The sequence below is a fragment of the Biomphalaria glabrata genome, chromosome 13 (genome assembly GCF_947242115.1).
Source record: "Biomphalaria glabrata chromosome 13, xgBioGlab47.1, whole genome shotgun sequence".
Classification (NCBI taxonomy): domain Eukaryota; kingdom Metazoa; phylum Mollusca; class Gastropoda; family Planorbidae; genus Biomphalaria; species Biomphalaria glabrata.
Window position 1 is genome coordinate 36,008,569 of NC_074723.1, and position 72,089 is coordinate 36,080,657.

Genomic DNA, 72,089 nt, shown 5'->3' on the forward strand with positions numbered 1-72,089 from the left:
AAAAGCTTTCAAACATATTTGACATTGAAATGGTTTTTTGCATGTATGAGTCATTTGATGTTGTTTTAAACTTGATGACCGAGAAAAAGCTTTCAAACATATTTGACATTGAAATGGTTTTTTGCATGCATGGATCTTTTGATGTCGCTTTAAAGTTGATGACTGAGAAAAAGCTTTCAAACATATTTGACATTGAAATGGTTTTTTGCATGTATGAGTCATTTGATGTTGTTTTAAACTTGATGACCGAGAAAAAGCTTTCAAACATATTTGACATTGAAATGGTTTTTCACCTGTATGAACTCGATGATGTATCTTTAATTCTGGAGATGTTGAAAATAATTTCAGACATATTTGACATTGAAATGGTTTTTCACCTGTATGAACCTTTTGATGTTTTCTTACATTTGAGAACACAGAAAAAGCTTTCAAACATATTTGACATTGAAATGGTTTTTCACCTGTATGAACTCGACCATGTATCTTTAATTTTGAAGATGTTGAAAATAATTTTAGACATATTTGACATTGAAATGGTTTTTCACCTGTATGAACTCGACGATGTGTCTTTAATTTTGAAGGTGTTGAAAATAATTTCAGACATATTTGACATTTAAATGGCTTTTCACCTGTATGGACCTTTTGATGTTTTCTTACACTTGATAACTCAGAAAAAGCTTTCAAACATATTTGACATTGAAATGGTTTTTCACCTGTATGGACTCGCCAATGTCTCTTTAATTTTGAAGATGTTGGAAATACTTTCAGGCATGTTGGACATTTATTGTCTTTATTATGTTTTTTATCTTCTTTGAAAAAAGTTTTTTCTTGCTCAAGTTTTTCAAACTGCATCTGAAAAAAAAAATTTAATAAAAAGATGGAACTTCAAAAGAAATAATATTTGTTTGTGCATAGCGCTTTTGTTATGACCAGAATGCTTTTACTTGATAGGTAAATAATCAAGTAGAAAGTTTCCATGTTTCTGTAAGAGGTTGAAACCAAATATTGAATTCTGAAATCCTAGTCTGTATCAGGATTTAGGTTTCTCAGTTAGGTAGTATAGCAGTTTCTTTTCACTCAGCCTCTAGTCACAACATTCTAATGTTCACATCCAGTAATTTCTAGAAGTTTCTAAAGATAATATTCTTTTCTCTCATTTTATAGAACTGTCTGTAAATGAAACCCCAACACACATTTCGGAACCCTCATACTCAATTAAGTGACCAATAAGTTGTAACTATAAAAAAAAATGCATATGGTCTTCATGTAAAATCTTAATTCTTCATCGTCTACCAAGAGACTATTTCATTGCTTATTGTCTCTGCTTGGGTGTGTTCTGTGCTGTGTATTTTAAAGGACACCTGCTGCTGCATTATAGTCTTCACTACGCCAGATGAGGGCAGCAGAGATTTTTTCCCCAATGTTTAAAGAATGGTGGGCGCATGTTGGCTGAGCTCAGCTCTTGAACCTAAGGTTCTGGGTTTGAATCTTGGTGAAGACTGGGATTTTGAATTTCAGGATTTGGGGAGCCTTCATTATGTCATCCATCTTTAAATTTCTTTAGATTTCTCAAAACAGTTACACAAATTATTCTTTTTTTTTATCCAGATGGAACTAGTGACCCTAACAATGAGGAGACCAAGTGTATTTTTATATTTTTATTCTATTTATTCAAGCTTAACTCTTTCTCTCTGTCATTATTTTTCTAAGTTTCGACAGAATTCTTCATTTCGCTCATTACTATTTCACTACCCTGTTGTGATTAAGCTTCTATAATTTTGTCGTTTGTCATAAAGTGTATTATTGTGTATAGAATTAAAGAGGAAGACATGCTCTTTTATGTAAAAGAAAATAAAGTTTACAAAATTAAACATTAATTAAATTTTATGAGGTCAAATAAACTATGGTATCGTCAATTAGGAGAGAAAGATTTAAACAGTACAAAGTCAAGCAATTTTTTTTCTTAATTTTACAGTTTTCAAACATTTTCATCATTTTCAAAACCAGTATATTAACTTAAGGTGATTCAGACATGGATATAAGTAATTTATTAAATGTTTAATATTAAATAACTTCTGCTTTACCTGGAAATGTTTAAGATTTGGTGTTTCTCTCATTTCATAACTGATGTCCTGTTTCAAGTCTGACAATGAATTCAACTTGTCTGTTTCTTCTCCTGGAACTTCTGGTGTAAACATTGTGTCATTCCTTTCTTCTTTCATCCCATTTCTCTGATCAAGAGAAAGGTTTGGCTCGCAGTGTGACATCCAAGACAACTTAGGAGATTCTTCTTCAGATGTTGGGGCTGACAAAATGTCTTCCTCCATTTCTTTTTTAATTACATTTTTTAGTTCAAAAGTAAAATTGTATTCCATGTTTGCTATCACTTAGAGCTAGCTTCTTGGTTTATTTTTAATGTCTATACACATTATCTGTAACAAATGAACCACAAAAAAAAATTAAAAAGCCACTACAGGTAATAAATGTATAAACTTATTGTTTCTTTTAACACTGTTCAAACAAACTCACTGATCAATATGAAAATTAGGATGCTCATGTAATCTACAATTCGTAGAAGAGGTAGATATGTGAAAATCTGTAAGACCGGAAGTTAAAAAAATGGCGTCAAATTTTCAGATCCGTTTTTCTTACTTTCTGTACATAAGCCCTTAATTGAAATCCATTAGAATAAATGATTTTAAACCCATTGAAATCGTTGCTAAAAGAGGTGAATATGGATACATTTTATATTGAGGAACACTTTTTTCATGTGGACTTTAAAAAAAAATGTGTATTTTCTTACTTTTTTTTTTACTTGAAAGTATATGTATTTTTCTTTTTACTGATACTCATTTTAGGTAACATTTTGGAAGTTGATTTTTTTGTACTAATAGAAAATATATCTGGCCATATTTCTGCCAAGTTTTATCACGAAACCTTTATTTCTTCAATTGTTAAGAAACATAAATTTGCACTGCTCCCTATGGGATTTTTTATTTTTTACTTTTTTTGAAAACTAAACTATTTTAAGACTTAAATCTTGCCTAGGCTAGTAGATATAGCAATTATGTATAGGTCTAAAAAGCTTTTAAAGAGTTTAATTTATTTCTTCTATTTTTTTAAAAATTTTTTTGAGCATTTGAAAAATATTGTTTCAGACGATTTTGATCCCACTTTTAAAATATTTGGTTATTTTCTTCCATCACAAAGCCGCTATTTTGTCCACACCCCTTAACATTTTTTGTAGCTCTAGACCCGATAATAGTTTATTTCATCAATATTTACATTCTAAACAAGTGAAGTTCATAAATATAAATGAAATCAGATTTGTGCGCTAGAAATTTACTACGAATACTAGGTCTACTATTAAATTTCTTATTTAATAAGTACACATCTTTTGTCTACGCAACTCAATTCCAAATTTTTAACATTTTGAGCCGGAGGGGGGGGGGGGAGGGGGGAGTCTCGTGGGCTGAGCCAGCTAGGCGCTCTCATCTTCATTATGAAATTTCATGTCAACCAATGTTAGGTCAAAACGCCACAAAAAAAAACAACATATTTTTCTAACTGTTTAACTTACACTTACATTCATAATTTATACACCATTGAAAAGTTCTTTGAAAGTATTTTAATGATGTACTAATGAACAATTGTTTTTTCAAAGATATTTTTTTATTTCACATCCCTAGATTAGGTTATATAAATATATATAACAGTGTTTGCAATTAATATTTGACATTGGGTGCTGTGAGGGAGTACACAGTACTAAGTAGTAACTAATCTTCAAAATTTTATTACATTATCTTTAAGCGTTAAAAGGTTATAGCAATTTAAATGTATAAGCTCCTCCTTTCGGTCACAATTTTTTGGGTATTTTAATAGGCTAATTTTCCGACACTAAAATGGTCATAACTTATGTTCTAATTAACCTAGAAGCATAAATGAGGTATCAATGAACTCCATTCAAAAAGATCTATCTAACTATACTAGTTTCATTTAGATTCATTAAAGTTGAATTTTTTATCAAAGTACCTATTCTATTCAAGTGTATCCTTCTATTCCTGAATCCTACAACTACAACTACTAATCATTAATGAATTAATGGGAACTTAGAATATCTATATTAATAATAGATAGGCAGTATTGCCAGTATTTAAAGAGACAACCAAATTTTAGTTTAGAATACAAATACATCATGCAAGAACTAGATTTATACATTATAATAATATAATCATTATATAAATAATTATATGTAATTCATGGCTAGTGAGCCGCAAATCATCATATAGGCAATATAGCCAATATAGGAATATAGGCTTAGGGCTAGGCTAATCTTTGTAAATTATCATTAATTATTGTTCATCATCTTGTCAGATTTTGGTTGAACTTTTAGTCTTTTACTGTAAGTTGTAGATCTAAATCTAAGTCACTAGTAAGTGACTAGTAAATAAGTGTTAATCATAGTTAATGTTAAACTAGTTAAAGACTTTAACTAATAAAAATGCAGTTTTCTGGATTATGAATGATTTCAACCTAGATTCTACCTGATATAAATTGAAAAACACTAACCATAGATAAACACTATAACCTTAAGAACATAAATGAGCTTTTCATTGAAACTTTACACAACCTAAGTTTAGATCAAATCATTAAAAAGCCAACATATTGTCATTGGAGATACGCCATTTTTGTTCAACACTAGATTATCTCCCTTACATTAATTGCCAACTTTTTCTGTTTGTATTTTGTCTGTTTCTAACAGCTATTATTGAAATTCAATAGTTTAATTCATATAAAAGATGTGTTTTAATAAATTTGGTTGTAAAAAGTAAATCAATCTGTTGTATCACAATAGATGGTGGAATTCTTTAACATCGAGACGGATATGAGACTAGGGCTTATCTTATCCCCATTTCTCTTTCTTGTAGCCATCGACGATATCATAGAAACACGTTAAACAGGCTGCATTCGGGTTCCCATGGCATAAACCAAAACGAGTTGAATTTTGCAGACGTCATAGCATTACTTCGAAATACAATTAAATGCATACACCAGATGACGGATAAAGAGCACTGGCGGATCCAGGCGGACGAAATTTAGTAAAGGTTTTACACAATTTGTATACGAATTTATTACTTATGTTAAAAATATAGACTAATTATTTATATTTCAACCTATTTTTAGATTATTTCGCCCCCCCTCTAGTATGTTGGCCGATTTTTTGGGATCGGGAGGGGGCGATGGTATCAATCTCCCCCCCCCCCCCCCAACACTTTCGCGTGGGGGGGGGGGGCGGTCCCATTTGTTTGTAGAAATCACAGCTTGCTAACAAAATCAATTAAATATCTATATCTTTAAAACTTGTTATTGATGTTTTAACCGATCTTTATATTATGTCGTTCTCTGTTGGCCGATTGGCGGGGGGGGGGGGCGAATACCTCTACTGCCTTTCCCACCTAAACCCTTTGAGTGGGGGGGGGGCGGTCCGTTTTTATGGAGAAATCAAAATCATAGTTTGTGAACAAAATTAGTAGAATTAATATATAAATTGTATATTATGTCGCTCCCTTTCTGGTATCTTGGCCGATTCGGTGGGGTGAGGGGGGGGGGGCGATTGCATTAACTGCCCTCCCCACTCTAGCCCTTTGAGTGCTGGGGGGGCGGTCCTATTTTTGTGGAGAATCATAGTTTGTTAACAAAATTAGTTGAATATCTATGTAATATAAATTACGTATTGATATGTGACCCATTGTATATTATGTCGTACCACACTCTAATCTCAAATTGTATCATTAGTAGGCCTAAATTTAAATGAAAAAGGGTTGTGCCAGGTGGGAGGGGCGATTCATGCAATCGCATTTCCCCCATCGGACAAGTCAATACTTTTTTTTTGTGTATTATAGTGAAGAAATTACAAAATTTTAAGAAAAATCTGTCACTAATATAATTTATATATACTATAAATTAAATTCTTATATCGAGTCGTCCCACCCCTATTCTTTAATGCCAAATGCAATCTTTAGCAGAAATTATTAAAGGCGCGAGGAGTAATCGTTTTCACTCTACCGCCCCTCCCATTTCCAGACAGAGTTTATGTAATTTCACATGAATTTATCATAATTATTTTAAGTAAGACTTTGCATTGAAAAAGTTAGAATTCAAACGAAATTTTTCAGTATAAAAGTCATGATTGAGATGAGTTCTAAACTCAAATAATAATTTCATAGTCGCCTTTTCCCAACCTTTATTCAATCTGATATTTTTCTAGTTAAATAAATTTGGGACTATAGCTCACAATTTAAACCCCGATATTCTTAAATACTATTTATCGAATAATTTTTTTTTTTCGGCGGCGATCCTTAAAGCAAAAATCTAAATATGTGGGGTATCCTATCTTTTCAAGGAACAAATCAGTTTTATTTGCAATGTATTATGGGTCTATAAATTTATATTAGAATATTTTTCAAGTACAACATTATTCGAAAGGTCCTTTTTAATAGTATGAATAATGAGCTTTAGGTCAGGAGAATGCGTTTCTGCAGTGAAGAATGCAAGAAAATGCTTTTGGCGTCGGGGCTTCGCCCCGAATTCCATTGATGAATAATGAGCTGTAGATGTCAGGAGAATGCGTTTCTGCAATGAAGAATGCAAGAAAACGCTTTTGTCGTCGGGGCTTCGCCCCGAACTCCATTGATGAATAATGAGCTTCAGATATCAGGAGAATAAGTTTCTACAGTGAAAAAAAGCAAGAAAACGCTTTTGTCGTCGGGGCTTAGCCCCGAACCACACAAGAGAACCTTACAGCGCTGCCCCAGTTGTTTTGTTTTTCGCCGAAGGTTGAGAAATGATAAATATATATATATATATATATATATATATATATATATATATATATATATATATATATATATATATGTATGTGTGTGTGTGTGTGCGCGCGCGCGCTGTACGCACGTTTATGCATAGGGTTAGGGTTTACTGGGCGTTAGGGTTAGGGTTTGGAAAAAAATCGCCCCCCCCCCACTCCAAAGTTCTGGATCCGCTAGTGATAAAGAGGCCCTCAAAGTTATACATGTTGGGTGCAGGTTACCCAGTGCCCCTTCAACATTGGTCATACAGATCCTGAACAAATAGAAAAGCTCAAATCTATTTAGGCAGTGTTGCCTCAAGTGATGATGATGCATATCATGTTGTTGCATGTCGGAATGGAAAGCAGAAGCCGTCTTAAAAAAAATACGGCCTATCTGAAGAAACGAATCAATTAGCCTGGAGATTAAAATCCATCTATTTAATACAATAATTATCCCAACGGCTACCTTCGTTACGAGATGCGAAGGTTGACAAGAAGGCTGAGCTGTGGTGGCCGAGAAGGATCCTATGAATAACATACCGAGATAATGTTACCAACAGAGAAATCTTCGCCATCTAAGGGAAGTAGCGTCTGAACGTCGATTTGTGGAAAACATCATTAGACAAGACGAAACACGTTCACCAAAGTCATCCTTAACAATGAAAGCTAAAAAGCAGAACGCAACAAAAAAAAAAAAAAATGACCGTCCACATCTAACTTGGCGTAACACTTTTTAGAAGTCCTGAATTTAGTGGGCACCAGCTGGTAAGTAGCCGTGAAAGTCGCCTTAGACTGATTTATGTGGGCACCAGCTGGTAAGTAGCCGTGAAAGTCGCCTTAGACTGATTTCTGTGGGCACCAGCTGGTAAGTAGCCGTGAAAGTCGCCTTAGACTGATTTCTGTGGGCACCAGCTGGTAAGTAGCCGTGAAAGTCGCCTTAGACTGATTTCTGTGGGCACCAGCTGGTAAGTAGCCGTGAAAGTCGCCTTGGACTGATTTCTGTGGGCATCAGCTGGGAAGTAGCCGTGAAAGTCACCTTAGACTGATTTCTGTGGGCATCAGTTGGTAAGTAGCCGTGAAAGTCGCCTTAGACTGATTTTTGTGGGCACCAGCTGGTAAGTAGCCGTGAAAGTCACCTTAGACTGATTTTTGTGGGCACCAGCTGGTAAGTAGCCGTGAAAGTCGCCTTAGACTGATTTTTGTGGGCACCAGCTGGTAAGTAGCCGTGAAAGTCGCCTTAGACTGATTTCTGTGGGCACCAGTTGGTAAGTAGCCGTGAAAGTCGCCTTAGACTGATTTTTGTGGGCACCAGCTGGTAAGTAGCCGTGAAAGTCGCCTTAGACTGATTTCTGTGGGCATCAGCTGGTAAGTAGCCGTGAAAGTCGCCTTAGACTGATTTCTGTGGGCATCAGTTGGTAAGTAGCCGTGAAAGTCGCCTTGGACTGATTTCTGTGGGCATCAGCTGGTAAGTAGCCGTGAAAGTCGCCTTAGACTGATTTCTGTGGGCATCAGCTGGTAAGTAGCCGTGAAAGTCGCCTTGGACTGATTTCTGTGGGCATCAGCTGGTAAGTAGCCGTGAAAGTCGCCTTAGACTGATTTCTGTGGGCACCAGCTGGTAAGTAGCCGTGAAAGTCGCCTTAGACTGATTTATGTGGGCATCAGTTGGTAAGTAGCCGTGAAAGTCGCCTTAGACTGATTTTTGTGGGCACCAGCTGGTAAGTAGCCGTGAAAGTCGCCTTAGACTGATTTTTGTGGGCACCAGCTGGTAAGTAGCCGTGAAAGTCACCTTAGACTGATTTCTGTGGGCACCAGTTGGTAAGTAGCCGTGAAAGTCGCCTTGGACTGATTTCTGTGGGCACCAGTTGGTAAGTAGCCGTGAAAGTCACCTTAGACTGATTTCTGTGGGCATCAGTTGGTAAGTAGCCGTGAAAGTCACCTTAGACTGATTTCTGTGGGCACCAGCTGGTAAGTAGCCGTGAAAGTCGCCTTAGACTGATTTCTGTGGGCATCAGCTGGTAAGTAGCCGTGAAAGTCGCCTTAGACTGATTTCTGTGGGCATCAGTTGGTAAGTAGCCGTGAAAGTCGCCTTAGACTGATTTTTGTGGGCATCAGTTGGTAAGTAGCCGTGAAAGTCGCCTTAGACTGATTTTTGTGGGCATCAGCTGGTAAGTAGCCGTGAAAGTCGCCTTAGACTGATTTTTGTGGGCATCAGCTGGTAAGTAGCCGTGAAAGTCGCCTTGGACTGATTTCTGTGGGCATCAGCTGGGAAGTAGCCGTGAAAGTCGCCTTGGACTGATTTCTGTGGGCACCAGCTGGTAAGTAGCCGTGAAAGTCGCCTTGGACTGATTTTTGTGGGCACCAGCTGGTAAGTAGCCGTGAAAGTCGCCTTAGACTGATTTCTGTGGGCATCAGCTGGTAAGTAGCCGTGAAAGTCGCCTTAGACTGATTTTTGTGGGCACCAGCTGGTAAGTAGCCGTGAAAGTCGCCTTAGACTGATTTCTGTGGGCACCAGCTGGTAAGTAGCCGTGAAAGTCGCCTTGGACTGATTTTTGTGGGCACCAGCTGGTAAGTAGCCGTGAAAGTCGCCTTAGACTGATTTCTGTGGGCACCAGCTGGTAAGTAGCCGTGAAAGTCGCCTTGGACTGATTTCTGTGGGCACCAGCTGGTAAGTAGCCGTGAAAGTCGCCTTGGACTGATTTCTGTGGGCATCAGCTGGGAAGTAGCCGTGAAAGTCGCCTTAGACTGATTTCTGTGGAGAGAGCTGCTTGCAGCTATATGCGTCGTATGGCGAGTGGAGGGCTCAAGTCTATGAGTTTCTCAAAATTCTACAATAAAAAATCCTACGTTCGCAACTCAACTGGTCAGATAAGATTTTGGAAAGCTCACTCAGAATTGTCCGGGCGAAGCCCCGCGCGCCAAGCGTTTTTCTACATTTCCAAACTTCAAAAACTCTTTCTCATAACGTTTACAATGCATTATTTTTCTCATAATAGGGAGATTACAAGTCAAATAAAATTAAATTTAAAAGGGCTCGGACATGTTGATACTAAAATGTGAGAGACATTCGAGGTAGCAATTTTTATTTTTATAAGTTACATTTTGGAAAAGTGCATTTTTCCTACTTGGGTGTCCCGCACCCCCCCCCCCCCCCCAGTGACGCCACTGATGTTTGCTAAGCATAATTATATAGTTAACTATAGAAAATATGGCTAAAATCTGGTTGGATGGATGATTGGTTGTTGTTGTTTAGCTGTATGGATGGGTAGTTGGTTGATAAGTTAGTTGCGGTTGGTTGGTTGGATTGATGGTTGGGTGCTTGTGGTTGGTTGGTTGTTGATCGGCTGAATAGATTGATGGTTGGTAATGGTTGACTTAGGCCAATGATAGGTTGATATTTTGGTTGTGGTAGGTTGAATGGTTGGTAGGTATTTTGGCTGTGGTTGGTTGGATGGATGATGATTGTTTCCTGGTAGGTCGGTATGTTGGTTGGCTAGATGGATAATTGTTTTGTTGGATGGTTGGCTGGTTTGTTGTGGTTAGTTGGTTGGATGGGTGGTGATGTTTAGCTGGTTGTTGATGGTTGGCTAGATGGATACTTTTGTATAATTGCTTGTGGTTGGTTGTGGTTGGATGGATCTATCTCAACAGAAACATTTTTCAAGTTAAATAAAATCAAAATTATGAAAATATAAGCAAATTATCTAAAATATACTAAACTAAATATAACTACTATGAAAAAAAATAGAAGAAAACAATAATAGTTACAAAAAAAATAAATTAAATGTTACTTGTGGGCTTCTCACTTTCATAATTTTAATGTCATGAAGCAGATTCAGAGACGTCTTCTGATCGAACAGTCTTGTCTCACTTCCTGACCCCACTCGTGCTACCAAGTTTCTGTGGTGGGTTTCGCACAGAACAAACTAAATACATGACATGACGAAGGCAACTCGTAGGCCGGTTTCAATCAGTTTATTATACATTAAAGACCTGCCAAAGGCAAACATAAAACATAATTACAAATGAGCATTAACTAAAAATAATTAATAGGCCTAAATGGTTAGACCAAGTAGTACACACAACATCAAAGTCTAAATACTAAATCTTAACAAAAACAAAAAGAAAATCATATAGTGTAAACCAACCATCTCTTATACAAACACATGGGAGATATGGAACACCCGAAAATTATAAAAATAAAAGACAATAACAATGAAATAGAACAACTGGTTCATAAAAAAAACAGTATCTACACACTGGTTGTAGAATTAGATTAACATGATGGACATTTAACATGCTATATAGGATCTAATTCGTATATAAAGGTACAAAATTCAACAAATGGAATCATTTACATGCTGGTTTTCTAAAAATAACGATAGTCCAACAATATGGGCGAAATCCGGGGGTAGCGATATTCTATGAAGACTACGTAAATAAAATATAAATATAAGAAAGTAAAATGTAATTACCTGCAGCCATACCTAAACACATAGTGTTAAACCAGGCACAAACAGGGAGTGGAGACAAAGTAGGTCCAGTAACGTACAGACACTACAGTGACAAGAGATGCCGGTAGAGTGGACAGTGCCCACGTTGTTCTGCCTTTTTATGCGCGGACACAAGGTGCCATCTAGGGGGAAGGGCCACGTGGATATCGGGGTGGCCGGTGTTTCCTGAAAAGGTATCCACTCCACTACAGTTATTTAACCTTGGTTAGGCCAATAATAGAATATGCATCCTCCGTTTGGCACCCCTCAACTCAAGAAAACATTAAGAAATTGGAACATACACAAAATAGAGCATTGAGATTCATAACAAACGAATATTCACATTTGACTGGAGTAGAACCTTTAGTAAAATCACTAAATTTAGACAGAAGACTCAAAAGTAAAGTAGCAATTATACATAAAACACTGAACCACAATCATCAAATACAAAAACAAAATTTAATAAAATACTCTGAAAGACACAAAGATAAAGGTACACTCCTCGTCCCATATGCTATGACAAATTAGTACAAATACTCTTTCTTCCCTAGTGCTATTAGAGCATGGAATGGGTTGCCTGAGCTAGCCAGGAAAACCAGTGACTTGGCAGAATTTAAGTCATTGGTTAATATGCATGACTAAATCATCTTCTTTTTTGAAGTAAGGTCTGTATTATATAAGATAAGATATAAGATAAGATAAGATGACTCTGTCTTTACATTTGACTAGTATATTTTTTCAAAGACAATGTTGTGAACCCATCGCTTTCTCTGTTTGCCTCTTCTTCTTTTTTCTGGTGCTGTTCCTTGAAGAAAAATCTTTGTGAGCCATGAGAACCTTGTGATATGGTCATACAGTTTTAGATTTTGTTTTTGTGTGGTCATTAATTATTCTTCGAAATTAAATATTATTACAAGCATTGCTTGTACAAAAAATAGGAACGCTTAGGCTTAGACGAGTCCAAGCTCTATCCAAAACACAGACATGCAAGTCAAAAGTTATTATAGTATGCCTATCATAAAACAATTACATCAGAGCCGTCAGAGCCCTACTAATAAAAAAATAACATTGCCTTATATAGGGAGATAAACTCTTGCCGAAGAGCAGATTATATCACCGCGTCGAAATGCTTTTAATCACTGCCCCCCCCCCCAACTCCAACTTTACGAATCTGCTACATCTTGGACATAACTTGGACATAACTTGACCAGGCGTGATTTCCTCCTTGTTTCTCAGTTGACCAGTGTATTTCACCAGGAAGTCACGACTCTTAGAATACCGACTTAATTTTTTTTTTATTTTTGTATCTTTCATGGCTTCTGAGGGTAGAATGTGAATATATAAGGGAGGGGCTTGCAATATGGACCATGATCAATTACGGACCACCACGATTTTAGGGGGAAGCTACTCTATATTGCCAAAATAACAACAAATATTAAATATGCAGCAGTGACTGCCCTTACTTGGTTTGCGTACATCAGTACATAGAAAGCGAAAGTATATTAATTAAGAGCTATGTGATTTTCTGTTTTCGCACATTTTTTTCTTCAATTTTTTCCTCGTTCATGTCTTGTATAAAGAAGCAGACATACACCAGAAGACTTACAAAAAAAACTTGTTCATGCTTTAGGACCACTAATGACTTTGTGAACGAACTTTTTACACAGTAATCGTGTTATTCACTTTTTATTGACAGCTTTTTGCTATGCCTATCATTTTTCTAATATGGACCACTTGAATATTCTAATATGGACAAGTGGTCCACATTTGTTTCTCGGCCATATCAGTGGTTCATATGAGATCACATCTCTCTCTCTCTCTCTCTCTCTCGAAAAGAAAATCTAAATCGACCACCTGTGGACAATGGTTATGCTTGCCCTTAATGTGGCAAAATATGTAGGTCACAGATGGGACTGCGCAGCCACGGGAAATACTGCATTCCTCACTAATCTCCGGACTCGAAGACTAGCCTTATATATATATATATATATATATGTATATATATATATATATATATATATATATTTCTGTTGTTTTTTTTTTTCATTTTATTTATTTTATTTTCTGTAGTTGTGAATGTTAGTCTTACAAAATATCTCCAAGAACTCAAGAAAACGGTCACATAGTAGCTTTTGTTTTTCGCCATTGAGATTTATAAACCATAGATGTGAGTTTGAATGATTGTGAAAGAAAAAAAGCAACTCGTCAGAAATCATTATCTTGACTGTTAATGTGGATAGAAGAACTTGATAGTGCAAAGCACACTGTAGTGAATAGCTACAATAGTAGAGCACCATCAGCGTCATAAAAGTGGAATTGATTTTTGTTCAAATCTTTTTGTATATTTTTTAAAAATTATTTTTTCTCTCACAAACCCATACACCCACAATTGTTTTATTTTGTATTTGCTTTAAATTTAAAATAGTCTAAAAAAAAAAAAAAAGATTACTTTTTTAAAACAAAGTTTATCTAAGGGAAAGAACCGCTAATTACTGCAGTATATCTGAAAATGGAAGGGTTTAGCTTCCTTTCTGCTATATAAAACAAATACATTAATTAGTATAGTGTTAAAGTTTTATTTGATTCGTGTATTGTCAGTGACTAATAATAATTGTGCAGAATTTTAACTTTATTGGAGAATGGGAAATGGGAGAATGAACACAGACAAGACTTATCTTATCTTATCTTATCTTATATAATACAGACGTTACTGTAAAAAAAGAGTCCTATGCGTCATGCATTCAGGCGAGAGGCTAAGTGCGCTTGAACTTGGCTTGGCTTGGCTACCTAGAAGGGGGCTCGAGGTTCGACACCCGACTCGGGCAGAGTTGTGTTTACTGAGCGCCTAAAGGCAGCACGGAAAACCAACTCCTAGATACCCCCTCCCCCCCCTCCACTGGTCCACAAATGAGATTGGACCAAAGCGCTCTGAGCATGCTGTAAGTATGAAAGTAGCGCTATATAAAAGCTATAATAATAATTGACCAGTGACTTAAATTCCGCCAAGTCACCGATTTTCCTTGCTATAAGCTTTGTAAACAAAAATGAGCCTCTCGATTTTTCAATTTTTTTTTCTAATTTTTAAAAGACTTTAATAACGTGTTAGATATTATTCCCATTGAGGACTCAGAGGGTGGGGCGTGATGGGTGGGGGGACTAAAGGTACTCTCGAACTTCTACTCACTCAAAGCCTGAGGGCGAAAAATGACTTCCAGTTTTGAAGAGCTTTTTTTGTGAGCGTCAAATTAGACATTCTTCTTCTTGTCTTTATATGTTTTGTAAAATGTTTTACATGTTTCGGATGTTCCTTCAGAGTTGAAGATAGTTTACTTCCTAGTCCAAACCTCCCGCAGGACGACGGGGGATGGGAGCGGGCAGGGTTTGAACCCTCGACCGTCGATAAATCCGAACGACAGTCCAGCGCGCAAACCGCACGACCAGGCAGCCATATAGACACATCTTGTGAAGTCTGCAAGCAGACTGAAATTTGACTTTACAAAAACAAAAAAAAAAAAAAAACAACTAAAGAAAATTTTGACCCCCACAATGACCTGCTAACTACTGTCATAATCGCAATCTAAACTCTTTGCCCATATCACAAGGTCCTCATTTCTCGCAAAGGCCTTCCTTCAGGGGACAGCACCAGTAAATATAAAGTAGAGGCAGACAAGAATGCTATGAGAGGACAACATGAAAGAATAAACAAGCTTATCCAAAGGCAGAGAGGAATGGAGAAAGACGGTTGACAGAGCTTTTGGATGCGCAAACGAAGCAACAGACGAAGAGATAGGTGAAAGGTCAAAGGTGAAGAAGTGTTTCGTAGAAAGTGGCTAGAAAATGTTCTATTTGAGCTTCACTTTTTCTCATAGTAAGAAACATCAAAAAAGGTTAAAGTAAATGAGTGCATAATTGGCCGATATTGAGGTTACTAACTATTCTTGTTAGTTAAAAAAAAAAGTCACACAAAAGTGAAGTCCCTTTTTTTTAATTCACTTTCCAAAAGATACATTGCATAAAAAAAAAAGCTAATTTTATGGTATCACAACAACACATGTAAGAACTTTGTTCAGAATTGTCCATAGTTCTCGGTTTCCTTTGCTTGCCCCTTTTCCAGCCCTAGACATACAGCCCACATGGGCTTTCATCTCAAACGAAATGTTCGGAGTTTTGAAGGTCAGTGTCTTTATTTACTAGTAAAGTCCAACAGTTCTAGGACACTTAGACACACAGTGAAGTCCGATATATGTGAACATTTATACATTTTGCACATATTGACATCAAATGTTAAACATATTTAATACTCCAATGAATGTTTACTTTTTGGTTTAGTTACTTTAAATATTGTATTCTTTCAGCAGCTTAAAATAAAAAACATTTTTAAAATACTTATTTTAAAACACAAAGCTTATATTTAATAAGATCTACAATGTTGGGAATCTGTCTTGTTGTAATGTAGTGAATAGAAATATTTTTAGTAATTGTTTTGGTTTAGCTTCTTGCTTTTTGAATGCGTAATAACCTTATCACTTGTCTGGACCATGTGTGAAAGGTGGGGGGGCACATATGTCTATTCCGTTTGTTGTCAAGCTGTTTATATATATCTCCGGCAAGACGATTCTGTTTGAACCATTATTAATATAAGAAGAAATATCAGGCAATAAAGAAACAGAAATCACAGGGGCATCCTGGTGAATGTTTACATGATCGTCTTATTTTTAAATGCATTAAAATAAATGTTTCACTCAGGGCTTCAGTCTTCAAGGGGATTAACTCAACCTATACAACCACATCTGTCAAGTATCATTTATTTCCCTTGTTCGAGATGAGTTTTGAGTTTATGGCACATCGGCACAATTTAGGACATGTCGTGCCTTGTTCGAGATACCAAACAATATAATTTATTACCAATAGTCAAACTAGTTGGTCAAGTTGTCTGGGTAAAACAAATAATTCTGCAAGATTTCAGCTTGATTCGAAATTGTGTGCTAGATAAATCACGAACACAAACATTTTACCAGGAAGACAGACAGAGTGAGTTGATATAAGTTTTGTAAAAATCTTCAGCTTCGAATGTAAAATATCTCAATCAATATTTTTAAGTTACTTTTTCTTCTTTCAGCAGCTTAAACTAAGAAAAACAAAACTCCATTGTTTAATTTTTTTTTTCAAAACTCTTATCCTCCAAGTTCTACAACTCTTTATTTCTCCTGGTCAATTTCTCATTTCACAGCATTGAGTCACTGCCACTTATCTTCCATGAATCCGTCTGCAGCACATGCTGTCTGCCATTTTGTAAAATGTCCTTAAAATGGAAGCACTCGTCCTTGGACTTACAACTCTCAAGCGTCTGCGACACAATGCCATGAAAGGCACGAAGTCATATCAATCAGGGACCCCCGTGGCTCATATGTCTAACACATCAGTGGTTCTAAAAAATATAGTAGGTAGGGGACAAGACATAGGCCTACTCATTTGCATGTAAAGCGCTCCGTCAGGTATCCAATTTGCACAATTAATCATTGTACTAGTCAAAACATGAATCAATTAGAATTCAACCAATTAGTTATTTAATTATTGGTAAATTATTATTTAGTTAAATATATAAGAATGGGAGATAAACCCTGCCCACTTGAGAAAACTTGCAGTAATTGGCGATTCTTTGTCTTAGATAAACTTTTTTTTAACGTTCGAATTATGATGAAGGATGAAGTTTGAGGGAACAACAGGGATCAAGATTCAATCACAATTTTAGTTTAATCTTATCTTATAGATTGCAGACGTTACTTTAAAAAAAAGGGAGATAATTACGTTCCATACATGTCATGTGTCAATCTATAGACATGCATGTTAATCAATGACTTAAAGTCTGCTAAGTCGTTGGTTGTCCTGGCTGATTCAGGCAACCCATTCTATTCTCTAATGGCACTAAGGAAGAAGGAGCACTTGTATGATTTGTTCCAGAGTATGGAATAAGAAATGTGCCTCTGTCTTTGTGTCTTTCTGGGTATTTCATTAGGTTTTGTTTTTCTATTTGTAAGTTATGGTTTAGTGTTGTATTTTTTATTCTTCTGTCCTGAAGTGGAAAGAAAACAAAAAATTAGAATCCCGTAGATCGGCTTGTGTGACTATAGTCTTCTCTGATTCTTGATAGGATTGACTTCTTAAATAGTAGCTTAGTCTAGCCCTTGTTATATAAAGGGAGAGTGATCCTTAAAGGATTACGGGCACGACATGGCCTAAATTGTGCCGATGTGCCTAAACTCAAACTCTTTTGTCGACACAATGGAAGGAGAAACGAAGGCTTAATAGAAAGGTCGCGTTTTTATTTTACGCAAATTGCGGCGTTTAGGTTGCGAATCTGTCAAAACCGTGTGTTAGTGAGCCCCTAAGAAGAAAATGAACGTGTCTGAGAAATGTCATATAAATCAGTCCCATTTGTTTTGCCAAATTTGTACAAATTCTCCTTCTTCCCTAGTGCTATTAGAGCATGGAATTGGGTTGCCTGAATCAGCTAAGAAAACCAACGACTTGGCAGAGTAACTGATTGTTTGTTTGTAAAATGTTTTACATGTTTCGGATGTTTCTTCAGAGTTGAAGATTGTTTACTTCCTAGTCCAAACCTCCCGCAGGACGACGGGGGATGGGAGCGGGCAGGGTCTGAACCCTTGACCATCGATAAATCTGAACGACAGTCCAGCGCGCAAACCGCACGACCATGCAGGACTCGATTGATCTAGTGACATGCGCATGACGTTACCATTTTCCTCTTATGAAGTAAGGTATGCATCTTATAAGATAAGATGAGTGTCCTTTGAAAATTGTTGAGTGTGTGTAGCGCGTACAATGATTAGACTGACAAAAAAATAATCAAATTGAAGCAATACGCTGTGAAAATGCAGTCAATCAAATGGTAATTAGTTAAATATAAGTACACTAAATAGTCCACGACCTCCATATGGGAAAATGGCTAATAACTGGTGCCCGTGACCAACCAACAAGAACAAGACTAGGGACACCGTTCATTAGCTCTACGCTCCTTAAATATTACCTTTTATTGGCGTACACAGATGCTTATAGATCATTTAGGTCAGTGATCGTAGACTCTACAAGCTTCTACCTTGACCTAACTCCACGTTTATGCAAATCAAGATTATCTGGAAAGGTTTTCCCACACACACGAAACGTGATCGGAATAATAATATTAGGACAATTTACTTTCTTCTGGTCAGCTGTTATTGTGTGCTATCAAGCGTAGCATTATATATATACACACACACACATGTGACAGAAGTTTCCCATACTGCCTTTAGGCGTGGTGTCTGAGTGTAGGGGCGTAGCTAAGAATTTTCCATCGTTTTGGCAACCGGGGGGCTTGACCTCTTTGGGGGGCCCCTGAATTTTTAGTAATATTTAATTTTTAATGTAAGAAACACTCATTTGCCCCCCCCCCCTCAAACTAGGTTATGCGCCTTCTGATTATAGTTTATTTTATCTACATATTCTAATATATTGACATGTAAATGATAATTTAAAAAAACAAAATGTGCTTTAACCTTTTACTTGCCAACACGTGAATTAGTTCTGATAAAGCGTGTTTCGCTAGGCATTTGGGTACTGGATTATTATAGTATTTCAATAAGAATATATTTCTCAAATAAAAAAAAAATGAATGTAACTAACTAAAGACGAACAAATTCAAATTTATTTGTTCTCTTGACATGGCGTTAACATTGGAATTTTAAAAAATGTGTGACACTTTTTTTTTATTTTTTTTATTAAATATTAAATGGCAAAAAAAAATAATTAGAATGAAATATTTTTTATCCAATCTTTATCCAATATATCTAAAAAATAAATAAATAAACAAAAAAAGATTTAAACCACGTTAACACTAAAATCTAAGGAAATATGTAACAAAGTATTTAAAATTGAATTTGTTATAGTTGTATTAGTGTTATGATGACATCAAAACAATTTTAGAACATTTACTTTAAGCATTGAATAGATTTTTATAAGAATTTAAAATACAAATCACAAGCCAATGTTTTTTTTTGGCCTCCTTTAGTCGTAGAACGACTATGGTTCGTCTCGGGGAGATGAAAGCCAGGGCAATATTTATCATGAGATTAAATTCCACACAGCAGTCCCCCCCCCCTCTGCACAGCTGATGTCACCAAGGTAACGGAATATCCGATACAGTTTGGGATCAGTAGCGCTGTAGGTTCTGCCAGGCTGTAGCTCAGTGTGCCACAATCTGCCTATGGGTCACCAGCTCCTGATTTTTTCCTAAATACTTAAGTTTTCAAAACAATAAAAGAAATATGAACAAGCTTTATTTAGTTTATTTAGGAACGAAGCACCATACATATAGTTATAATGTTTTTTGTTTGGTGTAATGTTTATCATGAGATTGTCATCCACACAGCAGCCCCCCCCCCCCTATCTGCACAGCTGATGTCACCAAGGTAACGGAATATCTGATACAGTTTGGGATCAGTAGCACTGTAGGTTGTGCCACAATCTGCATATGGGTCACCAGCTCCTGATTTTTTCCTAAATACTTAAGTTTTCAAAACAATAAAAGAAATATGAACAAGATTTATTTAGTTTATTTAGGAACGAAGCACCATACAAATGGTTATAATGTTTTTTGTTTGGTGTAATGCACCAATTGTAAGACAAATTTCCATACGGACAATAAAGAGTATTATTATTATTACATGCCATAACTATTAATATGTATAATTTTAGATCATCAGACGTGTACTACTTAATGTAGGTCTGTATGAGCAAGTCAGTTCGGTCAGACACAAAATGCATATTAGTCATTTAGTACTTAGATTAATATATAACTAGGCTTTTTTTAAGCATCAATTATTAAAATCAACAAGAAGTCATCACATTAAAACGCTAACATTTACACATGTAATAATTAGCATTATTATAGAAAGCAAAACCTTACTTCGATAGTAGCTCAATGAACCGTATGATCGTTAACAATTATTTTAAATATTAGATTTTCAAAACTAAAGCTAGACAAAACATTCACATTTCAGCCTACAAACATGTTTTTCTACTAGCTGTGCATTACAAAAACTTCTATTACAAAGTACACATTTCAAAGGCAGTCTGTTAACTCTTTCAGTGCGAATTGTTTTGATCGAAAAGAATTTCGTTTTGCGAAACTGGGGTAGACTTGCTAAAACTATATAACTTTTTTATTATATTCATTAATCTTTAAACATATTTGATTTTATTTTAAAGGAAATTGAATGGGCTACAAATTAAAAATAAATAAAAAATTAAATATTCAACAAAATTTTTTTTCCATTTATTTTAAACTGAGCAGGGAAAATGAAAATATTTTTTAAATTCATTAAAAAATCGTTATACTGAAAGATTTAACCTTTTAATTAAACATTTAATCCATAAGTATTGAAAAATCACAATACTAAGCACATTTAATTGCTTCAGATTTCATAAAAGATGAAAAAACTCCCACATCCGGAAATTGAAAAAAAAGAGAGAAATAAAAAAGTTTAACATAAAAAAGATAGTGAAATAAATATTTTAAACCAAGTCACTAGCTGAGAGTAAGGCCACACTGACTAGCGCAAGCAAAGTTACTCACTGAGAGTAACACCGCACTGAAACAGTTAATGTGTATCATTAAATGATTTTTTATATCTCGCAGGGATAAGAACTTGTTATTGCAAAGAATACATTTGAATTGTTTTCCATTAACGTGAGACTCTAAGTGTATTGCTAATGTTAACTTGCTGGACAAAATGGCATTGCATGTCAGACATTTAAGTTTCTCTTTTGAGTTTTGGCTATGAGCACATTGATGTCGTTTTACATCTGATCCGTGAGAAAATGGTCTCCGACATTGAAATAGTTTTTCAACGTTATGAATCTGAAGGTGTTGTTTAAAACTTGAAGTCTGAGAAAATACTACCTGACATATTTGACATTTATATTGTTCTTTACCTGAATGGAGCACCTGATGTCTTTTTAAATTTGAATACACAGAAAAAGCTTTCAAACATATTTGACATTGAAATGGTTTTTCACCTGTATGAACTCGACGATGTGTCTTTAATTCTGAAGATGATGCATAAAATTTCAGACATATTTGACATTGAAATGGTTTTTCACCTGTATGGACCATTCTATGTTTTCTTAAACTTGATGACTCAGAAAAGGCTTTCAAACATATTTGACATTGAAATGGTTTTTCACCTGTATGAACTCGACAATGTATCTTTAATTGTGAAGATGTTGTAAATAATTTCAGACATATTTGACATTGAAATGGTTTTTCACCTGTATGGACCTTTTGATGTTGTTTTAAACTTGATGACTCAGAAAAAGCTTTCAAACATATTTGACATTGAAATGGTTTTTCACCTGTATGGACATTTTGATGTTGTTTTAAGCTTGATGACTGAGAAAAAGATTTTAAACATATTTGACATTGAAATGGTTTTTCGCATGTATGAGTCATTTGATGTTGTTTTAAACTTGGTGACCGAGAAAAAGCTTTCAAACATATTTGACATTGGAATGGTTTTTTGCATGCATGGATGTTTTGATGTCGCTTTAAAGTTGATGACTGAGAAAAGGCTTTCAAACATATTTGACATTGAAATGGTTTTTCACCTGTATGAACTCGACGATGTATCTTTAATTCTGGAGATGTCGAAAATAATTTCAGACATATATGACATTGAAATGGTTTTTCACCTGTATGGACCTTTTGATGTTTTCTTACATTTGATAACTCAGAAAAAGCTTTCAAACATATTTGACATTGAAATGGTTTTTCACCTGTATGGACATTTTGATGTTGTTTTAAACTTGATGAATCAGAAAAACCTTTCAAACATATTTGACATTGAAATGGTTTTTCACCTGTATGAACTCGACGATGTCTCTTTAATTGTGAAGATGTTGTAAATAATTTCAGACATATTTGACATTGAAATGGTTTTTCACCTGTATGAACTCGATGATGTGTCTTTAATTCTGGAGATGTTGTAAATAATTTCAGACATATTTGACATTGAAATGGTTTTTCACCTGTATGGACCTTTTGATGTTTTCTTAAACTTGATGAATCAGAAAAACCTTTCAAACATATTTGACATTGAAATGGTTTTTCACCTGTATGGACTCGACGATGTGTCTTTAAATTTGAAGATGTTGAAAATAATTTCAGACATATTTGACATTGAATTGGTTTTTCACCTGTATGAACTCGATGATGTGTCTCTAATTCTGGAGATGTTGTAAATAATTTCAGACATATTTGACATTGAAATGGTTTTTCACCTGTATGGACCCGACGATGTGTCTTTAAATTTGAAGATGTTGAAAATAATTTCAGACATATTTGACATTCAAATGGCTTTTCACCTGTATGGACCTTTTGATGTTTTCTTACATTTGATAACTCAGAAAAAGCTTTCAAACATATTTGACATTGAAATGGTTTTTCACCTGTATGGACTCGCTGATGTCTCTTTAATCTTGAAGATGTTGGAAATACTTTCAGGCATGTTGGACATTTATTGTCTTTATGTTGTTTTTTATCTTCTTTGAAAAAAGTTCTTTCTTGCTCAAGTTTTTCAAATTGCATCTGAAAAAAAAAAATTAAATAAAAAGATCATGGAACCTCAAAAGTAATAATATTTGGTTCTGCATAGTTCTTTTGTTATGACCAGAATGCTTTTACTGGATAGGTAAATAATCAAGTAGAAAGTTTCCATGTTTCTGTAATAGGAGGAAATCAAATATTGAATTATGAAATCCTAGTCTGTATCAGGAATTAGGTTTCTCAGTTAGGCAGTATAGCAGTTTCTTTTCACTCAGCCTCTAGTCACAACATTCTAATGCTCACATCCAGTACTTTCTAGAAGTAATCTAAAGATAATATTGTTTTCTCTGATTTTATAGAACTGTCTGTAAATGAAACCCCAACACACATTTCTAGAAAGAAGTTTCTTAAGATAATATTCTTTTCTAAGACTAAGACTAAGACTGCTTTATTGATCCTTATGGAAATTTGTTGTGATTACAAGGACTCGTTTCTCATATAAAGACAACACAACAGAAAAATACATTTTATAGAACTGTCTGTAAATGAAACCCCAACACACATTTCTAGAAAGAAGTTTCTAAAGATAATATTCTTTTCTAAGACTAAGACTAAGACTGCTTTATTGATCCTTATGGAAATTTGTTGTGATTACAAGGACTCGTTTCTCATATAAAGACAACACAACAGAAAAATACATTTTATAGAACTGTCTGTAAATGAAACCCCAACACACATTTCTAGAAAGAAGTTTCTAAAGATAATATTCTTTTCTAAGACTAAGACTAAGACTGCTTTATTGATCCTTATGGAAATTTGTTGTCATTACAAGGACTCGTTTCTCATATAAAGACAACACAACAGAAAAATACATTTTATAGAACTGTCTGTAAATGAAACCCCAACACACATTTCTAGAAAGAAGTTTCTATAGTCGGTCTTATTTCAGGAGACGAAACTCAGTATCGAAGCTCGATAGAAGAGTTTACAAACTGGTGCACCGACAACTTTCTAGAACTGAATGTAACAAAAACTAAAGAACTTATAATAGATTTTAGAAAGAAAAAACAAACTATACGTGAACTGCAAATAAACACTATATCTATAGAACAAGTAAAGGCATATAAATATCTAGGCGTTATCATCAACAACAAGCTTTCATGGGAAGACCACCTTGGAACTCTGACAAAGAAAACAGCCCAGCGACTCTTTTTTCTATACTAACTCAACAGTTTTAAATTAAACAAGAAGATCCTTGAGACATTTTACGGCGCGACTGTACAAAATCTGCTAACATACGGAATAAGTTGTTGGCAAGGCAATGCCTCATCTAAACTGTTGCAACGTCTAGAAAACATAATTAAAAAAGCATCAAAAATTACACTCATAACATTACCACATTTAAAGGAACTTTTTGAACAAACGTGCCTAAGAAAAATCGAAAAAATCTTGGAAGACAATGGCCACCCGCTCCATCAGAACTACGCCAGGTCGTCGCGAAGTGGGTGACTGCTGTCAATCAAAACAAGAACGGAGCGGTACAAAAACTCGTTTGTACCTCACTCGGTCAGACTCTATCACCGCCACTCATTGATCAGGGAACATGAAATGCACCAAGATACCTGTGTGTAGTCGCTGAATGAACTCTTTATGTTGTCTGTTGTATTTATGTGTATTTTTCTGTTGTGTTGTCTTTATATGAGAAACGAGTCCTTGTAATCACAACAAATTTCCGTAAGGATCAATAAAGCAGTCTTAGTCTTAAGATAATATTCTTTTCTAAGACTAAGACTGCTTTATTGATCCTTACGGAAATTTGTTCTGATTACAAGGACTCGTTTCTCATATAAAGACATTTCTAGAAAGAAGTTTCTAAAGATAATATTCTTTTCTAAGACTAAGACTAAGACTAAGACTGCTTTATTGATCCTTACAGAAATTTGTTGTGATTACAAGGACTCGTTTCTCATATAAAGACATTTCTAGAAAGAAGTTTCTAAAGATAATATTCTTTTCTAAGACTAAGACTAAGACTAAGACTGCTTTATTGATCCTTACGGAAATTTGTTGTGATTACAAGGACTCATTTCTCATATAAAGACAACACAACAGAAAAATACATTTTATAGAACTGTCTGTAAATGAAACCCCAACACACATTTCTAGAAAGAAGTTTCTAAAGATAATATTCTTTTCTCTGATTTTATAGAACTGTCTGTAAATGAAACCCCAACACACATTTCAGCCCCATCATACTCAAAAAAGTGACCAAAAAGTTGTAACTATAAAAAAAAAATGCATATATAGTCTTCATGTAAGATCTTAATTCTTCATTGTCAGCTAAGAGACTATTTCAATGCTTATTGTCTCTGCTTGGGTCTTTTGGCAGTATCTTTACAGTGTGTTCTGTGCTGTGTATTTGATAGGCCAGCTGCTGCTGCATTATAGTCTTCTCTAAGCCAGATGAGGGCAGTAGAGATTATTTTTCCAATGTTTAAAGAATGGTGGGGGAGCGTTGGCTGAGTGGTTAAACGCTACGCTACAGAACCTGGGGTTCTGGGTGTGAATCTTGGTGAAGACTGGGATTTTGAATTTCGGAATTGGGGGAGCCTTCATGATGTCATCCATCTTTAAATAGATGTTGATAACAGATTTCTCAAGACAGTTACACAAATTTTTTTTTTATCAAGACGGAACTAGTGACCCTAACAATGAGGAGACCAAGTGTATTTTTATATTTTTATTCTATTTATTCAAGCTTAACTCTTTTTCTCTGTCATTATTTTTCCAAGTTTCGACAGAATTCTTCATTTAGCTCATTACTATTTCACTACCCTGTTGTGATTAAGCTTCTATAATTTTGTCGTTTGTCATAAAGTGTATTATTGTGTATAGAATTAAAGAGGAAGACATGCTCTGTTAATGTAAAACAAAATAAAGTTTACAAAATTAAACATTAATTAAATTTTATGAGGTCAAATAAACTGTGGTATCGTCAATTAGGAGAGAAAGAGTTAAACAGTACAAAGTCAAGCATTTTTTTTCTTAATTTTACAGTTTTCAAACATTTTCATTATTTTCAAAACCAGTATATTAATTTAAGGTGATTCAGACATGGATTAAAGTAATTTATAAAATGTTTAATATTAAATAACTTCTGCTTTACCTGGAAATGTTTAAGATTTGATGTTTCTCTCATTTCATAACTGATGTCCTGTTTCAAGTCTGACAATGAGTTCAACTTGTCTGGTTCTTCTCCTGGAACTTCTGGTGCAAACATTGTGTCATTCCTTTCTTCTTTCATCCCATTTCTATGATCAAGAGAAAGGTTTGGCTCGCAGTGTGACATGCAAAACAACTTAGGAGATTCTTCTTCAGATGTTGGGGCTGACAAAATGTCTTCCTCCATTTCCTTTTTAATTACATTTTTTAGTTCAAAAGTAAAATTGTATTCCATGTTTGCTATCACTTAGAGCTAGCTTCTTGGTTTATTTTCAAATGTCTATACACATTATCTGCAACAAATAACACACACAAAAAAAATAAAAAGCTACTACAGGTAATAAATGTATAAACTTATTATTGTTTTAACACTATTCAAACAAACTTACATTTTCTATCAATGAACCACTGATCAATATAAAAATTAGGATACACGTGTAATCTACTAGTAGAATAGGTAGATATGTGAAAATCCGTAAGACCGGAAGTAAAAAAATGGCGTCAAATTTTGAGATCCGTTTTTCTTACTTTCTGTACATAGGCCCTTAATTGAAATCGATTAGAATAAATGATTTTAAATCCATTGAAATCGTTGCTAAAAGAGGTGAATATGGATACATTTTATATTGAGGAACACTTTTTTCATGTACTTATAGAAAATATATCTGGCCATATTTCTGCCAAGTTTTATCACGATACCTTTATTTCTTCAATTGTTATCGATTATAATGTTGAAACATAAATTTGCACTGCTCCCTATGGGATTTTTTATTCTTTTTGAAAACTAAAGTATTTTAAGACTTAAATCTTGCCTAGGCTAGTAGATATAGCAATTATGTATAGGTCTAAAAAGCTTTTAAAGAGTTTAATTTATTTCTTTCTATTTTTTTAATAATTTTAATGCGCATTGGAAAAATATTGTTTCAGACAATTTTGATCCCACTTTTTAAATATTTGGTTATTTTCTGCCATCACAAAGCCACCATTTTGTCCACACCCCTTAACATTTCTTGTAGCTCTAGACCTGATAATTGTTTATTTCATCAATATTTACATTCTAAACAAGTGAAGTTCATGAATATAAATGAAATCAGATTTGTGCGCTAGAAATTTACTACGAATACTAGATCTACTATTAAATTTCTTATTTAACAAGTAGATCTTTTGTCTACGCAACTCAATTCCAACTTTTTCACATTTTGAGGGGGGGGGGGGGGGGAGTCTCGCGGGCTGAGCCAGCTAGAAGCTCTCTTCTTCTTTGTTCCATGTCAACCAATGTTAGCTCAAAACGCCACCAAAAAAAACAAACATAACTTTCTGTTTAACTTACACTTACATTCATAATTTATACACCATTGGAAAGTTCTTTCAAAGTATTTTAATGATGTACTAATGAAAAATTGTTTTTTCAAAGATACTTTTTTTATTTCACATTCCTAGAATAGGTTATAGATCTATAAATATATATAACAGTGTTTGCAATTAATATTTGACATTGGGTGCTGTGAGGGAGTACACAGTACTAAGTAGTAACTAATCTTCAAGTGTATCCTTCTATTCCTTAATCCTACAACTAATCTAATGAATTAATGGGAACTTATCTATATAATAATAATATAATAAAGGCCTATATATTTATAATTAAATCTAGAGATAGATTTACAGAGACCACCATATTCTAGTTTAGAATACATCATGCAAGAACTAGATTTATATGTAATTCATGTCTAATGAGCCGCTAATCATCATATAGGCAATATAGCCAATATAGGAATATAGGCTTAGGGCTGGGCTAATCTTTGTAAATTATCATGAATCATTATCATGCAATCAGTTTGAATCAGTACTTTTAACATTTGCTTTTACTCAATTACTGTTAAAGTTAAAGAGACAAATAAAAATGCAGTTTTCTGGATTATAGATGATTTCAACCTACCTGATATAAATTGAAAAACACTAACCATAGATAAACACTATAACCTTAAGAACATAAATGAGCTTTTCATTGAAACTTTACACAACCTAAGTTTAGATCACATCATTAAAAAGCCAACATGTTGTCATTGGAGATACGCCATTTTTGTTCAACACTAGATTATCTCCCTTACGTTAATTGCCAACTTTTTCTGTTTGTATTTTGTCTTTGTTAAAACAGCTATTATTGAAATTCAATAGTTTAATTCATATAAAAGATGTGTTTTAATAAATTTGGTTGTAAAAAGTAAAAAGTAAATCAAGCTGTTGTGTCACAATAGACGGTGGAATTCTTTAACATCGAGACGGATATGAGACTAGGGCTTATCTTATCCCCATTTCTCTTTCTTGTAGCCATCGACGATATCATAGAAACACGCTAAACAGGCTGCATTCGGGTTCCCATGGCATAAACCAAAACGAGTTGAATTTTGCAGACGACATAGCATTACTTCGAAATACAATTAAATGCATACACCAGATGACGGATAAAGAGGCCCTCAAAGTTATACATATTGGGTGCAGGTTACCCAGTGCCCCATCAACATTGGTCATACAGATCCTGAACAAATAGAAAAGCTCAAATCTATTTAGGCAGTGTTGCCTCAAGTGATGATGATGTATATCATGTTGTTGCATGTCGGAATGGAAAGCAGAAGAAAATCCTATCAGTGTAAACCAATCATCTCTTTTACAAACACAAAGAGAGATATGGAACACCCGAAACATTATAAAAATAAATGACAATAACAATCAAATAGAACAACTGGTTTATAAAAGCCAGTATCTACACACTGCTTGTAGAATTAGATTAACAAGGTGGACATTTAAACATTCTATTTAGGATCTAATTCATATAGTATACTAAACGAACACAATTCAACAAATGGAATCATTTACATGCTGGTTTTCTAAAAATAGCTATAGTCGAACAATATGGGCGAAATCCGGGGGTAGCGATATTCTATGTAGACTACGAAATAAAATAACAATATAAGAAAGTAAAATGTAATTACCTGCAGCCTTACATAAACACATGGTGTAGAACCAGGCACAAACAGGAAGTGGAGACGACGTAGGCCCAGTAACGAACAGACACTACAGCGACAAGAGATGCCGGTAGAGTGGACAGTGCCCACGTTGTTCTGCCTTTTTATGCCCGGACACAAGGTGCCATCTAGGGGGAAGGGTCACGTGGATATCGGGGTGGCCGGTGTTTCCTGAAAAGGTATCCACTCCACTACAGTTATTTAACCTTGGTTAGGCCAATAATAGAATATGCATCCTCCGTTTGGGACCCCTCAACTCAAGAAAACAATAAGAAACTGGAACAGACACAAAATAGAGCATTGAGATTCATAACAAACGAATATTCACATTTGACTGGAGTAGCACCTTTAGTAAAATCACTAAATTTAGACAGAAGACTCAAAAGTAAAGTAGCAATTATACATAAAACACTGAACCATAATCTTCAAATACAAAAACAAAATTTAATAAAATACTCAGAAAGACACAAAGATAAAGGCACATTCCTCGTCCCATATGCTAGGACAAATTTGTACAAATGCTCCTTCTTCCCTAGTGCTATTAGAGCATGGAATGGGTTGCCTGAGCTAGCAAGAAAAACCAGTGACTTGGCAGAATTTAAGTCATTGGTTAATATGCATGACTAAATGCATGACGCGTAGGACGTAATCATCTTCTTTTTTGAAGTAAGGTCTGTATTATATAAGATAAGATATAAGATAAGATAAGATAAGTCTGTCTTTCCTTTGACTAGTATATTTTTTCAAAGACAATGTTGTACACCCATCGCTTTCTCCGTTTGCCTCTTCTTTTTTTCTGGTGCTGTTCCTTGAAGTAAAATCTCTGTGAGCCCTGAGAACCTTGTGATATGGTCATACCGTTTTAGATTGTGTTTTTGTGTGGTCATGAATTATTCTTCCAAATTAAATATTATTACAAGCGTTGCTTGTACAAAAAAATAGGAACGCTTAGGCTTAGAAGAGCCCAAGTTCTATCCAAAACACAGACATGCAAGTCAAAAGTTATTATAGTAGGCCTATCATAAAACAATTACACTAGAGCCGTCAGAGCCCTACGAATAAAAAAAAATAACATTGCCTTATATAGGGAGAAAAACTCTTGCCGAGGAGCAGATTATAGGGGCCTATCACCGCGTCGATATGCTTTTAATTGGTCCCCCCCCCCCCCCCAACTTCAACTTTACGAATCTGCTACAACTTGGACATAACTTGGACATAACTTGACCAGGCGTGATTTCCTCCTTGTTTCTCAGTTGACCAGTGTATTTCACCAGGAAGTCACGACTCTTAGAATACCGACTTAATTTTCTTTTGTATCTTTCATGGCTTCTGAGGGTAGAATGTGAATATATAAGTGAGGGGCTTGCAATATGGACCATGATCAATTACGGACCACCACGATTTTAGGGGGAAGCTACTCTATATTGCCAAAATAACAACAAATATTAAATATGCAGCAGTGACTGCCCTTACTTGGTTTGCGTACATCAGTACATAGAAAGCGAAAGTATATTAATTAAGAGCTATGTGATTTTCTGTTTTCGCACATTTTTTTCTTCAATTTTTTCCTCGTTCATGTCTTGTATAAAGAAGCAGACATACACCAGAAGACTTACAAAAAAAACTTGTTCATGCTTTAGGACCACTAATGACTTTGTGAACGAACTTTTTACACAGTAATCGTGTTATTCACTTTTTATTGACAGCTTTTTGCTATGCCTATCATTTTTCTAATATGGACCACTTGAATATTCTAATATGGACAAGTGGTCCACATTTGATTCTCGGCAATAGCAGTGGTTCATATTAGATCCCGTCTCTCTCTCTCTCTCTCTCTCTCGAAAAGAAAATCTAAATCGACCACCTGTGGACAATGGTTATGCTTGCCCTTAATGTGGCAAAATATGTAGGTCACAGATGGGACTGCGCAGCCACGGGAAATACTGCATTCCTCACTAATCTCCGGACTCGAAGACTAGCCTTATATATATATATATATATATATATATATATATATATATATATATATATATATATATATATATATATATATATATATATATATATATATATATATATTTCTGTTGTTTTTTTTTTTTTCATTTTATTTATTTTATTTTCTGTAGTTGTGAATGTTAGTCTTACAAAATATCTCCAAGAACTCAAGAAAACGGTCACATAGTAGCTTTTGTTTTTCGCCATTGAGATTTATAAACCATAGATGTGAGTTTGAATGATTGTGAAAGAAAAAGAAGCAACTCGTCAGAAATCATTATCTTGACTGTTAATGTGGATAGAAGAACTTGATAGTGCAAAGCACACTGTAGTGAATAGCTACACTAGTAGAGCACCATAAAAGTGGAATTGATTTTTGTTCAAATCTTTTTGTATATTTTTTAAAAATTATTTTTTCTCTCACAAACCCATACACCCACAATTGTTTTATTTTGTATTTGCTTTAAATTTAAAATAGTCTAAAAAAAAAAAAAAAGATTACTTTTTTAAAACAAAGTTTATCTAAGGGAAAGAACCGCTAATTACTGCAGTATATCTGAAAATGGAAGGGTTTAGCTTCCTTTCTGCTATATAAAACAAATACATTAATTAGTATAGTGTTAAAGTTTTATTTGATTCGTGTATGTATTGCCAGTGACTAATAATATTTGTGCAAAAATGTTAACTTGATTCGAAAATGGGAAATTGGAGAATGAACACAGACAAGGTTTATCTTATCTTATATAATACAGACGTTACTGTAAAAAAAAGAGTCCTATGCGTCATGCATTCAGGCGAGAGGCTAAGTGCGCTTGAACTTGGCTTGGCTTGGCTACATAGAAGGGGGCTCGAGGTTCGACACCCGACTCGGGCAGAGTTGTGTTTACTGAGCGCCCAAAGGCAGAACGGAAAACCAACTCCTAGATACCCCCTCCCCCCCCCCCCCCACTGGTCCACAAATGAGATTGGACCAAAGCGCTCTGAGCATGCTGTAAGGATGAAAGTAGCGCTATATAAAAGCTATAATAATAATTGACCAGTGACTTAAATTCCGCCAAGACACCGATTTTCCTTGCTATAAGCTTTGTAAACAAAAATGAGCCTCTCGATTTTTCAATTTTTTTTTCTAATTTTTAAAAGACTTTAATAACGTGTTAGATATTCTTCCCATTGAGGACTCAGGGGTGGGGCGTGATGGGTGGGGGGACTAAAGGTACTCTCGAACTTCTACTCACTCAAAGCCTGAGGGCGAAAAATGACTTCCAGTTTTGAAGAGCTTTTTTGTGAGCGTCAAATTAGACATTCCTCTTCTTGTCTTTATATAGACACATCTTGAGAAGTCTGCAAGCAGACTGAAATTTGACTTTACAAAAACAAAAAAAAAAACAACTAAATAAAATGTTGACTCCCACAATGACCTGCTAACTACTGTCATAAACGCAATCTAAACTCTAAGGCCATATCACAAGGTCCTCATTTCTCGCAAAGGCCTTCCTTCAGGGAACAGCACCAGTAAATATAAAGTAGAGGCAGACAAAAATGCTATGAGAGGACAACATGAAAGAACAAACAAGCTTATCCAAGGCAAAAGGCAGAGAGGAAAGGAGAAAGACGGTTGACAGAGCTTTTGGATGCGCCAACGAAGCAACAGACGAACAGATAGGTGAAAGGTCAAAGATGAAAGGTGAAAAATTAGAATCCCGTAGATCGGCTTGTGTGACTATAGTCTTCTCTGATTATTGATAGGATTGACTTCTTAAATAGTAGCTTAGTTTAGCTCTTGTTATAGGCTTACAGGCTTACGGGCACGACATGGCCTAAATTGTGCTGATGTGCCTAAACTCAAACTCTTTTGTCAACACAAAGGAGGGAAATACGAAGGTTTAATAGAAAGCTTGTGTCAAAACCGTGTGTTGGTGAGCCCCTAAGAAGAGTGTGTGTAGCGCGTACAATGATTTGACTGACATAAAAATAATCAAATTGAAGTAATACGATGTGAAAATGCAGTCAATCAAATGGTAATTAGTTAAATATAACTACACTAAATAGTCCACGACCTCCATATGGGAAAATGGCTAATAACTCCCACGCACACGAAACGTCATCCGAATAATAATATTAGGACAATTTACTTGCTTCTGGTCAGCTGTTACTGTGTGCTATCAAGCATAGCATTATATATACACACACACACATGTGACAGAAGTTTCCCATACTGCCTTTAGGCGTGGTGTCTGAGTGTAGGGGCGTAGCTAAGAATTTCCCATCGTTTTGGCAACCGGGGGGGGGGGGGGGGGCTTGACCTCTTTGGGGGACCCCTGCATTTTTAGTAATATTTAATTTTTAATGTAAGAAACACTCATTTGCCCCCCCCCCCTCAAACTAGGTTATGCGCCTTCTGATTATAGTTTATTTTATCTACATATTCTAATATATTGACATGTAAATGTTAATTTTAAAAAACAAATTGTGCTTTAACCCTTTACTTGCCAACACGTGAATTAGATCTGATAAAGAATGAATTAGATCTGATAAAGCATGTTTCGTTAGACATTTGGGTAGTAGTGAGTGGAAGTATTTCAATAAGAATGTATTTCTCAAATAAAAAAAAAAAAGGAATGTAACTAACTTAAGCCGAACAAATTCACATTTATTTGTTCTCTTGACATGGCGTTAACATTGGAAATATGAAATCTTTTTTTTAAGCACCAATTATTAAAATCAACATGAAGTCATCACATTAAAACGCTAACATTTACACATGTAATAATTAGCATTATTATAGAAAGCAAAACCTTACTTCGATAGTAGCTCAATGAACCGTATGATCGTTAACAGTTATTTTAAATATTAGATTTTCAAAACTAAAGCTAGACAAAACATTCACAATTCAGCCTACAAATATGTTTTTCTACTAGCTGTGCATTACAAAAACTTCTATTACAAAGTACACATTTCAAAGGCATTCTGTTAACTCTTTCAGTGCGAATTGTTTTGATCGAAAAGAATTTCGTTTTGTGAAACTGGGGTAGACTTGCTAAAACTATATAACTTTTTTATTTTATTAAATAATCTTTAAACATATTTGATTTTATTTTAAAGGAAATTGAATGGGCTACAAATTTAAAATAAATAAAATTAATTATTCAACAAAAGTTATTTTTTTCCATTTATTTTAAACTGAGCAGGGAAAATTAAAATATTTTTAAAATTCATTAAAAAATCGGTTTACTGAAAGATTTAACCTTTTAATTAAACATTTAATCCATAAGTATTGAAAAATCACAATACTAAACCCATTTAATTGCTTCAGATTTCATAAAAGATGAAAAAAAAAACACTTTGAAATTGTATTATTTACATTTTTCAGACCTCGGGAATAAACTAAAAAAGAGAAACCATTGACATAATGTTGTCTTTTTAAAAAAAATACTTGGCACTGCATCGTATTTACTACCAAAACTAAAAACAATCACTCCCACATCCGGAAATTGAAAAAAAAAAGAGAAATAAAAAAGTTTAACATAAAAAAGATGGTGAAATAAATATTTTAAACCAAGTCACTAGCTGAGAGTAAGGCCACACTGACTAGCGCAAGCAAAGTTACTCACTGAGAGTAACACCGCACTGAAACAGTTAATGTGTATCATTAAATGATTTTTTATATCTCGCAGGGATAAGAACTTGTTATTGCAAAGAATACATTTGAATTGTTTTCCGAAACAGTTAATGTGTATCATTAAATGATTTTTTATATCTCGCAGGGATAAGAACTTATTATTGCAAAGAATACATTTGAATTGTTTTCCATTAACGTGAGACTCTAAGTGTATTGCTAATGTTAACTTGCTGGACAAAATAGCATTGCACGTCAGACATTTAAGTTTCTCTTTTGAGTTTTGGCTATGAGCACACTGATGTCGTTTTACATCTGATCCGTGAGAAAATGGTCTCTGACATATTCGACATTGAAATAGTTTTTCACCGTTATGAATCTGAAGGTGTTGTTTAAAACTTGAAGACTGAGAAAATAATTCCTGACATATTTGACATTTATATTGTTCTTTACCTGAATGGAGCACCTGATGTCTTTTTAAATTTGAATACAAAGAAAAAGCTTTCAAACATATTTGACATTGAAATGGTTTTTTGTTTGTATGGACCATTTGATGTTGTTTTAAATTTGAATACTGAGAAAAAGCTTTAAAACATATTTGACATTGAAATGGCTTTTTGCTTGTATGGACCATTTGATGTCTTTTTAAATTTGAATACACAGAAAAACCTTTCAAACATATTTGACATTGAAATGGCTTTTTGCTTGTATGGACCATTTGATGTTGTTTTAAATTTGAATACACAGAAAAAGCTTTAAAACATATTTGACATTGAAATGGTTTTTCACCAGTATGAACTCGATGATGTATCTTTAATTTTGAAGATGTTGAAAATAATTTCAGACATATTTGACATTGAAATGGTTTTTCACCTGTATGAACTCGACGATGTCTCTTTAATTGTGAAGATGTTGTCAATAATTTCAGACATATTTGACATTGAAATGGTTTTTCACCTGTATGAACTCGATGATGTGTCTTTAATTCTGGAGATGTTGTAAATAATTTCAGACATATTTGACATTGAAATGGTTTTTCACCTGTATGAACTCGACCATGTATCTTTAATTTTGAAGATGTTGAAAATAATTTCAGACATATTTGACATTGAAATGGTTTTTCACCTGTATGAACTCGATGATGTGTCTTTAATTCTGGAGATGTTGTCAATAATTTCAGACATATTTGACATTGAAATGGTTTTTCACCTGTATGAACTCGACGATGTCTCTTTAATTGTGAAGATGTTGTCAATAATTTCAGACATATTTGACATTGAAATGGTTTTTCACCTGTATGAACTCGATGATGTGTCTTTAATTCTGGAGATGTTGTAAATAATTTCAGACATATTTGACATTGAAATGGTTTTTCACCTGTATGGACCTTTTGATGTTTTCTTAAACTTGATGACTCAGAAAAAGCTTTCAAACATATTTGACATTGAAATGGTTTTTCACCTGTATGGACTCGCCGATGTCTCTTTAATTTTGAAGATGTTGGAAATACTTTCAGGCATGTTGGACATTGAAATGGTTTTTCACCTGTATGAACTTGACGATGTGTCTTTAATTCTGGAGATGTTGAAAATAATTTCAGACATATTTGACATTGAAATGGTTTTTCACCTGTATGGACCTTTTGATGTTTTCTTAAACTTGATGACTCAGAAAAAGCTTTCAAACATATTTGACATTGAAATGGTTTTTCACCTGTATGAACTCGACGATGTCTCTTTAATTGTGAAGATGTTGTAAATAATTTCAGACATATTTGACATTGAAATGGTTTTTCACCTGTATGAACTCGACTATGTGTCTTTAATTTTGAAGATGTTGAAAATAATTCCAGACATACTTGACATTCAAATGGCTTTTCATCTGTATGGACCTTTTGATGTTTTCTTGCATTTGATAAATCAGAAAAAGCTTTCAAACATATTTGACATTGAAATGGTTTTTCACCTGTATGGACTCGCTGATGTCTCTTTAATTTTGAAGATGTTGGAAATACTTTCAGGCATGTTGGACATTTATTGTCTTTATGTTGTTTTTGATCTTCTTTGAAAAAAGTTTTTTCTTGCTCAAGTTTTTCAAACTGCATCTGAAAAAAAAAATTAAATAAAAAGATCATGGAACCTTAAAAGAAATAATATTTGGTTGTGCACAGCTCTTTTGTTATGACCAGAATGCTTTTACTGGATAGGTAAATAATCAAGTAGAAAGTTTCCATGTTTCTGTAATAGGTGGAAATAAAATATTGAATTCTGAAATCCTAGTCTGTATCAGGATTTAGGTTTCTCAGTTAGGTAGTATAGCAGTTTCTTTTCACTCAGCCTCTAGTCACAACATTCTAATGCTCACATCCAGTACTTTCTAGAAGTAATCTAAAGATAATATTGTTTTCTCTCATTTTATAGAACTGTCTGTAAATGAAACCCCAACACACATTTCGGAACCCTCATACTCAATTAAGTGACCAATAAGTTGTAACTATAAAAAAAAAATGCATATGGTCTTCATGTAAAATCTTAATTCTTCATCGTCTACCAAGAGACTATTTCATTGCTTATTGTCTCTGCTTGGGTGTGTTCTGTGCTGTGTATTTTAAAGGACACCTGCTGCTGCATTATAGTCTTCACTACGCCAGATGAGGGCAGCAGAGATTTTTTCCCCAATGTTTAAAGAATGGTGGGTGCATGTTGGCTGAGCTCAGCTCTTGAACCTAAGGTTCTGGGTTTGAATCTTGGTGAAGACTGGGATTTTGAATTTCAGGATTTGGGGAGCCTTCATTATGTCATCCATCTTTAAATTTCTTTAGATTTCTCAAAACAGTTACACAAATTATTCTTTTTTTTTATCCAGATGGAACTAGTGACCCTAACAATGAGGAGACCAAGTGTATTTTTATATTTTTATTCTATTTATTCAAGCTTAACTCTTTCTCTCTGTCATTATTTTTCTAAGTTTCGACAGAATTCTTCATTTCGCTCATTACTATTTCACTACCCTGTTGTGATTAAGCTTCTATAATTTTGTCGTTTGTCATAAAGTGTATTATTGTGTATAGAATTAAAGAGCAAGACATGCTCTTTTATGTAAAAGAAAATAAAGTTTACAAAATTAAACATTAATTAAATTTTATGAGGTCAAATAAACTATGGTATCGTCAATTAGGAGAGAAAGATTTAAACAGTACAAAGTCAAGCAATTTTTTTTTCTTAATTTTACAGTTTTCAAACATTTTCATCATTTTCAAAACCAGTATATTAACTTAAGGTGATTCAGACATGGATATAAGTAATTTATTAAATGTTTAATATTAAATAACTTCTGCTTTACCTGGAAATGTTTAAGATTTGGTGTTTCTCTCATTTCATAACTGATGTCCTGTTTCAAGTCTGACAATGAATTCAACTTGTCTGTTTCTTCTCCTGGAACTTCTGGTGTAAACATTGTGTCATTCCTTTCTTCTTTCATCCCATTTCTCTGATCAAGAGAAAGGTTTGGCTCGCAGTGTGACATCCAAGACAACTTAGGAGATTCTTCTTCAGATGTTGGGGCTGACAAAATGTCTTCCTCCATTTCTTTTTTAATTACATTTTTTAGTTCAAAAGTAAAATTGTATTCCATGTTTGCTATCACTTAGAGCTAGCTTCTTGGTTTATTTTTAATGTCTATACACATTATCTGTAACAAATGAACCACAAAAAAAAATTAAAAAGCCACTACAGGTAATAAATGTATAAACTTATTGTTTCTTTTAACACTGTTCAAACAAACTCACTGATCAATATGAAAATTAGGATGCTCATGTAATCTACAATTCGTAGAAGAGGTAGATATGTGAAAATCTGTAAGACCGGAAGTTAAAAAAATGGCGTCAAATTTTCAGATCCGTTTTTCTTACTTTCTGTACATAAGCCCTTAATTGAAATCCATTAGAATAAATGATTTTAAACCCATTGAAATCGTTGCTAAAAGAGGTGAATATGGATACATTTTATATTGAGGAACACTTTTTTCATGTGGACTTTAAAAAAAAATGTGTATTTTCTTACTTTTTTTTTTACTTGAAAGTATATGTATTTTTCTTTTTACTGATACTCATTTTAGGTAACATTTTGGAAGTTGATTTTTTTGTACTAATAGAAAATATATCTGGCCATATTTCTGCCAAGTTTTATCACGAAACCTTTATTTCTTCAATTGTTAAGAAACATAAATTTGCACTGCTCCCTATGGGATTTTTTATTTTTTACATTTTTTGAAAACTAAACTATTTTAAGACTTAAATCTTGCCTAGGCTAGTAGATATAGCAATTATGTATAGGTCTAAAAAGCTTTTAAAGAGTTTAATTTATTTCTTCTATTTTTTTTTTAATTTTTTTGAGCATTTGAAAAATATTGTTTCAGACGATTTTGATCCCACTTTTAAAATATTTGGTTATTTTCTTCCATCACAAAGCCGCTATTTTGTCCACACCCCTTAACATTTTTTGTAGCTCTAGACCCGATAATTGTTTATTTCATCAATATTTACATTCTAAACAAGTGAAGTTCATAAATATAAATGAAATCAGATTTGTGCGCTAGAAATTTACTACGAATACTAGGTCTACTATTAAATTTCTTATTTAATAAGTACACATCTTTTGTCTACGCAACTCAATTCCAAATTTTTAACATTTTGAGCCGGAGGGGGGGGGGAGGGGGGAGTCTCGTGGGCTGAGCCAGCTAGGCGCTCTCATCTTCATTATGAAATTTCATGTCAACCAATGTTAGGTCAAAACGCCACAAAAAAAAACAACATATTTTTCTAACTGTTTAACTTACACTTACATTCATAATTTATACACCATTGAAAAGTTCTTTGAAAGTATTTTAATGATGTACTAATGAACAATTGTTTTTTCAAAGATATTTTTTTATTTCACATCCCTAGATTAGGTTATATAAATATATATAACAGTGTTTGCAATTAATATTTGACATTGGGTGCTGTGAGGGAGTACACAGTACTAAGTAGTAACTAATCTTCAAAATTTTATTACATTATCTTTAAGCGTTAAAAGGTTATAGCAATTTAAATGTATAAGCTCCTCCTTTCGGTCACAATTTTTCGGGTATTTTAATAGGCTAATTTTCCGACACTAAAATGGTCATAACTTATGTTCTAATTAACCTAGAAGCATAAATGAGGTATCAATGAACTCAATTCAAAAAGATCTATCTAACTATACTAGTTTCATTTAGATTCATTAAAGTTGAATTTTTTATCAAAGTACCTATTCTATTCAAGTGTATCCTTCTATTCCTGAATCCTACAACTACAACTAATCATTAATGAATTAATGGGAACTTAGAATATCTATATTAATAATAGATAGGCAGTATTGCCAGTATTTAAAGAGACCACCAAATTTTAGTTTAGAATACAAATACATCATGCAAGAACTAGATTTATACATTATAATAATATAATCATTATATAAATAATTATATGTAATTCATGGCTAGTGAGCCGCAAATCATCATATAGGCAATATAGCCAATATAGGAATATAGGCTTAGGGCTAGGCTAATCTTTGTAAATTATCATTAATTATTGTTCATCATCTTGTCAGATTTTGGTTGAACTTTTAGTCTTTTACTGTAAGTTGTAGATCTAAATCTAAGTCACTAGTAAGTGACTGGTAAATAAGTGTTAATGTTAAACTAGTTAAAGACTTTAAGTTGAACTTAACTAATAAAAATGCAGTTTTCTGGATTATGAATGATTTCAACCTAGATTCTACCTGATATAAATTGAAAAACACTAACCATAGATAAACACTATAACCTTAAGAACATAAATGAGCTTTTCATTGAAACTTTACACAACCTAAGTTTATATCAAATCATTAAAAAGCCAACATATTGTCATTGGAGATACGCCATTTTTGTTCAACACTAGATTATCTCCCTTACATTAATTGCCAACTTTTTCTGTTTGTATTTTGTCTGTTTCTAACAGCTATTATTGAAATTCAATAGTTTAATTCATATAAAAGATGTGTTTTAATAAATTTGGTTGTAAAAAGTAAATCAATATGTTGTATCACAATAGATGGTGGAATTATTTAACATCGAGACGGATATGAGACTAGGGCTTATCTTATCCCCATTTCTCTTTCTTGTAGCCATCGACGATATCATAGAAACACGTTAAACAGGCTGCATTCGGGTTCCCATGGCATAAACCAAAACGAGTTGAATTTTGCAGACGTCATAGCATTACTTCGAAATACAATTAAATGCATACACCAGATGACGGATAAAGAGCACTGGCGGATCCAGGTGGACGAAATTTAGTAAAGGTTTTACACAATTTGTATACGAATTTATTACTTATGTTAAAAATATAGACTAATTATTTATATTTCAACCTATTTTTAGATTATTTCGCCCCCCCCTCTAGTATGTTGGCCGATTTTTTGGGATCGGGAGGGGGCGATGGTATCAATCTCCCCCCCCCCCAACACTTTCGCGTGGGGGGGGGGGCGGTCCCATTTTTTTGTAGAAATCACAGCTTGCTAACAAAATCAATTAAATATCTATATCTTTAAAACTTGTTATTGATGTTTTAACCGATCTTTATATTATGTCGTTCTCTGTTGGCCGATTGGCGGGGGAAGGGGGGGCGAATACCTCTACTGCCTTTCCCACCTAAACCCTTTGAGTGGGGGGGGCGGTCCGTTTTTATGGAGAAATCAAAATCATAGTTTGTGAACAAAATTAGTAGAATTAATATATAAATTGTATATTATGTCGCTCCCTTTCTGGTATCTTGGCCGATTCGGTGGGGTGAGGGGGGGGGGGGGCGATTGCATTAACTGCCCTCCCCACTCTAGCCCTTTGAGTGCTGGGGGGGCGGTCCTATTTTAGTGGAGAATCATAGTTTGTTAACAAAATTAGTTGAATATCTATGTAATATAAATTACGTATTGATATGTGACCCATTGTATATTATGTCGTACCACACTCTAATCTCAAATTGTATCATTAGTAAATTTAAATGAAAAAGGGTTGTGCCAGGTGGGAGGGGCGATTCATGCAATCGCATTTCCCCCATCGGACAAGTCAATACTTTTTTTTTGTGTATTATAGTGAAGAAATTACAAAATTTTAAGAAAAATCTGTCACTAATATAATTTATATATACTATAAATTAAATTCTTATATCGAGTCGTCCCACCCCTATTCTTTAATGCCAAATGCAATCTTTAGCAGAAATTATTAAAGGCGCGAGGAGTAATCGTTTTCACTCTACCGCCCCTCCCATTTCCAGACAGAGTTTATGTAATTTCACATGAATTTATCATAATTATTTTAAGTAAGACTTTGCATTGGAAAAGTTAGAATTCAAACGAAATTTTTCAGTATAAAAGTCATGATTGAGATGAGTTCTAAACTCAAATAATAATTTCATAGTCGCCTTTTCCCAACCTTTATTCAATCTGATATTTTTCTAGTTAAATAAATTTGGGACTATAGCTCACAATTTAAACCCCGATATTCTTAAATACTATTTATCGAATAATTTTTTTTTTTCGGCGGCGATCCTTAAAGCAAAAATCTAAATATGTGGGGTATCCTATCTTTTCAAGGAACAAATCAGTTTTATTTCTATCTTTTCAAGGAACAAATCAGTTTTATTTGCAATGTATTATGGGTCTATAAATTTATATTAGAATATTTTTCAAGTACAACATTATTCGAAAGGTCCTTTTTAATAGTATGAATAATGAGCTTTAGGTCAGGAGAATGCGTTTCTGCAGTGAAGAATGCAAGAAAATGCTTTTGGCGTCGGGGCTTCGCCCCGAATTCCATTGATGAATAATGAGCTGTAGATGTCAGGAGAATGCGTTTCTGCAATGAAGAATGCAAGAAAACGCTTTTGTCGTCGGGGCTTCGCCCCGAACTCCATTGATGAATAATGAGCTTCAGATATCAGGAGAATAAGTTTCTACAGTGAAAAAAAGCAAGAAAACGCTTTTGTCGTCGGGGCTTAGCCCCGAACCCCACAAGAGAACCTTACAGCGCTGCCCCAGTTGTTTTGTTTTTCGCCGAAGGTTGAGAAATGATAAATATATATATATATATATATATATATATATATATATATATATATATATATATATATATATATATATATATATATATATATATATATATATATATATATATATATATATATATATATATATATATATGTATGTGTGTGTGTGTGTGTGCGCGCGCGCTGTACGCACGTTTATGCATAGGGTTAGGGTTTACTGGGCGTTAGGGTTAGGGTTTGGAAAAAAATCGCCCCCCCCCCACTCCAAAGTTCTGGATCCGCTAGTGATAAAGAGGCCCTCAAAGTTATACATGTTGGGTGCAGGTTACCCAGTGCCCCTTCAACATTGGTCATACAGATCCTGAACAAATAGAAAAGCTCAAATCTATTTAGGCAGTGTTGCCTCAAGTGATGATGATGCATATCATGTTGTTGCATGTCGGAATGGAAAGCAGAAGCCGTCTTAAAAAAAATACGGCCTATCTGAAGAAACGAATCAATTAGCCTGGAGATTAAAATCCATCTATTTAATACAATAATTATCCCAACGGCTACCTTCGTTACGAGATGCGAAGGTTGACAAGAAGGCTGAGCTGTGGTGGCCGAGAAGGATCCTATGAATAACATACCGAGATAATGTTACCAACAGAGAAATCTTCGCCATCTAAGGGAAGTAGCGTCTGAACGTCGATTTGTGGAAAACATCATTAGACAAGACGAAACACGTTCACCAAAGTCATCCTTAACAATGAAAGCTAAAAAGCAGAACGCAACAAAAAAAAAAAAAAATGACCGTCCACATCTAACTTGGCGTAACACTTTTTAGAAGTCCTGAATTTAGTGGGCACCAGCTGGTAAGTAGCCGTGAAAGTCGCCTTAGACTGATTTATGTGGGCACCAGCTGGTAAGTAGCCGTGAAAGTCGCCTTAGACTGATTTCTGTGGGCACCAGCTGGTAAGTAGCCGTGAAAGTCGCCTTAGACTGATTTCTGTGGGCACCAGCTGGTAAGTAGCCGTGAAAGTCGCCTTAGACTGATTTCTGTGGGCACCAGCTGGTAAGTAGCCGTGAAAGTCGCCTTAGACTGATTTATGTGGGCACCAGCTGGTAAGTAGCCGTGAAAGTCGCCTTGGACTGATTTCTGTGGGCATCAGTTGGTAAGTAGCCGTGAAAGTCGCCTTAGACTGATTTATGTGGGCACCAGCTGGTAAGTAGCCGTGAAAGTCGCCTTGGACTGATTTCTGTGGGCATCAGTTGGTAAGTAGCCGTGAAAGTCGCCTTAGACTGATTTATGTGGGCACCAGCTGGTAAGTAGCCGTGAAAGTCGCCTTAGACTGATTTATGTGGGCACCAGCTGGTAAGTAGCCGTGAAAGTCGCCTTAGACTGATTTCTGTGGGCACCAGCTGGTAAGTAGCCGTGAAAGTCGCCTTAGACTGATTTCTGTGGGCATCAGTTGGTAAGTAGCCGTGAAAGTCGCCTTAGACTGATTTTTGTGGGCACCAGCTGGTAAGTAGCCGTGAAAGTCACCTTAGACTGATTTTTGTGGGCACCAGCTGGTAAGTAGCCGTGAAAGTCGCCTTAGACTGATTTTTGTGGGCACCAGCTGGTAAGTAGCCGTGAAAGTCGCCTTAGACTGATTTCTGTGGGCACCAGTTGGTAAGTAGCCGTGAAAGTCGCCTTAGACTGATTTTTGTGGGCACCAGCTGGTAAGTAGCCGTGAAAGTCGCCTTAGACTGATTTCTGTGGGCATCAGCTGGTAAGTAGCCGTGAAAGTCACCTTAGACTGATTTCTGTGGGCATCAGCTGGTAAGTAGCCGTGAAAGTCGCCTTAGACTGATTTCTGTGGGCACCAGCTGGTAAGTAGCCGTGAAAGTCACCTTAGACTGATTTCTGTGGGCATCAGCTGGTAAGTAGCCGTGAAAGTCGCCTTAGACTGATTTCTGTGGGCATCAGCTGGTAAGTAGCCGTGAAAGTCACCTTAGACTGATTTCTGTGGGCATCAGCTGGTAAGTAGCCGTGAAAGTCGCCTTAGACTTATTTCTGTGGGCACCAGCTGGTAAGTAGCCGTGAAAGTCGCCTTAGACTGATTTTTGTGGGCACCAGCTGGTAAGTAGCCGTGAAAGTCGCCTTAGACTGATTTTTGTGGGCACCAGCTGGTAAGTAGCCGTGAAAGTCGCCTTAGACTGATTTTTGTGGGCATCAGCTGGTAAGTAGCCGTGAAAGTCGCCTTAGACTGATTTCTGTGGGCATCAGCTGGTAAGTAGCCGTGAAAACCGCCTTAGACTGATTTTTGTGGGCACCAGCTGGTAAGTAGCCGTGAAAGTCGCCTTAGACTGATTTTTGTGGGCATCAGCTGGTAAGTAGCCGTGAAAGTCGCCTTAGACTGATTTCTGTGGGCATCAGCTGGTAAGTAGCCGTGAAAGTCGCCTTAGACTGATTTCTGTGGGCATCAGTTGGTAAGTAGCCGTGAAAGTCGCCTTGGACTGATTTCTGTGGGCATCAGCTGGTAAGTAGCCGTGAAAGTCGCCTTAGACTGATTTCTGTGGGCATCAGCTGGTAAGTAGCCGTGAAAGTCGCCTTGGACTGATTTCTGTGGGCATCAGCTGGTAAGTAGCCGTGAAAGTCGCCTTAGACTGATTTCTGTGGGCATCAGCTGGTAAGTAGCCGTGAAAGTCGCCTTGGACTGATTTCTGTGGGCATCAGCTGGTAAGTAGCCGTGAAAGTCGCCTTAGACTGATTTCTGTGGGCACCAGCTGGTAAGTAGCCGTGAAAGTCGCCTTAGACTGATTTATGTGGGCATCAGTTGGTAAGTAGCCGTGAAAGTCGCCTTAGACTGATTTCTGTGGGCATCAGCTGGTAAGTAGCCGTGAAAGTCGCCTTAGACTGATTTCTGTGGGCACCAGCTGGTAAGTAGCCGTGAAAGTCGCCTTGGACTGATTTCTGTGGGCATCAGCTGGGAAGTAGCCGTGAAAGTCGCCTTGGACTGATTTCTGTGGGCACCAGCTGGTAAGTAGCCGTGAAAGTCGCCTTGGACTGATTTCTGTGGGCACCAGCTGGTAAGTAGCCGTGAAAGTCGCCTTAGACTGATTTTTGTGGGCATCAGTTGGTAAGTAGCCGTGAAAGTCGCCTTAGACTGATTTTTGTGGGCATCAGCTGGTAAGTAGCCGTGAAAGTCGCCTTAGACTGATTTTTGTGGGCATCAGCTGGTAAGTAGCCGTGAAAGTCGCCTTGGACTGATTTCTGTGGGCATCAGCTGGGAAGTAGCCGTGAAAGTCGCCTTGGACTGATTTCTGTGGGCACCAGCTGGTAAGTAGCCGTGAAAGTCGCCTTGGACTGATTTTTGTGGGCACCAGCTGGTAAGTAGCCGTGAAAGTCGCCTTAGACTGATTTCTGTGGGCATCAGCTGGTAAGTAGCCGTGAAAGTCGCCTTAGACTGATTTTTGTGGGCACCAGCTGGTAAGTAGCCGTGAAAGTCGCCTTAGACTGATTTCTGTGGGCATCAGCTGGTAAGTAGCCGTGAAAGTCGCCTTAGACTGATTTTTGTGGGCACCAGCTGGTAAGTAGCCGTGAAAGTCGCCTTGGACTGATTTTTGTGGGCACCAGCTGGTAAGTAGCCGTGAAAGTCGCCTTAGACTGATTTCTGTGGGCACCAGCTGGTAAGTAGCCGTGAAAGTCGCCTTGGACTGATTTCTGTGGGCACCAGCTGGTAAGTAGCCGTGAAAGTCGCCTTGGACTGATTTCTGTGGGCATCAGCTGGGAAGTAGCCGTGAAAGTCGCCTTAGACTGATTTCTGTGGAGAGAGCTGCTTGCAGCTATATGCGTCGTATGGCGAGTGGAGGGCTCAAGTCTATGAGTTTCTCAAAATTCTACAATAAAAAATCCTACGTTCGCAACTCAACTGGTCAGATAAGATTTTGGAAAGCTCACTCAGAATTGTCCGGGCGAAGCCCCGCGCGCCAAGCGTTTTTCTACATTTCCAAACTTCAAAAACTCTTTCTCATAACGTTTACAATGCATTATTTTTCTCATAATAGGGAGATTACAAGTCAAATAAAATTAAATTTAAAAGGGCTCGGACATGTTGATACTAAAATGTGAGAGACATTCGAGGTAGCAATTTTTATTTTTATAAGTTGCATTTTTGAAAAGTGAATTTTTCCTACTTGGGTGTCACCCCTAAACATAATTAATAAGCCTAAATGGTTAGACCAAGTAGTACACACAACATCGAAGTCTAAATACTAAATCTTAACAAAAAAAAAAAAAAAAGAAAATCCTATCAGTGTAAACCAATCATCTCTTTTACAAACACAAAGAAAGATATGGAACACCCGAAACATTATAAAAATAAATGACAATAACAATCAAATAGAACAACTGGTTTATAAAAGCCAGTATCTACACACTGCTTGTAGAATTAGATTAACAAGAAAGACATTTAAACATTCTATTTAGGATCTAATTCATATAGTATACTAAACGAACACAATTCAACAAATGGAATCATTTACATGCTGGTTTTCTAAAAATAGAGACAGTCGAACAATATGGGCGAAATCCGGGGGTAGCGATATTCTATGTAGACTACGAAATAAAATATAAATATAAGAAAGTAAAATGTAATTTACCTGCAGCCATACCTAAACACATGGTGTAGAACCAGGCACAAACAGGGAGTGGAGACAAAGTAGGTCCAGTAACGTACAGACACTACAGTGACAAGAGATGCCGGTAGAGTGGACAGTGCCCACGTTGTTCTGCCTTTTTATGCGCGGACACAACACTACAGTTATTTAATCTTGGTTAGGCCAATAATAGAATATGCATCCTCCGTTTGGGACCCCTCAACTCAAGAAAACAATAAGAAACTAGAACAGACACAAAATAGAGCAGTGAGATTCATAACAAACGAATATTCACATTTGACTGGAGTAGCACCTTTAGTAAAATCACTAAATTTAGACAGAAGACTCAAAAGTAAAGTAGCAATTATACATAAAACACTGAACCATAATCTTCAAATACAAAAACAAAATTTAATAAAATACTCTGAAAGACACAAAGATAAAGGCACATCCCTCGTCCCATATGCTAGGACAAATGTGTACAAATACTCCTTCTTCCCTAGTGCTATTAGAGCATGGAATGGGTTGCCTGAGCTAGCAAGGAAAACCAGTGACTTGGCAGAATTTAAGTCATTGGTTAATATGCATGACTAAATGCATGACGCGTAGGACGTAATCATCTTCTTTTTTGAAGTAAGGTCTGTATTATATAAGATAAGATATAAGATAAGATAAGATAAGTCTGTCTTTCCTTTGACTAGTATATTTTTTCAAAGACAATGTTGTACACCCATCGCTTTCTCCGTTTGCCTCTTCTTTTTTTCTGGTGCTGTTCCTTGAAGGAAAGTCTTGTGAGCCCTGAGAACCTTTTGATATGGTCATACAGTTTTAGATTGTGTTTTTGTGTGGTCATTAATTATTCTTCCAAATTAAATATTATTACAAGCGTTGCTTGTACAAAAAATAGGAACGCTTAGGCTTAGAAGAGCCCATGCTCTATCCAAAACACAGACATGCAAGTCAAAAGTTATTAAAGTAGGCCTATCATAAAACAATTACACAAGAGCCGTCAGAGCCCTACTAATAAAAAAAAAATAACATTGCCTTATATAGGGAGACAAACTCTTGCCGAGGAGCAGATTATATCACCGCGTCGAAATGCTTTTAATCACTGCCCCCCCCCCCCCCAACTCCAACTTTACGAATCTGCTACATCTTGGACATAACTTGGACATAACTTGACCAGGCGTGATTTCCTCCTTGTTTCTCAGTTGACCAGTGTATTTCACCAAGTCACGACTCTTAGAATACCGACTTATTCTTTCTTTATTTTTTTCATCTTAATGGCTTCTGAGTGTAGAATGTGAATATATAGGGGAGGGGCTTGCATGGACCACCACGATTTTAGGGGGAAGCTACTCTATATTGCCAAAAAAACAACAAATATTAAATATGCAGCAGTGACTGCCCTTACTTGGTTTGCGTACATCAGTACATAGAAAGCGAAAGAATATTAATTAAGAGCTAGGTGATTTTCTGTTTTCGCACAATATTTTCTTAAATTTGTTCTTTGTTCATGTCTTGTATAAAGAAGCAGACATACACCAGAAGACTTGCAAAAAAAAATTGTTCATGCTTTAGGACCACTAATGACTTTGTGAAAGACTGTACTACACAGTAATCGTGTTATTCACTTTTTATTGACAGCTTTTTGCTATGACTATCATTTTTCTAATATGGACCACTTGAATATTCTAATATGGACAAGTGGTCCACATTTGATTCTCGGCAATATCAGTGGTTTATATTAGATCCCGTCTCTCTCTCTCTCTCGCTCTCTCTCTCTCTCTCAAAGAAAATCTAAATCGACCATCTTTGGACAATGGTTATGCTTGCCCTTAATGTGGCAAAATATGTAGGTCACAGATGGGACTGCACAGCCACACAAATCTCCGGACTCGAAGACTATATATATATATTTCTGTATTTTTCATTTTATTTATTTTCAGTTGTTGTGAATGTTAGTCTTACAAAATATCGCCGAGAACTCAAGAAAACGGTCACATAGTAGCGTTTTTTTTTTTGCCATTGAGATTTATAAACCAGAGATGTGAGTTTGAATGATTGTGAAAGAAAAAAAGCAACTCGTCAGAAATCATTATCTTGACTGTTAATGTGGATAGAAGAACTTGATAGTGCAAAGCACACTGTAGTGAATAGCTACAATAGCAGAGAACCATCAGCGTCATAAAAGTGGAATTGATTTTTGTTAAAATCTTTTTGTATATTTTTTTTTAATTATTTTTTCTCTCACAAACCCAGACACCCACAATTGTTTTATTTTGTATTTGCTTTAAATTTAAAATAGTCTAAAAAAAAAAAAGATTACTTTTTTAAAACAAAGTTTATCTAAGGGAAAGAACCGCTAATTACTGCAGTATATCTGAAAATGGAAGGGTTTAGCTTCCTTTCTGCGATATAAAACAAATAAATTAATTAGTATAGTGTTAAAGTTTTATTTGATTCGTGTATTGTCAGTGACTAATAATATTTGTGCAAAATTTTAACTTGATTCGAAAATGAGAAATTGGAGACTGAACACAGACAAGACTTATCTTATCTTATATAATACAGACGTTACTGTAAAAAAAAGAGTCCTATGCGTCATGCATTCAGGCGAGAGGCTAAGTGCGCTTGAACTTGGTTTGGCTTGGCTACCTAGAAGGGGGCTCGAGGTTCGACACCCGACTCGGGCAGAGTTGTGTTTACTGAGCGCCACTGGTCCACAAATGAGATTGGACCAAAGCGCTCCGAGCATGCTGTAAGCATGAAAGTAGCGCTATATAAAAGCTATAATAATAATTGACCAGTGACTTAAATTCCGCCAAGTCACCGATTTTCCTTGCTATAAGCTTTGTAAACAAAAATGAGCCTCTCGATTTTTCATTTTTTTTTCTAATTTTTAAAAGACTTTAATAACGTGTTAGATATTATTCCCATTGAGGACTCAGGGGTGGGGCGTGATGGGTGGGGGGACTAAAGGTACTCTCGAACTTCTACTCACTCAAAGCCTGAGGGCGAAAAATGACTTCGAGTTTTGAAGAGCTTTTTTGTGAGCGTCAAATTAGACATTCCTCTTCTTGTCTTTATATAGACACTTCTTGGGAAGTCTGAAAGCAGAGTGAAATTTGACTTTACAAAAAAAAACAAAAACAAATAAATAAAATTTTGACCCCACATTGACCTGCTAACTACTGTCATAAACGCAATCTAAACTCTATGGCCATATTACAAGGTCCTCATTTCTCGCAAAGGCCTTCCTTCAGGGAACAGCACCAGTAAATATAAAGTAGAGGCAGACAAAAATGCTATGAGAGGACAACATGAAAGAACAAACAAGCTTATCCAAGGCAAAAGGCAGAGAGGAAAGGAGAAAGACGGTTGACAGAGCTTTTGGATGCGCCAACGAAGCAACAGACGAACAGATAGGTGAAAGGTCAAAGATGAAAGGTGAAAAATTAGAATCCCGTAGATCGGCTTGTGTGACTATAGTCTTCTCTGATTATTGATAGGATTGACTTCTTAAATAGTAGCTTAGTTTAGCCCTTGTTATATAAAGGGAGAGTGATCCTTACAGGCTTACGGGCACGACATGGCCTAAATTGTGCTGATGTGCCTAAACTCAAACTCTTTTGTCAACACAATGGAGGGAAATACGAAGGTTTAATAGAAAGCTTGTGTCAAAACCGTGTGTTGGTGAGCCCCTAAGAAGAGTGTGTGTAGCGCGTACAATGATTTGACTGACATAAAAATAATCAAATTGAAGTAATACGATGTGAAAATGCAGTCAATCAAATGGTAATTAGTTAAATATAACTACACTAAATAGTCCACGACCTCCATATGGGAAAATGGCTAATAACTGGTGCCTGTGACCAACCAACAAGAACAAGACTAGGGACACAGGTCATTAGCTCTACGCTCCTTAATTTTTTAAATATTACCTTATATTGGCGTACACAGATGCTTATAGATCATTTAGGTCAGTGATTGTAGACTCTACAAGCTTCTACCTTGACCTAACCACGTTTATGCAAATCAAGATTATCTGGAATGGTTCTCCCACGCACACGAAACGTCATCCGAATAATAATATTAGGACAATTTACTTGCTTCTGGTCAGCTGTTACTGTGTGCTATCAAGCGTAGCATTATATATACACACACACACATGTGACAGAAGTTTCCCATACTGCCTTTAGGCGTGGTGTCTGAGTGTAGGGGCGTAGCTAAGAATTTTCCATCGTTTTGGCAACCGGGGGGGGGGGGGGGGGGGGCTTGACCTCTTTGGGGGACCCCTGCATTTTTAGTAATATTTAATTTTTAATGTAAGAAACACTCATTTGCCCCCCCCCCCTCAAACTAGGTTATGCGCCTTCTGATTATAGTTTATTTTATCTACATATTCTAATATATTGACATGTAAATGTTAATTTTAAAAAACAAATTGTGCTTTAACCCTTTACTTGCCAACACGTGAATTAGATCTGATAAAGAATGAATTAGATCTGATAAAGCATGTTTCGCTAGACATTTGGGTAGTAGTGAGTGGAAGTATTTCAATAAGAATGTATTTCTCAAATAAAAAAAAAAAAGGAATGTAACTAACTTAAGCCGAACAAATTCAAATTTATTTGTTCTCTTGACATGGCGTTAACATTGGAAATACGAAATCTTTTTTTTAAGCACCAATTATTAAAATCAACATGAAGTCATCACATTCAAACGCTAACATTTACACATGTAATAATTAGCATTATTATAGAAAGCAAAACCTTACTTCGATAATAGCTCAATGAAACGTATGATCGTTAACAATTATTTTAAATATTAGATTTTCAAAACTAAAGCTAGACAAAACATTCACATTTCAGCCTACAAACATGTTTTTCTACTAGCTGTGCATTACAAAAACTTCTATTACAAAGTACACATTTCAAAGGCAGTCTGTTAACTCTTTCAGTGCGAAATGTTTTGATCGAAAAGAATTTCGTTTTGCGAAACTGGGGTAGACTTGCTAAAACTATATGACTTTTTTATTTTATTAAATAATCTTTGAACATATTTGATTTTATTTTAAAGGAAATTGAATGGGCTACAAATTTAAAATAAATAAAATTAATTATTCAACAAAAGTGTTTTTTTTTCATTTATTTTAAACTGAGCAGGGAAAATGAAAATATTTTTAAAATTCATTAAAAAATCGGTTTACTGAAAGATTTAACCTTTTAATTAAACATTTAATCCATAAGTATTGAAAAAATCACAATACTAAACCCATTTAATTGCTTCAGATTTCATAAAAGATGAAAAAAAAAACACTTTGAAATTGTATTATTTACATTTTTCGGACCTCAGGAATAAACTAAAAAAGAGAAACCATTAACATAATGTTGTCTTTTTTAAAAAAATACTTGGCACTGCATCGTATTTACTACCAAAACTAAAAACAATCACTCCCACATCCGGAAATTGAAAAAAAAAGAGAGAAATAAAAAAGTTTAACATAAAAAAGATGGTGAAATAAATATTTTAAACCAAGTCACTAGCTGAGAGTAAGGCCACACTGACTAGCGCAAGCAAAGTTACTCACTGAGAGTAACACCGCACTGAAACAGTTAATGTGTATCATTAAATGATTTTTTATATCTCGCAGGGATAAGAACTTGTTATTGCAAAGAATACATTTGAATTGTTTTCCATTAAGGTGACTCTCTAGGTGTATTGCTAATGTTAACTTGCTGGACAAAATGGCATTGCACGTCAGACATTTAAGTTTCTCTTTTGAGTTTTGGCTATGAGCACACTGATGTCGTTTTACACCTGATCCGTGAGAAAATGGTCTCTGACATATTCGACATTGAAATAGTTTTTCAACGTTATGAATCTGAAGGTGTTGTTTAAAACTTGAAGACTGAGAAAATAATTCCTGACATATTTGACATTTATATTGTTCTTTACCTGAATGGAGCACCTGATGTCTTTTTAAATTTGAATACAAAGAAAAAGCTTTCAAACATATTTGACATTGAAATGGTTTTTTGCTTGTATGGACCATTTGATGTTGTTTTAAATTTGAATACTGAGAAAAAGCTTTAAAACATATTTGACATTGAAATGGCTTTTTGCTTGTATGGACCATTTGATGTCTTTTTAAATTTGAATACACAGAAAAAGCTTTCAAACATATTTGACATTGAAATGGCTTTTTGCTTGTATGGACCATTTGATGTTGTTTTAAATTTGAATACTGAGAAAAAGCTTTAAAACATATTTGACATTGAAATGGTTTTTCACCTGTATGAACTCGATGATGTGTCTTTAAATCTGAAGATGATGCATAAAATTTCAGACATATTTGACATTGAAATGTTTTTTCACCTGTATGGACCTTTCGATGTTGTTTTAAACTTGATGACTCAGAAAAGGCTTTCAAACATATTTGACATTGAAATGGTTTTTCACCTGTATGAACTCGACAATGTGTCTTTAATTGTGAAGATGTTGAAAATAATTTCAGACATATTTGACATTGAAATGGTTTTTCACCTGTATGAACTCGATGATGTGTCTTTAATTCTGAAGATGTTGAAAATAATTTCAGACATATTTGACATTGAAATGGTTTTTCACCTGTATGGACATTTTGATGTTGTTTTAAACTTGATGACTCAGAAAAAGCTTTCAAACATATTTGACATTGAAATGGTTTTTCACCTGTATGAACTCGACGATGTCTCTTTAATTGTGAAGATGTTGGAAATAATTTCAGACATATTTGACATTGAAATGGTTTTTCACCTGTATGAACTCGATGATGTGTTTTTAATTCTGGAGATGTTGAAAATAATTTCAGACATATTTGACATTGAAATGGTTTTTCACCTGTATGGACCTTTTGATGTTTTCTTAAACTTGATGAGTCAGAAAAACCTTTCAAACATATTTGACATTGAAATGGTTTTTCACCTGTATGGACTCGCCGATGTCTCTTTAATTTTGAAGATGTTGGAAATACTTTCAGGCATGTTGGACATTGAAATGGTTTTTCACCTGTATGAACTTGACGATGTGTCTTTAATTCTGGAGATGTTGAAAATAATTTCAGACATATTTGACATTGAAATGGTTTTTCACCTGTATGGACCTTTTGATGTTTTCTTAAACTTGATGACTCAGAAAAAGCTTTCAAACATATTTGACATTGAAATGGTTTTTCACCAGTATGAACTCGACGATGTCTCTTTAATTGTGAAGATGTTGTAAATAATTTCAGACATATTTGACATTGAAATGGTTTTTCACCTGTATGAACTCGACTATGTGTCTTTAATTTTGAAGATGTTGAAAATAATTCCAGACATACTTGACATTCAAATGGCTTTTCATCTGTATGGACCTTTTGATGTTTTCTTGCATTTGATAAATCAGAAAAAGCTTTCAAACATATTTGACATTGAAATGGTTTTTCACCTGTATGGACTCGCCGATGTCTCTTTAATTTTGAAGATGTTGGAAATACTTTCAGGCATGTTGGACATTTATTGTCTTTATGTTGTCTTTGATCTTCTTTGAAAAAAGTTTTTTCTTGCTCAAGTTTTTCAAACTGCATCTGAAAAAAAAAATTAAATAAAAAGATCATGGAACCTCAAAAGAAATAATATTTGGTTGTGCACAGCTCTTTTGTTATGACCAGAATGCTTTTACTGTATAGGTAAATAATCAAGTAGAAAGATTCCATGTTCCTTTAAAAGGTTGAAACCAAATATTGAATTCTGAAATCCTAGTCTGTATCAGGATTTAGGTTTCTCAGTTAGGTACACACATTTCAGCCCCCTCATACTCAATTAAGTGACCAAAAAGTTGTAACTATAAAAAAAATGCATATATAGTCTTCATGTAAGATCTTAATTCTTCATTATCTACCAAGAGACTATTTTAATGCTTATTGTCTCTGCTTGGGTATTTTGGCAGTATCTTTTCAGTGTTTTCTGTGCTGTGTATTTGATAGGCCAGCTGCTGCTGCATTAGAGTCTTCTCTACGCCACATGAGGGCAGCAGAGATTTTTTTCCAAATGTTTAAAGAATGGTGGGGGCGCGTTGGCTGAGTGGTTAAACGCTCAGCTCCTGAACCTGGGGTTCTGGGTTTAAATCTTGGTGAAGACTGGGATTTTGAATTTCGGGTAGCCTTCATTATGTCTTTAAATAGCGTTGAAAACAGATTTCTCAAAACAGTTACACAGTTTATTCTTTCTGTAATCCAGATGGAACTTGTGACCCTAAGAATGCTGAGACCAAATGTATTCTTTTTCTATTTATTCAAGCTGAAATAGTAGAACGTCTAGCATTTTTTTCTTTATTTTAAAGTTTTCATTATGTCATCCATCTTTAAATAGCGTTGAAAACAGATTTCTCAAAACAGTTACACAGTTTATTCTTTCTGTAATCCAGATGGAACTTGTGACCCTAAGAATGCGGAGACCAAATGTATTCTTTTTCTATTTATTCAAGCTGAAATAGTAGAACGTCTAGCATTTTTTTCTTTATTTTAAAGTTTTCAAACATTTTTGATCATTTTCAAAACCAGAGCTAAGGAGCAATACTTGAAAAAAACCAAACTTACTAAAGAAAAAACTTACTAAAACCAAGCATAAAAAGACAGAGAAGAACATTTAGACATTATAAACACATGTTAAAAACTTAAGAGGGAAAAAATTGAATTAAAATTGCATTTAGAGAGATTAAGAAGTGGTATGATTCAATGAATTTAATAAATACATATTTCCGTCTAGATCAATGTAAGATTTAAACAGTATATTAACTTAAGGTGACTCAAGACATGGATATAAGGAATTTATTAAATGTTTAATATTAAATAACTTCTGCTTTACCTGGAAATGTTTAAGATTTGATGTTTCTCTCATTTCATAACTGATGTCCTGTTTCAAGTCTGACAATGAATTCAACTTGTCAGTTTCTTCTCCTGGAACTTCTGGTGTAAACATTGTGTCATTCCTTTCTTCTTTCATCCCATTTCTATGATCAAGAGAACAGTTTGGCTCACAGTGTGACATGCAAGACAGCTTAGGAGATTCTTCTTCAGATGTTGGGGCTGACAAAATGTCTTCCTCCATTTCTTTTTTAATTACATTTTTTAGTTCAAAAGTAAAATTGTATTCCATGTTTGCTATCACTTAGAGCTAGCTTCTTGGTTTATTTTCAAATGTCTATACACATTATCTGAAACAAATAACACACACACAAAATTAATTTGTATATATACTTATTATTGTTTCTTTTAAGTGTTTAAATAAACTTATATTTTCTATCAAAGAATCACTGATCAAGATAAAAAATAAAAATTAGGTGGTAGTTTATGAAAATAGTGGCATAATGTTTCAACTAATAATTACTAATATACATATAATCCCAAATAAATATATGTTTGTAAAGTTTACACCTTGCCAAGCAATTTTTTTTTTAATCTTGTAAAAACATCTTCTGTATGTGAATGTATTACAGATCGGCAATGTGTTGACACTTGTCATGGACAAAAATAAAATTACTGATAAATTAATTCTAAAACAGTTCATGGCCCTTTATTAAAACATTCGTATATAGTTATATTTGAACATTCATGAAGTTAGTTGATGTACTCTGTATAAAATATTTTAAAATGTTTGTGAATGTAAAATCTTCTGAGCAACATCAATGGAAATATCGGACGACATGGCCATTTTCTTCTTTGTTGTTCAATTACCACGCAACTTAGCTTAAAGTAGGTCAGAAATCCAGAACAACTGCATTAATTTAAATCTAGCTAAGCCCTCAACTGTCTAGACAGAAGCCACTAGACCTAGATTATACAATTTAATTTTTTTACAATGCCTACCAAAGGAAATATATATTATATATATATCTAGATCTACTATCTAGGTATATGACCGTATGTCTATCTGACTATATATAATATATAGATCTATATAGATCTAATACAGACCTTACTTCAAGTAAAAAGAAGACAAATCTAGATTCTAATTTATGTCATACGAATTAAGTGCATTTCAAGTGATAATCTTAGAATTCTTGTAAGACTAAAGATCTAGATCTATATATAATGATAATAATAAGGCTTGTCGAGTCCAAAGATTAGAGAGGAATGCAGTTTTTCCCGTGGCTGCGCAGCCCCAGCTGTGACCTACATATTTTGCCACATCAAGGGCAAGCTCAAGGATAACCATTGCCATCGTCCGCAGGTATTCGATTTAGATTTTCTTTTCGCCATCTGTGTTTGTCCTCGGCAGTGGATAGATCTAGATAGATCTAATAACGCTAATATATAGTAAATAATTATTCATTTTTACCAATGTCTTAAATTTAAAACATGCTTTTTTCTGGCTGATTCAGGCAACCCATGGCATGGCACTGCTGTGAGTGACTCAGACTGTGATGTCAGTGATGAAGATCTAGAGTCTAGATTAGTTAGACTATTCTAGACAATCTAGATTATTCTAGGGTATTAGTTTACGTGACCCGAAACTCGGCGAAATGCAAAATCAGATTCTTTAATCTTAGCATCTAGATTGTCTACATCTAGTCTAGAGTCGGAGAGTAGACAGTCACAATCTACTAATAATCTACTAATAATGATGATTTATAATCTAGTGATCTAGATCTAGTCACCTATTGACTAGTCCAGACTCTAGCTAGAGCTAGACTAAACTAAAGTGACTAAGATAGACTAAAGTGTCTAAAGCACTGCTCGACTTCAACTCACATTAGACTTAGACTGACAGTCAAGGCGACTCAAGTGTCTCAAGGCCGCGAAGTTGAGTCAAGGCTTGGGCTTGGGTGTTGGAATGCCGAGCCGAGCGATTGTCAACTCAACAACTCAAGCTAGAACTGTTACTATAATCTAGATCTACAAATTTGAATATAAAAATAATAATGAAATTATTGAAATTTAAATTTTTTCTTTTTCTAACGGTATACCCTAAGGAACACTCTCAGGTAAACACTTGACAAACAAGTTTAATCAGCCATCTTGACTACTAGAATAGTTTCCCCTGTGCATGGGCACAACTCTTCATACTCTTCATACAATATAACATTCCATCAACATCCCCTCTCCTCCCCCCCCCCCCCCAAAAAAAAAAAAGAAAGTTGAAAAAAATATAACGAAAAAAAAAATACAATCAAATTGACAAAACTATTTACAACCGTAAATATGTTTCAAAATTAAATAACTACAATCAGATCAACAAAACTATTTCCAACAGTGAATATAACCAGAAATAGTGCTCCCCCAGACCCCATTTCTACAATTCTACCACTAACTCCAGGAAGAACGTATTCGTCGTCCGTAAGAATGAAGGGTCAGAATGTAATAGAGATTAATTATGTACACACTCACACACATCCAGCTATATATATATATATATATATATATATATATATATATATATATATATATATATATATATATATATATATATATATATATATATATATATATATATATATATATATATTCCCCTGGCAATCAAATCATTAAATAGGAACAATCTGGTATAAACTTTGTCACATGTAAATTATGAGTGAGTCTGGTGTGAATGTACACTTTGGTTTCTTATAGTTATAATAATTTTTGTTTGGTGTGATGCACAAGACACATTTCCATAGGACAACAAAGGTTATTATTATTATTATTATTATTATTAAGAAAGAGAAGCAAAGAGAAACATAAATATAGAGAGAGACACATAAAGAATGAAACATAAACAAAAGAAAAAACATAAAGAAAATAAAGAGAGATAAAAAAAGAAAGAAAGAGGAACATAAAGAGATATAAAAATAAAGAAAGAGGAACATAAAGAGAGATACAAATAAAGAAAGAGGAACATAAAGAGAGATACAAATAAAGAAAGAGGAACATAAAGAGAGATACAAATAAAGAAAGAGGAACATAAAGAGAGATACAAATAAAGAAAGAGGAACATAAAGAGAGATACAAATAAAGAAAGAGGAACATAGAGAGATATACAAATAAAGAAAGAGGAACATAAAGAGAGATACAAATAAAGAAAGAGGAACATAAAGAGATATAAAAATAAAGAAAGAGTAACATAAAGAGAGATACAAATAAAGAAAGAGGAACATAAAGAGAGATACAAATAAAGAAAGAGGAACATAAAGAGAGATACAAATAAAGAAAGAGGAACATAAAGAGAGATACAAATAAAGAAAGAGGAACATAAAGAGATATAAAAATAAAGAAAGAGTAACATAACGAGAGATACAAATAAAGAAAGAGGAACATAAAGAGATATAAAAATAAAGAAAGAGTAACATAACGAGAGATACAAATAAAGAAAGAGGAACATAAAGAGATATAAAAATAAAGAAAGAGTAACATAACGAGAGATACAAATAAAGAAAGAGGAACATACAGAGAGATAAAAAAAAATAAAGAAATAGAAGAGTATAATAATACAATAGTACAATAACTTTCCACATTTTGATGGTCTTAGGCAACCCCTGTCGAGACCCACAGGTTGAGAACCCCTGATCTAGTATATTTAGACTGATAGTTCCTAATTGGGTTCTGGGTTTTTATAGACCCCCGTGCTTGAATTAGAGGGACATTATTAAGCAAATAGATGAGATAGAGTAGAGGCGGAGTACCGTGCCCTTGTCTTTAACTTAAGTAAACATTTTACCATCTTCTCTTTGCTCAATTAACGAAGCAATGTGTATCATCCCCAGAGAAACGGATTCAACTCTGTCCCGTCTTTCGTTTTGTAAGTTATGTTTGAGATTGTTAAAGATTTTTTTTTTGTCTGTATTATTTATGTGACAACCTGGGAGTGTGGTATGCCCTTCGGACTTTGAACGCGATGGTGACGGGTTTAAACCTCGCTTGCTGTTGTGCACTGCTTTCCAGCAGGAGAATTGCGATCTGTGGGGCAGAAGATTTTACGGCCATCTGTTTCTTTGGCCAATGGTAAACGAGCAAGGTGCAACGTAGCCAGCACAACGACCGACCGCCTTCATTTTTTCCCCAACTTAAGTTAGGTACCCATTATGGTTCAGTGGACTCAGGGGCGCACTTAAAATCCCGAAACTCGATATCCCACTCGTCAACGAGATTTGAGCCCAGGACTAAGAAGCCATGCGCTTAATGACTCAGCCACCGCGAGGACTTAAAAATGTCAATTTCCAAAAAAAAGCGTAAAGAAATTTGCATTTTTTTTTCTAATAATATAATTTTTTTATTTTTGAAGTAATCATTTTAATAATGTTAAAATAGTGTAATATTTTTCACAAAGGTCGGAGAAAACATTTCATATTATCTTATATCTTACAGACGTTACTTCAAAAAAAGAAGATGATTACGTCCTACGCGTCATGCATTCAGTCATGCATATTAACCAATGATTTAAATTCTGCCAAGTCACTGGTTTTCCTAGCTAGCTCAGGCAACTCATTCCATGCTCTAGTAGCAATAGGGAAGAATAATCATTAGTACAAATTTGTCCTAGCATATGGGACGAGGAATGTGCCTTTATCTTTGTGTCTTTCAGAGTATTTTATTAGATTTTGCTTTTGTATTTCATGATTATGGTTCAGTGTTTTATGTATAATTGCTACTTTACTTTTGAGTCTTCTATCCTAAAGGCTTTCTAAATTTAGTAATTTTACTAAAGGTGTTACTCTAGTCAAATGTGAATATTCGTTTGTTATGAATCTCACTGCTCTATTTTGTGTCTGTTCCAGCTTCTTAATGTCTTCTTGAGTTGATGGGTCCCAAACAGAGGATGCATATTCTAGTATTGACCTAACCAAGGTTAAATAACATTTTAGTTTTATGTTCTTATTTGATTTATAGAAATTTCTTTTAATAAACCCTAATGCTTTGTTTGATTTTTTAATAGTTTCATCAATATGGAGATTCCAGTTTTTCATTTACTATAACACCTAGGTATTTAGCGTTTTTAGTCAGTGTTACAGGTTTTAGAAGTCAACCTCTACTTGCTCCATCATAACACTATGTCAAGTCGTATCGAAGTGGGGAGACTTCTGTTCAGGCAAAAACTGAAAGCTACAACAAGCAAGAGAAAAAAAAATATTAAAATCCAAAGCATATGTAAGGGGAAATATGTGATCCTCGAACTACTGATACAATCAATTAGTTGGCCACAATGTGAAATCTGTCAAAAAAATAACAAAGTGTTCCGTTAACTAATCAGAATTTGCGAAGTGTTCCGCTAACTAATCAGAATCTTCGAAGTGTTCCGCTAACTAAACAGAATGTGCGAAGTGTTCCGCTAACTAATCAGAATCTGCGAAGTGTTCCATTAACTAATCAGAATTTGCGAAGTGTTCCGCTAACTAATCAGAATCTGCGAAGTGTTCCTCTAACTAATCAGAATTTGCGAAGTGTTCCGCTAACTAATCAGAATCTGCGAAGTGTTCCGCTAACTAATCAGAATCTGCAAAGTGTTCCGTTAACTAATCAGAATCTGCAAATTGATCCGCTAACTAATCAGAATCTGCGAAGTGTTCCTCTAACTAATCAGAATTTGCGAAGTGTTCCGCTAACTAATCAAAATCTGCGAAGTGTTCCGTTAAGGGAAAATCATGGGAAACACTGCATTAATTTTTTAGTGCTACAAAGTTGGTAGCGTTTTAACGGCACATATGCGACATGAACATCAGTACTTTAATAACAATAGTACTACAGGACGTTAGTACATCAGTACTTCAAGAATAATAGCGCTACACGGCGTAAGTACATCAATATTTAAAAAAAAAATAATGCTACAGTACGTTAGTACATCAGTACTTCAAGAAAAATAGTGCTTCAGGTCGTTAGTACATCAGTACTTCAAGAACAATAGTGCTACAGGATGTTGGTACATCAGTACTTCAAGAAAAATAGTGCTTGAGGGCGTTAGCACATCAGTACTTCAAGAACTATAGTGCTACAAGAATGCTAGTGCTACAAGAACGAAATAGTAATTAAAAGAAGATTGTGATACAAATATCGTGATACTACAGAGACGCTAGTGATGCAAAGTCTCTAGTGATACAAGAACGCTATACAAGCTCGTGTCACGAGTCGAGACTGTGACCTATTTCGACCAGTTTCTAGAAGCTCGAGGTCAAACCAGTGCTGTCCAGCGTAAACAAGTTAATTTTAGGTATCCAATTAAAGAAAGAGTTTAAGGGAAAAAATAGCTACAAAGTCTCCAGTGATACAAGAATGCTATGAATACGAGGAAGCTACAAAGTTGCTATTGATACAAGAACGCTATTAATGCAACCTTCCTACAAAGTTGCTAGTGATACAAGAACGTTATTAATACAAGCTTGCTACAAAGTCGCTAGTGATACAAGAACGCTATTAATACAAGCTTGCTACAAAGTCTCTAGTGATACAAGAACGTTATTAATACAAGCTTGCTACAAAGTCGCTAGTGATACAAGAACGTTATTAATACAAGCTTGCTACAAAGTCGCTAGTGATACAAGAACGCTATTAATACAAGCTTGCTACAAAGTCTCTAGTGATACAAGAACGTTATTAATACAAGCTTGCTACAAAGTCGCTAGTGATACAAGAACGTTATTAATACAAGCTTGCTACAAAGTTGCTAGTGATACAAGAACGTTATTAATACAAGCTTGCTACAAAGTCGCTAGTGATACAAGAACGTTATTAATACAAGCTTGCTACAAAGTCGCTAGTGATACAAGAACGTTATTAATACAAGCTTACTACAAAGTCGCTAGTGATACAAGAACGCTATTAATACAAGCTCGCTAAAGAGTTGCTAGTGATACAAGAACGTTATTAATACAAGCTTGCTACAAAGTCGCTAGTGATACAAGAACGTTATTAATACAAGCTTACTACAAAGTCGCTAGTGATACAAGAACGCTATTAATACAAGCTCGCTAAAGAGTTGCTCTGAGAGCTCTTGTGGAAATAGGGCGTCGCTGCTCAAAGGAAGATAGTTCTACAACTATGCTAGAGATACAACCATGCTAGAGATACAACTATGCTAGAGATACAACTATGCCAATGAAACAAGGCTGGTGGTGATAGTTAGACGTTAGTGATACAAGGTTGATAGTGATACAAGAACGCAAGTGATACAAGGTTGATAGTGATACAAGGTTAATAGTGATACAAGCACGCAAGTGATACAAGGTTGATAGTGATACAAGCACGCAAGTGATACAAGGTTGATAGTCATACAAGCACGCAAGTGATAAAAGGTTGATAGTGATACAAGCACGCAAGTGATACAAGGTTGATAGTGATACAAGGTTGATAGTGGTACAAGGTTGATAGTGATACAAGGTTGATAGTGATACAAGCACGCAAGTGATACAAGGTTGATAGTGATACAAAAACGCAAGTGATACAAGGTTGATAGTGATACAAGAACGCAAGTGATACAAGGTTGATATACAAGAACGCAAGTGATACAAGGTTGATAGTGATACAAGAACGCAAGTGATACAAGCACGCAAGTGATACAAGGTTGATAGTGATACAAAAACGCAAGTGATACAAGGTTGATAGTGATACAAGAACGCAAGTGATACAAGGTTGATATACAAGAACGCAAGTGATACAAGGTTGATAGTGATACAAGAACGCAAGTGATACAAGAACGCAAGTGATACAAGGTTGATAGTGATACAAGAACGCAAGTGATACAAGAACGCAAGTGATACAAGGTTGATAGTGATACAAGAACGCAAGTGATACAAGAACGCAAGTGATACAAGGTTGATAGTGATACAAGGTTGATAGTGATACAAGGTTGATAGTGATACAAGAACGTAAGTGATACAAGGTTGATATTGATACAAGGTTGATAGTGATACAAGGTTGATAGTGATACAAGCACGCAAGTGATACAACGTTGATAGTGATACAAGAACGCTAGTGATATAAAAATCTTGTGGAAGCCTTTGATACAAGAATTTTAGAGATGCAAATAAATGCTAATGACACAAGGAAGCTAGTGATACTAAACCCAAGTCTAACAAGGATGCTTATTCTACAAAGATAAAAGATCTATAATGACCTGCAATGTATAGAGACTATACCAGAGGGTCGCAAAGAGTTTCTTCTTTAATGTGCACTTTATTTGATCATATTTTGTTTCTTTTAATCGAAAAATATTTCCCTATGCAAGGCCCTCTCCAATTGGAGGCCCTAGGTTGATGCCTAATTTTCCAATGCCTACCACCGATTTCAAAGATTATAGTTAGAAATCTTTCTCTATTTAGTATCAATAATTCCAAAGATTATTGCCAGAACTCCCCCCCCCCCCCACAGACACACACACCTATTTTTTAAATAAAAAAAGCTTCTAGGCTAATAGTCACCCAAAAATGAAATGTCTAATTTTATAATGTTGTTTGTGGGTTCGATCAGCAGCGAGCGTGATACACCGCGAGTATAGGTGATAAATTTGGAATCAATTAGACTAATGAGGATAAAGTAATCGACCCACGAGGCACGGGATGTGGGAATCGTGACAAGTAATCGTGAAACTGTTATGCTATTACTTAAATTTGTTGAGATATGGGCTAATGTTTTGGAATGAGCCGGTATCGATGCCATAATGTGCCAGGAAAAGACAACTAAAAGAACAGAGACCAAAAAAAAACCTTAGAAGTTTGGGTAGATATTTGTTCTCATAGGCACGTAATACACTCAACACGCAGGAAGTAAATTAATGCATAAAGAAATAACGAAATGACGTAATTAAATTATGTGTACCCTTTTGTCGTACACAAAAGATAAGGCAAGTCACTCACCTAATGCTTAAAACTAATCACGTCATTCAGAAAACATACTAAAAAATAATGCTATGTACAAAACATACAACAAAAACTGATGAAATACGCAAAAATAAAGAAACTGTTATTCAATGGATACCAGCTCATATACAACTAGAAGGAAATGAGAAGGCTGACACACTCGCCAAGAGTGTGAGAACTAACTCACAAATAAACTCTGCAATCTATCCAGAAGAATTGAAGAAATTAATTGTAAATAAAATAAATGTGAAATGGACGAGCTCTCATCCAAATCACAAGAAAGATGACGCTTACTATAAGCTATCCCAACGTCTAATCTTTCGACTCAGGACCGGACACAACAGAATGCGACAACACATGCACCGGAAGCTCAAAATTGGAACCAGTGAAATCTGCCCATGTGAAGTATCACCAGAGAATGCCGACCACGTCCTACAAAACTGCTCTCTTTACCAAGAGGCCCGTATAAGACACTGGCCCCAAAACACCCCAATAGAAAGAAAACTATATGGAGATCTCCCTGATTTGGAAACCACTGCGCAGTTCATCTCATGTATTGGTCTAGTCATCGGAACATTCCAACATAACAATGAGAACGTGGAAGAAAAAAGAAACTCACAGAAACGCCATATTTATGACGTAATGCACACACACAAACTACATGAGGTGACGTAAACCACTAAAGATAGTAGCTTGTAGGCCTCTATGTCACGTGCGAAAGATGTTGGTAAATGTTTGTGTGTTTAAAATGTTTACAATGTTTCTGATGTTTCTTCAGAGTTTAATAAGATAACCTACTTGCTAGTCTAAACCTTAGACAGGACGACGGAGAATGGCAGCGGCCATGGTTCGAACCCGGGACCACAAAAACGACAGAAAGACCGAGACCATTGGTTAAAGAAGGCCTCAACACTGACCTGCAACGTCACAACCTGTGGCCTCCTGTTTAAACCAATATCTCGTTGTCACATCGTACAGACCTGCGACGTAGCAACGAGCTAAAGGTCTAAACCTCTTACAGGCGGCCCACGTAATTATCTTCTTATTTGAAGTAACGTCTGTTATGTATAAGATAAGATAAGGTGTGAATACTATTACTAAATACACACTATAGATCTACTGTCGTTTCACAACATTGAAAACGATTAACAATTAATACAACCGAATTGATACGGATGTATGCAAACGCGACATGAAGCTCTTCAAAATCGACACTGGCAGCTGGGAAGAGGTGGCCCTGGACAGATCCACGTGGAGAGAGAGCATAAAGGAAGGGTCATGGTTTGCACACGCAATACACAACAGAAGCAGAAAGAAGGGTGAAAATGGTACAGCGCCTGGTGATTACATATGCCCAACCTGCGATCGCAGCTGTGTATCAAGGATTGGCCTCTTTAGTCACACAAGAAGTTGCAAAGGGAAAAGATCGTCTCTCGAGACGTAAAATGCCACAGACAACCGAATTGATATTTCTTTTTTTATTTAGAAAACAAAAATACCAAGTGAAATGTAGAAATAAAAATGGGGAAGTTTATGAAGGACTATTTTATAGCTGTTGGCGTGGGGGTGGGGGGGAGGAATAAGTAAAAGTGCTTCTAAAATTCACGGGCCTAAAATAGAGCGTTTAAGTATCGGGGGCACATTACGAGTTGGATCTTTCCAAATCAAGTCAAAAGTCTAAGTGGGAGATATTATGATGCGCAGATAAAAAAAAACCCACTACAAAATGGGGGCTCTAGAGAGAAAGAGAGAGAGAGAGAGAGAGCCGTGAAATTTTATCGAAACAATTACACTATTACATAATAGTGTTGCTGTACAGTGTAAAACATTTTATCATTTATAGTGGATTTATAGTCTACAAAGTACTTGTGATCTAGAAGCAATTACTATGCATTTGAAATAAAACAACATAATTTTTAATATGTAATCATAATATTAGAGTGTGTTCAAGTGTCAATTATTACTTTCGTTTTTGCTCCGATTTATTTTTAAGACTAAATATTGGTTCGCCTCAAGCAAGGACGGTAATCTTTGTGGGAACTTGTCACACGTACAACAAAGTTATCTTTTCTTCTTTTTTTTAGAAGTAGTACTGTCTTGCTTGCTACGGCGGCCATATTGATTCCGAAAATAGAGTCCAATCACAACTTCCTACAAGGACGTATGACGTATTGACGAAAACAATATTCAGTGTTTGTTGACCCATTGGTTATTGAAGGATTTCTGCGGTGTACCTGTGTGTCTGTGAATGTGTCTGTGTGTGTGTGTGTGTGTGTGTCCGTATGCTATGTCGTTGTTTTGGATGGTGTGTTTTTTTTCCTAGTAAAAGTTCAGTACAGAAGTACTTTGGAAAATAAAAGAAAATGAATTCAAAGCATGAGTTCTGAAAAGTTGAACTTTTTACTAGACTATTGAGCTATAGTCTACTGGCAGGGCCGGTCTTAGGCCACTGCAACCTATGCGGCCGCAGTGGGCCCCGCACTTTCATAGGCGCATATTCTAGGTGTACATTATTAAAGAAGTTCGAATACTTAATTTACTTTTATAGTCACTAACATATAAATATAGATCTAAATCTATCTCGACCAAGTGATATTTTGCTAGTCGATAGTAAATCTGGAAAGGCAGATTTGAATGTTTATCGGCTTTTTGTTGGAAAACTACAATCTACTGTAGATGGCTCCTAAAGTTAAAGGATGGCTGCCTGGTCGTGCGGTTTGCGCGCTGGACTGTCGTTCGGATTTATCGAGGGTCGAGGGTTCAAACCCTGCCCGCTCCCATCCCCCGTCGTCCTGCGGGAGGTTTGGACTAGGAAGTAAACTATCTTCAACTCTGAAGGAACATCCGAAACATGTAAAACATTTTACAAACAAACAAACATTTTAAAACATTTGATAGTGGTTTTGTTCTTAGTAAAGTATCAATAAAATGCAAAGACCTATCTTAATTTTAACTTATTATCGTTACCACACGCAAGAATGGGCCCCGCGCAATCCGTTTCGCATATGGCCCCGCAATCTATAAGACCGGCCCTGCCTACTGGTCGTTGTTATAACAACGTCGTCTATGATTTTCTGAATTTTTTAATTTTTTTTTTGTTGTGTTTTCATCAATGGCTAGAAAAAAAAACTATAAATGGCTAGATTTTAGCTGTATCCTATGAACAGAAAACGTTAATAAGCTATTTTGTTGAATATATACATGTGTGTGTGTGCGTGTGTGTGTGTGTGTTTGTGTGCTTGTGTGTTTGTTTGTGTGTGTGTGTTTGTGTGTGTATGTTTGTGTGTGTGTGTTTGTGTGTTTGTGCGTGCGTGTTTGTGTGTGTGTGTTTGTGTGTTTGTGTGTGTGCGTGTGTGTGTGTTTGTGTGTGTATGTGTGTGCGTGTGTGTGTGTTTGTTTGTGTGTGTGTGTTTGTTTGTGTGTGTTTGTGTGTGTGTGTTTGTGTGTGTGTGTGTGTGCGTGTGCGTGTGTGTGCGTGTGTTTTGTGTGTGTGTGTTTGTGTGTGTGTGCGTAAGTGTGCGTGTGTGTGTTTGTGTGTTTGTGTGTGCGTGTGTGTGTTTGTGTATGTGTGTTTGTGTGTGTGTTTGTGTGTGTGTGTGTTTGTGTGTGTGTGTGTTTGTGTGTGTGTGTGTGTGTGTGTGTGTGTACTTAAAATAAAATAGATTTATATTTTAAAACAAATCTAATTCTTTTCACTCAAGGGCTTCGTATAGTCGTATAGCGTACCCAAGACTGCTTATGACAGTCCCGCTTATCTTGCATCATTCACACTGCAACCAACCAATCGCTGGACTCTTCTCACCGTCTCCATAGAAACACATACACAATAAGTTTCCCCTTTCAGACCTTGCGATCTATGGGGCAGATGGCGTTAAGTTCATCTGTTTCTATGGCCATACGGTTAACACAGCAGGGTTGTCCTGTGGCCAGCACATCGACCAACCGTCTTTACTCCCCCCCCCTCCAAACTAAAGTCAGGTACCCATTAAAGTTTGGTGGACGCCCTAATCATCCCGGAATTCAAAATCCCAGCCTTCGCCGAAATTTGAACCCAGGACCTAAGCCTCGAAAGCCAAGCGCTTAGCCACTCAGCCACCGCGCCTCCTACACACACACACACACCCCACACACATACATATATATATATACATATATACACACACACATATATATACACACATACAGAGAGAGAGACAGAGAGAGAGTCACACACACTTTCCATAACAATAAATAAAGCACTCAATCAGCAAAAAACAAACAAGCAAAAACGTTGCGATTGACATCATCTGGTCTAGTCCAGTTGACCTAGGATGTATATAAAGGCTTAGCAGTTTATTATATCGTTAGTTGTTGATCCATAATTGGATATATTTTTTTTTTGTACTGCTAATGCTTCAAGAGCAGAGTAACACTGGAAACATGCCACACATTTCTAGTATAGGACTAGACAACGAAGACTTAAACAATATTTTTGTTTGTTATTTTAATAAAAATATTTCAAATTCCAAATGTGAACAGACAATTAAAGGGGAAGAAATAAGTAGACACTAATTTCTCTAATTTAAAATAAACCTGCATTTATTTTTTTTTTGTACTCATTCGCAGTGTCGTCTGCACTAAGCGCCATAGCCCTCGAGACGCTCCAGTGTCAACTGACAATCAATATATTATCAGCGGACCTTGGTCAAATGTTTGTCCAACTCAAACACAGTTTATGGCGTACTTGGGAAAATTAGGAATATGGAATATTTTCTTCGTGTCATTCTGTTTAGTGCCCTAAATGTCCTAGTATCTCCAGTATCTTATCTTATCTTATATAATAAAGACGGAAGATGATTACGTCCTACGCGTCATGTATCTAGTCATGCATGTTAACCAATGACTTAAATAATTCTGCCTAGTCACTGGTTTTTCTGGCTGGCTCAGGCAACCCATTCCATGCTCTAATAGCACTAGGGAAGAAGGAGCATTTGTACAAATTTGTCCTAGCATATGGAACAAGGAATGTGCCAGTAATATTTAATATCTTGACCCTCTAGTGCAAGAACTATGAAGGGCTTGTCCAAGAAATCTGAAATTTAGAAAACATACTTTTATTTGCACTACAAAAAAACATACCAATTCTAATTTTAAACCACTAATTCACGGAACGTGTGTGTGTGTGTGTTTAAAACGTCCATTATGGTGGACTCTAGGCTTTAGTTAGAGTTTAAACAATTTGGTAACAGTAATATTTATAATAAAAATCAACTAGAAATTATAATAAAATAAGACATTAAAAGTTGTGCCTTTTAAAATTATATGGTCACCTTTTGTTGACGGTCGTTGACTTGTAGCCTCAAACTGCTGGTAGACAACTAAACCGATGTAGGCGTATTATATTTACACTTTATTATAGCTTTTATATAGCGCTACTTTCATGCTAATAGCATGCTCAGAGCGCTTTGGTCCAATCTCATTTGTGGACCAGTGGGGGGGGGGGAGTTGGTTTTCCGTACTGCCTTTAGGCGCTCAGTAAACGCAACTCTGCCCGAGTCGAGTGTCGAACCTCGAGCCCCCTTCTAGGTAGCCAAGACAAGCCAAGTTCAAGCTCACTTAGCCTCTCGACCACGCTTCCCACCACACTTATAAAACTTGAAAAGCATTTTTTAGCACTAAACTAAATGAAAGTTTTGTTTCAATATAAACAAATTCAACGCGATATGAAATGAAATAAACTAATGTTTAGAAAAATCTAACTCGCGATAAAAACACGTCTTTACTCTCTGGCAATCAGGACTCATGCGTCGTTTTTCAATTGCATTATGCAATACCCTTACATTATCTGCCTTTTGTTTTCATGCGTGCAATAACCATATTAAGAGCATTTTAAGAATTGATTTTAATAATAATAAAGCTTGTCTTCGAGTCCAGAGATTAACGAGGAGTGCAGTAATTCATGAGGCCATGCAGGTGATGCACCCCCCCCCCCAATCTGATAAATGGAATGTGTAATCCATTGTGGACGTTTTTTTACAAAGTAAAAAAAGTTATCCTTCAAAAATTCAACAAAACGCATTAAAAAAAATTTCAAGGGATTTACAAAAAATTAATTGAAAAAAAAAGTTTGTCCACGATACTTCTCCCATTTTTGGATCAAGTTAAAACTTTGCACACTCATTTATTATCGATGGCAACACGTGAATCAATGCAATCGAGAAATTGACTAATTAAAAATCACAAGCTTCATCCAGTCTTTCCCAAGTTTTGAACCAGAGACTTGATACAAAAACCAAACGGTTTACCATTCAGCCACCACGACAAATATATGTGTCACGAGTTGAGTCTGTGACCTATTTCGACCAGTTTCTAGAAGCAAATTCAAACCAGTGCAAGTGTCCAGCGTAAACAAGTTAATTTTAGGTATCCAATCAAAGAAAGGGGTTAAGGAAAAAAAATATCACACGTCAGCTTCTAGAAGGTCAAAGTTACTAAAATAATTATCTGAGAAGTTTCCATGATTCTGGAACGTACGATCAAAGAAAGTATAAATTAGGGGAAAGTCAGTTAGACGGGGTCCTCGCATAGTAGTAGTTCCTGTAGAGCGATGGTCCTCGCTTAGTCCTCGATTAGTAAGGGTTATAAGTTTTGTAATATTAGCGGGGCCATTAGTTAAAGTTTTATAAGTTGAAGTTGAAGTTATACTAAGTGAAGTTTCATGTGTCTTTAAGTTTTATTTATAAA

The 72,089-nt window shown here is 35.3% G+C and overlaps 4 protein-coding genes across 10 annotated transcripts in view; all 4 read right to left on the reverse strand.

The window, feature by feature from the left end:
- LOC129922370 (zinc finger protein 883-like) overlaps positions 1-4,689 on the reverse strand; it is a 5,388-nt gene extending 699 nt beyond the window's left edge. The window contains exons 1-3 of the mRNA XM_056008249.1: positions 4,570-4,689; positions 2,085-2,432; positions 1-852 (exon numbers count right to left, since the gene is read on the reverse strand). The exon at positions 1-852 is cut by the window's left edge and continues 699 nt beyond it. Of these exons, the coding sequence (XP_055864224.1) occupies positions 1-852; positions 2,085-2,375 (1,143 nt within the window). The 5' untranslated portion in view covers positions 2,376-2,432; positions 4,570-4,689. The remainder of the gene's footprint in view (positions 853-2,084; positions 2,433-4,569) is intronic.
- A 15,245-nt stretch (positions 4,690-19,934) lies between these two features.
- On the reverse strand, positions 19,935-28,274 carry LOC129922369 (zinc finger protein 271-like). Of its 5 annotated transcripts, none has more exons than XM_056008247.1 (4): positions 28,123-28,274; positions 26,106-26,454; positions 22,507-22,981; positions 19,935-22,422 (listed from the first exon to the last, which is right to left on the reverse strand). In XM_056008247.1, the coding sequence occupies exons 2-4, from the start codon at positions 26,394-26,396 to the stop codon at positions 20,924-20,926; spliced, it is 2,265 nt and encodes a 754-aa protein (XP_055864222.1). In that variant the 5' UTR covers positions 26,397-26,454; positions 28,123-28,274; the 3' UTR covers positions 19,935-20,923. The 5 variants fall into 5 exon arrangements, with proteins under 5 accessions (XP_055864222.1, XP_055864223.1, XP_055864220.1 ...); XM_056008248.1 differs by having other exon boundaries at positions 19,935-21,414; positions 21,667-22,981; XM_056008245.1 differs by having other exon boundaries at positions 19,935-21,498; positions 21,583-22,981.
- A 5,550-nt stretch (positions 28,275-33,824) lies between these two features.
- LOC129922367 (zinc finger protein 271-like) lies at positions 33,825-40,738 on the reverse strand. The gene is made up of 3 exons (XM_056008239.1): positions 40,619-40,738; positions 38,138-38,485; positions 33,825-36,899 (listed from the first exon to the last, which is right to left on the reverse strand). Exons 2-3 carry the CDS (start codon positions 38,426-38,428, stop codon positions 34,743-34,745), a joined length of 2,448 nt encoding a protein of 815 aa, XP_055864214.1. The 5' UTR covers positions 38,429-38,485; positions 40,619-40,738; the 3' UTR covers positions 33,825-34,742.
- An 11,092-nt stretch (positions 40,739-51,830) lies between these two features.
- On the reverse strand, positions 51,831-58,582 carry LOC129922368 (zinc finger protein 345-like). 3 transcript variants are annotated; one of them, XM_056008240.1, is made up of 3 exons: positions 58,297-58,582; positions 56,411-56,759; positions 51,831-55,131 (listed from the first exon to the last, which is right to left on the reverse strand). In XM_056008240.1, exons 2-3 carry the CDS (start codon positions 56,699-56,701, stop codon positions 53,065-53,067), a joined length of 2,358 nt encoding a protein of 785 aa, XP_055864215.1. In that variant the 5' UTR covers positions 56,702-56,759; positions 58,297-58,582; the 3' UTR covers positions 51,831-53,064. The 3 variants fall into 3 exon arrangements, with proteins under 3 accessions (XP_055864215.1, XP_055864216.1, XP_055864217.1); XM_056008241.1 differs by having other exon boundaries at positions 58,512-58,577; XM_056008242.1 differs by lacking the exon at positions 58,297-58,582 and adding an exon at positions 57,884-58,122.
- Positions 58,583-72,089: the final 13,507 nt, after the last annotated feature.

Excerpts from the sequence above, each read along its gene's own strand:
- LOC129922369 (XM_056008243.1), bottom strand. The coding sequence starts at position 26,396 with ATGGAATACAATTTTACTTTTGAACTAAAAAATGTAATTAAAAAGGAA. Across the intron at positions 22,982-26,105 it reads CAAATCTTAAACATTTCCAG|ATGCAATTTGAAAAACTTGA; the intron begins GTAAAGCAGAAG and ends TTTTTTTTTCAG.
- LOC129922367 (XM_056008239.1), bottom strand. The coding sequence starts at position 38,428 with ATGGAATACAATTTTACTTTTGAACTAAAAAATGTAATTAAAAAAGAA. Across the intron at positions 36,900-38,137 it reads CAAATCTTAAACATTTCCAG|ATGCAGTTTGAAAAACTTGA; the intron begins GTAAAGCAGAAG and ends TTTTTTTTTCAG.
- LOC129922368 (XM_056008240.1), bottom strand. The coding sequence starts at position 56,701 with ATGGAATACAATTTTACTTTTGAACTAAAAAATGTAATTAAAAAAGAA. Across the intron at positions 55,132-56,410 it reads CAAATCTTAAACATTTCCAG|ATGCAGTTTGAAAAACTTGA; the intron begins GTAAAGCAGAAG and ends TTTTTTTTTCAG.